Raw genomic sequence first — 70,122 nt, 5'->3', positions numbered from 1 at the left:
GCCTCCCTTTCCTCATCTGTGAAACAGAGTTAAGGGGTATGAATAACCTCACCGAGTGTCCAAACTTTGCGATGTTGGAGGCTGAGACCTGACAGGTCTGAGTTGTCCATCCTGGCTCTGCTGTGAGACCCCAGACCAGTCACCGGCCCTCTCTGGGCCTCACCTTCCCCTGCCCCCAGCACCTCAGCTCCACCAGGCCTGCATGGAATGAGTGTGGGCAGGGTGGGGGGGCTGCCCTGGTCACCAGCCTAACATTCTTCCTGGTCAGCCCCCACGCCCTGACCTCATTGGGAACCCCGGCACCCCCAGGACCCCGGACAGAGCCTTCACTTTTCTTTTTAATGCCTTTACTGTTCTTTCCCGATTGGATACACAAGGGGTGCTCATTTAGAAATTTCAGAAGAAACAAAAAAAATATCAACACAATAAAAGTCCCTCATAAACCTACCTCCAGAGTCCATCTCGGGTCACAGTTCAGCTGCGCGTCCTTCTAGACATCGTGCTCTTGTAGCTGTTCATTCACTCACTTGCTCATTCGATGTTTATGGAGCCACTATTGTGTGTCTGGATTCTGAGAACACAGCAATGAATAAGGCAGACAACTCCCACTCTCAAGGAGCTCCGTACACAGAATGATTACGCCAACAAAAATATAATCAAATCAGGGCACCTGGGGGACTCAGGTCATGATTTCATGATTCATGAACTCAAGCCCCATATGGGCTGTCAGCACAGAGCCTGCTTCAGATCCTCTGTCCTCTCTCTGCCCCTCCCCAACTTGTGCTCTCCTCCCCCCCTAAAAAAATCTTAAAAATGTAATCAAATCATATTCACTATTTCATACTGGCTCTTTTTTGTGCTTTCGACAATATACCGTGAGCATTTTCCTTTGTTAATATATGGAAACTACACATCATTCTTTAAGAACTTTTAAAATTTATTTTTGAGAGAGCAAGATAAAAAGCATGATTGGGGGAGGGAGGGTAGAGGCAGAGAGAGAGAATCCCTGGCAGGCTGTCTATGCTGTGTATATTGTCAGGCCAACATGGGGTTTGAACTCGCGAACCATGAGACCATGACCTGAACTAACTAAGCTACCCTGGCACCCCTCTTTAAGAACATGTGTAAAGTTAATTTTTGACTAGGTAATAAGTTCACATGTTTCATAAACTAAGGCAGAATAAACACGGGCAACTAAGAACAATCTACCATATGACTATGTCGTCCATGTTCTCAGTTCCCCACCACACACAAGGAAGCAGTTTTTTCTTGTTTCCTATGAGTTTTTTCAGACATTTGCACACAGAAACCTAAATAAATACAAGGATATATTCTCTACCCCCCCCTTTTTTTTTCAGTAGACTCCATGTCCAGTGTGGAGTCCAATGTGGGGCTCGAATTCATGACCCTGAGATCAAGACCTCAGGTGAGATCGGGAGTCAGATGCGTACCCAACTGAGCCACCCAGGTGCCTCTTTTTCTTCCCATTTTGATGCCCAAATCAGCATATAGCTACGAAGTGCGGTGTGTCTCTTCCTAGTATGTCCCAGAGCCCCTGCTGTAGCAGCACATCCTGGGTGTCCTCACTCTACAGCTGTGTCACTTTCCATTGCTGAGTGTCATGATGTCATTAACAGATGACAAGACCCTAACCATTCTCTTAGACACAGTCCTTTATTGATGGCTATTTGGGTCATTTCTAAATATAGCATCTTTGTCTCAGCTGCTGATTCTGCCGTCTTATGGATACGGTAATTAACCAGTCCCTGTTGTGGGGCATTTAGGTCAGTTTTTAGGTCAGTTTAGGTTCCAAGTTTTTGCTGCCTGAAGATGAAAGTTTGTACAGATGTTGTCGCCTGCCTTTGCAATTGTCTTCTCATAAAAACGTCTGCTACAACAGTGACTCTCTAATGCTGCTTCTATGCCAGATGCTGTGCTGAGTGCTGTGCTGAGTGTGTGTGATCCTAGCAAATCCTCACACTCACCCTGGGAAGCAGGGATCCTACAAATGAGGGGACAGGACTTTGGAGAGGCTGAGAATTGTCCGGAGCGTCCCCGGTGGTAGCTAGTGCATTTGGATTTGAACCCAGGTGAGGCTGAGTCCAGAGTCTGATATCCCAAGCAGGGGGCAAGCCACAGGTGGGCCTGACAGACAAGACCGTCCCAATGGCAAGGATGGCTCCCTCCTGAGAAGACCCAGTCTCTCAGAGATCACCTAGAGGAGATCGAGCCAAAAGTACAGCCAGAAGTACAGGCCCCTGGAGGGCCTACGCAGGTTGTATGATTGAGGGAGACAGGCTGGGTGCGAGACAGAAGGGAGCAGCGTGGGCGGCAGCTGCTGCTCACTCCAGCTCTGTCCCATGTGGGAAACCTGCCCTGAGTTTTCTTTCTTTCTTTCTTTCTTTCTTTCTTTCTTTCTTTCTTTCTTTCTTTCTTTCTTTCTTTCTTTCTTTCTTTTTTTTACCATTTATTTTTTTGAGAGACAGAGCATGAGCAGGGGAGGGGCAGAGAGAGAGGGAGACACAAAATCGGAAGCAGGTTCCGAGCTCCGAGCTGTCAGCACAGAGCCAGACTTGGGGCTTGAACCTAAGAACCGCGAGACCATCGCCTGAGCCAAAGTCGGACGCTTGACCAACTGAGCCACCCAGGCGCCCCCTGTTCCGATTTTCAACAGGAGCTGGAAATCAAATACTAAAGCGAGGTGTTCTTATGTTTACATGATGGCAACTGATTATAAAGCACCATTATGTGTGTCTGCTGCTACCGCTCACATGGCTGGTGGGGAGTCAGAGAAGATCTACAGCGGAACAATCGATGTATCCAGTTAATGACCATGTCCACATCCAATGTGCCATTCTGGCCAGTTCCCCCCCTGGAGATGTAAACTTTTTCAAAATAAAAAATGAGGGGGGAGAGGACATAAAAGCAAATAGAATAAGTGAATTTGGGCCAGATCCTGATTCAAACCAAAAAATCCAGCCATAAAAGATATTTTGGAGACAGTGGGTAACTGGAAGACAGATCGTGTATTAGATGGAATTGTAGCCTTTCCCTTAGCTGGGATCATTGTCGTGTGGTTACACGGGAGGCTGCTCTTGTCAGGGTGCACATGCTGAAGGGGTACAAGCAAAAGGTTATGAGGGCAGTAACTTACCCTCAAATAACACAGAAGACGATATAGACCTACGTGTGGGAGACAGAGGTGGCGAGAGAGGAGAAGCATTAGCAATGGACATCTCAGCCTTCAACTTCTTGTGTGCTTGAATTTTTTCATAAAAAAGTTGGAGGTAGAGATGGGGAAGGCAACCATAGGGGTAAAACAGAATGTGTCTGGGTGCTGGAAATGGCCCCCTGTTTGCCTCCTGTCATTTACCTCAATTAACCCTCATGCCAGATGGGAAAACTGAGGCCTAGGGAGAAGGAAGGAGCCTCCTTTTTTTTTTTTTTTTTTTTTTTGCCACTGATTTACCTTCCCAATTTATTTTCCTTATCCAGTGTGTGAGTGGGTGGTGTTTGGGTTGGTGGAGATAAGTCACTTCCTGTCCCTTGGTCTTTTCTCTCTTCCTGACCAGAGCTCTATGAGAGTGGTTCTGTTACAGTCCCATCTTACAGAGGTGGAAACTGAGGCCAAGAGAGGGGAAGTGACTTGACTGATTTGCACAGCAGGTTGGGCAGGGGAAGGGTCCTCAGGAATTCCTGTCTTCCCTTCTGTCCCTAGAGCAAGAGCACTCACTTTGGAGTCAACAGGCCAGGCTCTGCCACCAGCTTTGCTGTGTGACCTGAGGGCTCACCTTACTTCTCTGAGCTATAGTTTGGGGTGAGAAGGCTCCTGACCTGCTGCCCTGTGAACTGTTAGAGCTGTCCTAGGTCTCCCTGTTCCTGCGGTCCCTGAAATCTCAGCATCCCCAGCTGTTATGCCCACCCAGCCTCCCCCAAAGGGCCATTGCTCCCCCTCCAACCTTTCTCTTCCCCAACTCCAGACCCACCCAGCTCTCGGCTGGCCCCTCCAGCCTCACCCTAGCTCTCTGTGTGTCTACTCCTGTCGGGGCTTGGACCAATGACATCACCCTTCCGAGCACTGCACCTCCCCTCCCTGACCTCCCACCCCACCCGTGCTGCTCAGGGCCTTTCTTTCTTTCTTTCTTTCTTTCTTTCTTTCTTTCTTTCTTTCTTTCTTTCTTTCTTTCTTTCTTTCTTCTTTCTTTCTTTCTTTCTTCTTTTTTTTTTTTTCATTTATTAGACTGGCTTCCCTCCTCCTTCCCAAGCTTTTAAGGTATAGTTTACCCACCATAAAATTCATACATGTAAGTGTAATTTTGATGATGTTTGACAGAAGCAGACAGCTCTGTAACCACCATCACAAGCATCCTATAGAATATTTTCTTCATTCCAAAATTTTCCTCATGTCCTTTTGCAATTAATCCTCCCACCCGAGGGCCCTGGCAACCACTGATATCTGTTTTTGTGTCACTTTAGTTTGACCTTTCCAGACAGCACACAAATGAAATTGTATCCAATGTATCCAATTGTATCCAATGTATACAACTGTGTCCAATTGTATCCACCTTTTTTAGCGTGGCTTCTTTGACTCAGCATAATGCACTTGAGAATCACCCATGTTGCTGTCCCTTCCTTTTCAGTTGCTACATAGTATCCCACGGACAGATATACCATAATTCGTTCTTCCATTCACAAGTTCATGGACATTTGGGTTTTAATTATAATGAAAAACATCTGCTATTAATATTTACATACAAGGTGTATGTGTGTCTCTCTGTGTGTGTAAACATAGGTTTTCATTTCTCTTGGGAGTGGAATGACTCGTAGATTGGTGTGTATTTAATTTTGTAAGAGACTGACAAGCTGTTTTCCAGGGTGGCCGTGCCATTGTGCATTCCCACCAGCAAGGTTTCTGCAGATCCTGGCCAACACTTGGAATTGTCATTGTTTTAGGTTTTAGGCATTCGAATGGTGTGTAGTAGAACCTCACTGTGATTTTAATTTGCCTTCTCCTAGTGACTAATGGTGCTGACCACCTTTTCACGTGCTTATTTGCCATTCGTGTATCTTCTTTGGTGAAGTGCTTGTTTGGATCTTTGGCATGTTTTTTATTGGGCTCTTTGTTTTCTTATTTTTGAATTGTAAGAATTTGGTGCATATTCTGGGTACAAGTCCTCTATCAGAGATGTGTTTTGCAAATATTTGGGCAGGGGTTTGTTTTGAGAATTAAATAACATTGTAAATGCTCAGTAAGTGGGTGTTTTATCATTGTTACTCTTATGACTACTGCTACTTTGTTACTCTATTTTGCCTTTGTGGATAGAACCAAACCTCATGCCTCTGGGGTTGGAACTTCCAGTGGCACCAGCCAATGGAGGTTTCCCAGGGCCCCCCGAAGCCACACTCAGGTCCCCTGAGGCTGGAACTCCCCAAGGGACACACAGCCTCTCCTCGAGCCCAGGCATCTCCCTGGTGTTTGTTGCTTATAATATTCACTTATCAAAACCAACCAGCTGGCCTAGGCTGCTCAGCTGAGCTGCTTCTAGGAGGGGAGGGAGGCCCAGAAGAGACCTTGGAGATACCCTCGCCACCCCCTCCCAGCCCTTCCCTGCCCTGCCCACCGGGTAGAGCCACATCCCTCCCCACCTCCCGCCCACCTCCAAGACTCCGGTGTGCGGGGCATGCGTAGACACGCTACCTCCTTCGAATTTCACCACGGCACCCGGGATCTGATTTCCATTTGCCGTCTGAGACCCCTGAGGTTCGCAGAGCCGATGTGGCTGCCCAAAGACACCCCCCTGCCCCCCCTCCCCCCCCCCCGCCCAGGAAGGGTGGCAGTGAGACACCACCGCAGGCTCTCTGCGTGGACATCGGCACGTGCGCAAGTGCACTTTCAGCATTCACTCAGCTGGTGCGCACTGCCGGGCTGAGAACACCTGGAGGCAAACGGTGACTGTTTACAGAGCACCTCCGAGCCCTGGGCCCAGTGGGAGGTATCGCACTCGGGGGAGTGGCTATTGTTGTTCCATTTTACAGATGAGGAAACTGAGGCTTAGAGAGACCAAGTGACTCACTCAACAGAGTGGCAGAGCAGGCTTTGCAGGCAAGCACACTGTCTCCTTGGCCAGAGTGCCAGACTGCTGGGCCGCACTGGGCCCACAGCTCTGTCCCTTCAGCGGGGCCCGGCCCAACCGGTGTGGCCAGCTGTTCTGCGCTGCCAGGCACAGGATGTGCGCATCCTCACTGACTGTCACAATAGCACTTGGAAGTCTGTCATGCCCTCCCCACTTCACCTTGACATGCCCTTCAAGGTTGTTGACTGATGCTACATCTCCAGACCCTTCTCCAGGCTCTGCTGCTTCTCCGACTGGCCTCCCCACCTGAGCATCACCCTTATTCATTAAACTCTTCCTGGTGGGAACAGGCTGACTCAGACACCCTGCTGGCCCCAGCCCCAGGCGGGGGGGGGGGGGGGGGGGGGGGGGAAGGCCACGTGGCAGGCAGGATCTGGCTGTGTTAAGATGCGTGTGCCCTTCGCCCTGGCCATCCCCCTTCTGGGACTACCATCCTCAGGTACCCTGGCACGGTGGGAAAAGTTGTTTGCATGAGGTTGTTCGTTGTAAATGTGAAGTAGTAGAAGGCACTCAGATGCCAGTCAGCAGGGGACCTGCTAAATGCATTATGGGCAAGTCATTCGGTGGATTCTCGGCAGCTGCAAAACGGATGAGGATGCTCTCCCTGTGCTGAGATGAAGGGGCGCGCAGGATCCAAGGGGGATGTTAAGTCACAAAGAGATGCACAAGATCATAAGAAAAGCCCAGACGCCTTTTCCCTGCAAAGGATATGTGAGGCACTGAGTCCCCGGAGGGCGCCGAGGTGGCTGCGGGACAGAGGTGGAGACACTTCACTCTCATACTTTTTCCCTTTTGTAGTTTGAACTGAAATTTCCCCCTCCTCTGGGAAGGCACCTCTGATCCCACAACCTGAGGTGATTTGAGTAACTTAGGGGTCAGAATAGCACCCCCTTCTCTAAATCTGCCTGCCTCACCGGTTCTTGGGAGGTCCCTCCTGTCCGCTCTTTGCTTGTCTGTTTTTGGGTCAGACCAGACACCCCCGAGGGAAGGTGCATCCTTTAGGGGAACCCGCATGTCCAGCTCAAGAGCCAGGAGGCCACTGAGTTAGCCCAGATCCTGAGGTCTCCTCCTGCCCTGGGCTTTGAGAGTGGGCTGGTTCCACAGCAAAGCCTCTGTTGAGGTCTGATTATGTGCTAAGCACATTCTAGTCCTCCCCCTGACTATTTAAAGTGAGTAGCAGTAAAACCTCCTCTTTACAGAGGAGGAAACTGAGGCTCACCGAGCAGTTGCGAAATCCCAGAACTCGCCTGGGGTCACGCACTGGTAAACAGAGGGGCTCTTTGCAGCCCCCTGAGGGAGACGGGCCATCTGTGGTTTTTCTACCCTGGGGGTGCCTTTCTCTTGCCCTTGAATGGGGCTGGGGACCCAAGATGCATTAGGCCTAGGCTTGTGGGCTCCAATCCCGCGCGGGGTGTTTGGGAACCCTGAGCTGCAGGGAAAGCTTCCGGGAGGTGGAGCTGGCGCTCGGCCAAGAAGGATGAGATGGCTGTCAAACCCTTCACCTCTGCATGTCCGCCACCAAGCTCACTATCTTCTCTTCCCACACCTGCTGCCCAGCCCAGTGTTATCTCGGTGATTGGCACCCTCCTCCTGAACCCATGGGAGGCTCGAAGCCTCACCACTCTGGCCTCCTCCCTCGGCCTCCACCCCCTTCCTGCCAGCCACTGAGGCCTCTGGATGTTTCTCAGATCCTGCCACCAAGTCCCTCATTCCTGTCCTATCTGGACTTGTCTCAGCTGCTCACGGGAGGAGGAAGTCCCCACCAGGGGCCCTGCCCTAAGAGCGGCTGACACACTGGGAAGTGTGGTAGGTGGCCCTGCGGATGGTCACCAGCCACAGTAAACTATGGAAGAGCTGGGGACATTTTATAAAAGTGGCTGCCATTTCTCCGACCTTCTTCCCACTGTCAGCCAGGGTCTCTGTCTCCCGTCCTTAAAACTGATAGGGCTGCTGTGACCAATAGAGTAAGGCAGAAGTGACCCTGGGTGACTTCTCACACTGCAACTTCCACCTAGATCTCCATCTGCCAGGCTGGGAGGAAGCCGCAGCCACAGGCAGCCGCTATGTACAAGTGCTCTTGGAGCCCTCCTGTGGCCTAGGTGCCCAACACAGACGTGACTGGGGCCTTGTGGTGAATCCTTCTGAGGCCCCGGATTGCAGTGGGTGACAGACAGGCCACCCCTGCTGTGCCCTGAGCAAGACAAAATAGTTATTTTACACCACTGAGTTCAGGGGGGCTTGGAACTGAGATTAGGGGGGATTATTTTAGCAGGAAATAATCAGAGAGGGTGGGTTTTGTGGCTTTCCCTGTCTCTGACCATCATTCCTTTCTCAACACACATCTGCTGGGACTTAGGAAGGATGGGGCTGTGGAGGCCATGCTGGCTTGGAACTCGGCTCAGGGTCAAACCCTAGAGGTACTGTTTTTTTCTCCTCTGTGAAGCAATGGGGCTGGATTACAACCAAGGAACTTTCGCTGTGCCCCTCTGCCTCCCCCAAACTGCCACACACACCCAGCCCCTGCTACCACTGGGTTCTGGAGTTTTCGGTCACTAGATGGTGTCAAGTCCTGTGAGGCTCTCAGTTTGTGTATTCCAGGAAGGCTGCATGTAAGAGGTGGGATTTGAGTTGTAAAGAACAGGCAGAGTTACAAATAATGATTACATTTTGTTTGTTTACAGTAAAATATCAAATAAACATTGGCTTTAGTGACATATTAAACCATAGCATATTTAATATATATTAAAAATAACACCTGGCTCTTACAGAAATGTTTGATAGAAAAGCACGAATAAGACAACACATTCCTTATAACTTCTTTGACCAGAAATCACCATGGCTGACGTGTTGGGAATATTTCCTCTTTTTTTTAAGTTTATTTATTTTTTTATTTATTTTGAGAGAGACAGAGAGAGAGGGGGAGAGAATCCCAAGCAGGCTCCACACTGTCAGCGCAGACCCCAGTATGGGGTCTCGAACTCACAAACCGTGAGTCATAACCTGAGCCAAGATCAGGAGTCAGAGGCTTAACCAACTGTGCCACCAGGCGCCTAGGAGTATTTCCTACATTCCTACTGAGCAACTCGAACCCAGCAGCAACTTCTGGCAAACTCTCCCAGTGGCTCAAGCAAGGCAGAGAACAGCTGGCAGAAGGGAGAGTTCCTACCACGACACAAGAGGCCGTATTTGGGGCATGTGGCTCCGTGCCCTCGCTCCCTACCCCTGCAAAGCGTCTAAGGACAAGGTCATCACAGCAGCTACGTCCCCTGCAGTGGACCCGGATCTGAGTCATTCACAGACGGTGGGTGGCGGAGCCCCTCGAGTGGCTGAGGCCGAACGCCCTTCTCGCTGCTTCTTGGTTCTCTCATCCCCAAGCGCGAGCACTAGCCCCCAGCACCAAGGCAGAGTGGAAATCTATCCTGAGAAGGAGGAGGGCTAAGGAAGCCACTTGTCTAAGCACACCAGGGGCATAGTGGCCACCTGCCCACCAGATGTCTGAATCAATCTCGGTCTTTCACTGGGGCCTCCCCACAGGACAGATTCTCTCCACCGAAGAACGTCTGCAACCCTCCAAAGGACAGTCGTCCTGGAATGGACAACCCGAACACCCTTCCCCCTTTATACGGGGAAGCTGTGTGGTTGCGGGAAAGACAACATTTGGAAGGATGCATGGCTGAGTCCGGAGCACGTGCAGGAACAGGCTGGGGGCGGCGGCCAAGGGCATTTTTTGCAGGGGAGCTTCCCAGCATAGGACTGCAGGCAGTGCCCTGCCTCTAGGCCTGGAAAGGCACAGCTGGTCCCCAGGAGATTCCTCCTGTGGCCTCTCAGCCTCTCGGTGTGGGGAAGTGCTCAGTGCCTGCAGGGGACCTTCAGGGACAGACCTCGGGCTTGGCTTGGCCGGGATGGCTGTGCTGCCCAGTGATCTCCACAGCAGGCCCTTCAGTGGCCCTTGGCTCTGAGGTCCCGCCCCTGCCAAGGCCTGGGCCACCACACAGCAGCCTCCCCTGCCCAGGGTCCCCTCCGGTGGGCACATGTGTCCCTTTTTTGCCTGCCCCGAAACAGACCCTGGCCCAGGGTCTCCACCGCGTCCCCTCCCTCCCAGGCGGAGCCGCCCTCACGGGACACGCCGGACACTACCAGACCCTGGTGCCCCAGCCTGCCAGGGGCCCCGTACCTGGGCACAGCACATAGATGGCTGCCCCGACTCTGCACAGAAAGCAGGCAGCAGGTAGAACGGGGATCACCGGGCTCCTCAGCAGGGGCGTGGCTGCAGCACTGGCCCAGCTGCAGAGGAGGGTGTGGGGTTCTCATCCCCAGGGCTCTGGGGAGGCACCCGCGGCTTTCCTGGGGAGCCTGTGGCTGGCAGGCCTGAGCATCCCCAAATGACTGATGATCCTCTAAAATGATTCCATTTTGGCCTTCAACGGCCTGGGCCTGCTGACCCCTGACCTCATGCCCTTCCACTGTTCCTGCCCCCCCCCCCCCCCCCCCCCCNCCCCCCCCCCCCCCCCCCCCCCGCTCGTACTATGCTCTAGACCCACGGGCCCTTTTATTTTTCCTGAAAGTTTATGTTGAGTTTTCATTAAAGCAATGCATGTACATAGGGTTAAAAGTCAAACAGCATTACCAGGCTTGTAGGAAGGACAACAAGAATCCATAAGCTGCCTGCTCCTGCCCCTGGACAAACAGGCAGTGAGCGCAGACCATGTGCCAGGCTCTGGTCTGGGCACTGAGGAGGCAGCTGTTTGGTGTCCCAAACAGACCAAGTCCCTTCTGTCCGCAGTTGATATTCTACTATGACCGCCTCCAACCCGTTTAGCTTTTCCTTCCTCATCTCTCAATCACATGCTTATATTGCTATTTCTTTCTTTCTTTTCGATTGTAGGCAGTATCTGATAGCGTCCCACCCTGGAAGATAAGGATTTAGTTCTTTTACACAAGGACCCATGCACTTCTCCTCCCCCAAGCACCCAATCTTATGTCCTCAAAATTTTTGGATACATCAGTATTTGGTGTTTACAGTTGTGATTAAGTCAATATGTTTTCCAGCTGAGCTGTGTAGCACGTTATGACTACAGTTTCTATGTCGTGTCATTTGTGTTGCCAGGAGTTATCAATTGACTTTTTTTTCCCATTCTATGTCAAGGTGGGTACTAGGGGTCCCTTTGAGCTAGAGGCTCATGACCTTTGTCTCTGGGAAGTTGGGAGGCACAACTGCTCCTTTTATAAACTTTTTTTAAAATCTTAAATGCTTATTTATTTTTGAGACAGAGAGGGGCAGAGGGCGAGTGGGGGAGGGGCAGAGAGAGAGGGAGACACAGAATCCAAAGCAGGCTCTAGGCTCTGAGGTGTCAGCACAGAGCCCGATGCAGGACTCAAACTTACAAACCGTGAGATCATGACCTGAGCTGAAGTCTGATGCTTACCCCACAGAGCCACCCAGGCACCCCATTTTTTTAATGTTTACTTTGAGAGAGAGAGAGAGAGAGAACATGATGAGGAAGGGTCAGAGAGAGGGACAGGGAGAAAGAGAGAGAGAGAGAGAGAGAGAGAGAGAGAGAGAGAATCCCAAGCAGGCTCTGTTCCATCAGCACAGAGGCCAACATGGGGCTTGATCCCACAAACCATGAGATCATAACCTGAGCCGAAACCAAGAGCTGGACACTCAACCAACTGAGCCACCCGGAAACCCCTCCTTTTACACACTCTTAACTCATTTTGTTTCCATTCCCACCTTCCCCTCCACCTCCAGAAGGACCTGGTGCCTCTCAGGCTGAGGGTGTCTAAGGGTCTGTCATGTCAGTGGTCTGGTTGCAGATTGGCCCCTCTCTGATTTTACTTTCCTCCACTCTCTAAGGTGGTTACTATTTGTCTATTCATTTTCTAGCTTCAAAAATGTTGTGAATTCCTCTTGTCCCTCCCATTGACTTTCTTATTTTCTTTGTCCTTGTGAATTTGTGCCTTAAGGATTTATCTTATTTTATTTTATTTTACTTCATTTCATTTCATTTTATTGTATTGTCATTTTAGGGGGGTTTGGGGAGGAAAGGGAGAAAAATATCCCCATTCAGTTCATGATTAACTAGAAGTCCCCTTCACCTTTCTCTGAGCTCCTACTGTGTACCATGGACTATTTCAAATCAGCTCCTACCCTCAGTTTCACATGGCTCTTTTTTATCACCCAAGTCTGAGCTCAGAAGGTACTTCCTCCAGGAAGGCCTCCTTGACCACCCTGTCTAATGGTGCCTCTCTGCCACATCACCCTGCTTTACCTTTTGTTCATCGCCCCACTATTTGAAATTATTTTATGTATTTACTTTCATTAATGTGTTGTCTTCCTTCTCAACCTCCCCCAGAGGTTTGCTCCATGAAGGTAGGGACCTCATACATCTTGTTCTTTCCTGTCTCCTCAGTACTTAACATGGGGTCAGGCCAAAGTAGATGCTCAGGAAATATATGTCGAATGGATGGACGGATTTGCGTTTGGGATCTCTAAGAGGCCAAGTTCAGCATGACTTATGGAAGAAGATAGTAATGGTCAGAAGTTCCTAGGAATGGAAAACACTTCTAGTGAGGGCCTGAGACCCTTGTCATATGAAGGATGTAAGTCTAGGCTTGGGGATGGCCGAGGTACAGAAGCATTGAAGAGAACAGATGTGCTAATCTTCAATGCCTGACTTGAGACACATGGTTGGCTCAAGGTCACTTAGTTACTCCGGGGGGGGGGGGGCAGGATGCCCTTTGGATTCTGCTCTTTGCAGGCAGTTATTGGGGTGCACCCAGGTCACAGAGTCAGGCTGCTCTGGGTGCAACGTGCCCATCTTCTCCTTGGTCAGGCGGGCAACTCGCTTATCTCTGTGTTTGCACCCCTCCCCCATACCATGGTGATAAGGACAGCTCCAACATCCTGGATTCTAGATAACGAGCACGAGCCTTCTAGTAAAATGCCTGGTACACAGCAGGTTGTCCTGATGATCCAGGTTAAAAGTCTGGTTTAGTTCTTCCTGGCAGTGAGAATCAGGAAGCTGCTTGAAGCCTTGGGCCTCGGTTTCTTTGTCTGTGAGACGAAGGTCTAACTGTGATGACCTCATTGGGTCATGTTAGGTCTCAGCCTCGCAGTGTGACAGGTGTCACTCAACACCTGTCCCTGCCTCCTGGGCAGGAAGTGCCACTTGGGAGGACCTGGGAACACACAGGCTCTGGACTAAGGCTCCGGGATGTCCCTGGGCCCCTGGACATGTCCCTGGGGCAGCCTCGGGGTTTCTGTGCCTCCCTGTAGAATACTGGGCTGGACAGACCCAAGGGCTCTGTCAGGAGCAAAGAGCTTGGCATTTTTCCAGAAAGCAGTGGCGAGAGCTCAAGGACAACTTGTTTTGCTCAGGTGGAACATGTTGCAACCCATTTAATGGAAGCTTGGGCAGAAAAGGCAGGAAAAACTCTGTCTCCATCTGCCCACTTCAACAATAGGTCTGCCATTACTAGCTGCTTTAGGTATCTCCCTGAGCCTCAGTTTTCCTTTCTGTGAAATGGAGATGGTGATGATAGTATGCACCTTGCTGGCGTGTTGTGAGCCTTTCTCCATCCCGCAGTTGTTCACTGAGCACCTGTGTGCTGGGAACACTGCAGGGGCCAAAGCAAATTCACTGCTGTCCTGCATCTTACATCATAGGGAGATCACGACATGATGTGCTTTGAGGGATTAGCACACAGTAGGAGTTCTAAAAACAGTACCTGCTGTTTTGCTAGCAGAGTCATGGAGCTTGCATGAATTCACCCCCCCCCCCATGCTTGAGAGTGGTGACAGTGTAAACAAGGGAGGTGAGCCCCTGCCTTCGGCCTCACTATTCTCCTCTGTACATTGCAATGGCAGAGCCTGATCCTGAGGCAGAGGCTCCCGCCTGCGGCCCTGCTCTCCCAGGGTAGCTTCCTAACCGCCTCGAAGCCCCACCTCCAGCGGCCCTGTGAGTCCCAGCTCCTGCTTTGGAGGAGCACAGATTCCAGGGGGAGGCAGATGGGGGTCCAGCCACTGGCAGAGCCAGGGCCCTTGTTGAGAGGGCTGGGGTGGAGGTGCTGGGGGCTTGTGTCAGGGAAAGCCTCCCCTTTTGATTTAATAACTGGGCCTTGAAGGAGGGTAGGGATGAGTCAGGTGGAGAAGGCAGGGAAGGGCCTTCCCGGCCAAGGGTTAAGGTTAGAGAGGAAACTTGGGCTAGCAGTGGCTGGACTGGGGGGATGGCTGGGGAAGTTCCCCACTTAGGGAGCCTGGAAGGCTGTCTCTGGCTGCGGTGTGGAGGAACTGGGGGCAGGAAGCAATAAAAGGAGGAGGGGGGAGGGAGAAGAGGGGGAGGAGGAGAGAGGTGGTTGATGCTGCCCTGGCCTCCATGAAGTGACGGGCCGGCGTGCCCCCACCATGCCAGAAATGGTCACCAGAGGGCGCTGTGTATCAGCAAGCCACGGAGGCCTCCGCGTGGGTCACGGTGGTGTGTGGGCAACAGCTGTGCTTGTGGGCTGAGTCTGTTAACATGCCCGCACCTGTGTGGCCACTCCACGTGCATGGTCACACTTGTGACCCCTGCTGTGTTCATATGTGTATGTGTGTTTGGGGACTGTGTGTACTAACACAGGTGTGAAAGGGGGCTTGTGGGGATTTAATTGTGTAAGAGTGTGTGAGTGAGAATGTGCAAGAGATATCTATAGGTGAGAACAGGGGTCCCCCATCTCCCAGCCACTCTCTTATTCCCCTAGACGCCGTCCATCCCAGGGTCTTTGCACCTGCCATTCCCTCTGCCTGCATGCCTTTCTCCCCGACATCCTCGTGACTCCTTCCTCACCTCCTCAGCTCTGTGCTTACACATCACCTTCCAGTGAGGCTTTTCCTGGCTTCCATCTTTAGAAGTACGGTCCCCCGCCCCCAGACTCACTCCCTGTCTCCCTCCCTCCTTTGTCCCATAGCACGTAATATCCTCTGACGGACTGTAAAGTAACTTGGGCATTTTGTGTGTCTGGCTTGCCCACTAGACCATCACCTTCCCGAGGGCAGGGAGCTGTGTCTGCCTTGTTCAGTGTTGTGCCTTCAGTGCTAGGTACACAGTGCTCAGTAAATCGTTGTTGAATGAATGAATGAATGAATGAATGAATGAATGAGTGGGCTTCCCCAGTCCTGGGTTCAGACTCTTTCCAGTCTTCTGCCATTCCAGGTCCCTCCCATCTCTGCTCACACCCACCTCCTAACGGGCCCCACCCTCTTCCTCCCTACGTCTCAGTTTCCCTAAATCTATAGAGGGGGTGTTTTGTTCTCAGAGTCAGAGTAAGAGGCAACCTGTTGTGACTCCAATCCAACACCCCTTCTGGTTTCTGAGGGATCGTGGAGTTCTTCAGCCTCACTGTGCTCCTTAGAGGCAGACGGTGGCCCATGCATGTTGCTGCCACATCTCTCCGTGGTGCTTCTGCCCCTGGCAGCAACGCGGCTCTGCATCCCAGTCTGGCCCTCACACGCGGCCCCTTTCGCACGCCGAACTTTTCGGGGAGACTCTTCCTTGCTTCTCTGCCTGACAAGCTCCTATTGATTCTTAAAGGTCCACCTCAAAGTCACTTCCTCTGAGGAGTCTTCCCTGACCTCACCCAGGTGGTGTCTGGCACCTTCCTGAGACTCTTGCTCATGCATCTATTTATAGCATCCCACATGGGGTTTTGTGATTCTTGGGCTGTCTGTCAGGCTCCCTGACTAACCGTCAACTCCATCTGAAGGGCCTTGTCTGAGTCATATGGGTGCCTGGGAGGCTGGCACGGGACTGGAGTCACTTCATCGATGTCTGTGGCATGCTTTTCATCCTCCCTTTGTTCATTACTCAAGTACTTATTAGGCACCTACTGTGCGCCAGGCCCAGGGCTGTGTATCAGGACTGCGGCAGGGCATGAGTTGGCAAGATTCCTGCCCGGGAAGGGCCGATGGCCCGGAGGGAGAGCTGGCTTAAAAACAGAGCCAATAGGAAAGGCATCGGTGGCCCGAGTGCTGTGCAGAGAATAACCGCTGAGTTGGGGGCATGACCAGGAAGGCCTTTTAGAGGAGTTCATTTAAGCGGAGGCCTGCAGGCTGGAAGGGCACCCCCTCCAGAATTCTGGCAGGGAAAGGCGCTCCAGGCAGAGGAAACGGTGGGGGTGAAGGCCCTACGAGGCAAGATCGGTAGTGGCATGTTCAAGGGACAGCACTAAGACCCTCGAACATAGCCAGGAACAGAGAGGGCTGGTAGGGAGGGAGGAGCATAGGAACCACCAAAGTCCAAGTGGATGGCAGGAGCCTGAACCTAGAAAACCTGCCGGGCCGGGCCTGCACTCTTGGTAGGGAGGTAGCCGCTGCTGGATGCCCATTTTACAGATGGATAAGCAACAGGCCTCAAGATGAAATGACTAGCCCAAGGTCACACGGCCCATTTGGAACAGAGCACTCCAGACACCCAGGAGTGGTAAGACTGAGGTGGCTTCCTTGAGGAGGTGGCCCACAGTGTATTTACAAACATTTCCTGGGCACTTAGGAAGTGCCAGGCCCTAAGCTGGGGGTACTTCCAACCCTGAGCTCATAAACCAATTTCAGAGAGGTCTCACTGTCCCCATGGGACAGGTAAGTAAACTGAGGCATGGAGCTGCTCCATGACTTCGAGTAAGTGGCAGGGTTGACATTCAAAACTGCACCTGAGTCCACAGATCATGACTTTCCGCCCACTGCCTGGAAAGGGTGAGTGAGAGACACAGGAAGAGAATAATGATAATTATAACATATCCCCCCCTTCTTTATCTCATCAGGCCCTCCCCATCACTGTACAGGTGGGGCTCTGCAGGGATCACCCCGTTTTACAAATGGACAAACAGAGGTCAGCTCCCTGCTCCAAGCATTTCTAGCAGGTGGTGGAATCTGCTTCCCTCACGTGAGCTCCCTGGCGGGTCACACACTCATGCCTGCCCAGAGGCAAGGGGCTGACCCCTTGACCCTTGCCAGGCACTTCCTGCCCTCTCTAGCCCATGGCTTTCCATCTGAGTCACCTGATTCCAGGGTCAGATTGGTCAGTGGCTCCTAAAATGCCCCTAGACTCCATGTGGAAGCACATGGGAGGACTCCTCTGTCTGGCCATTATACATCACATAGTCTATATATACAGACTGAGGCCTCAAGAGCAGAGAAGAGAAACAAAAGCCCACCTTACTCCCTGCCAGGTAGAGAAGGAGGGGCAGTACTGACATGACCATGAACGCCACATTTACTGACTTCTCGCTAGGTACCACAAGGTTCCCCACTTTATCCCCACCCATTCCACCGTGTCTGACGTCACGCAGGTGCTTGGTGGATGTTTGCAGAAGCAGGGAATAGATGCATGCGGGACATCGTGGTTTCAGCGTTTTGCAACATTCAGTCACCAATGATTGTCTGCCAAAGCCCGGGTCTCGTTCTCACGACCAGCGCGAGGAGGCAGGGCTGTTATGGTGGCTTTTTCACAGAGGCCAAAACTGGGGCTCGGGGGTTACCTGACTTGCCCAAAGTCATAGCCAAGTAGGGATCTGAACCCAGGACTCGCCCTGAGGGGTGCCCTTTTAACCACCGCACAGTACTCTGCCTTCCCGCTCCCACGGCCCCAGTCCCGCCACCCCTGGATAGCTGGGGTTTTTTCCAGGTTACGCACCCCAGGCGGGCCCACGAAGCTCCCTGGCAGAGCACTGCCGGGCTGGGAGAGCGTGGGGGCGGGGCCTAGTGCCTGACAGGCGCCAGGCGCGCTCTGTGAGTCCCAGGGAGTAGGCGGGGCTTGCGTCTTGACAGGCAGCGGGAGGGACCCTGCTCCAGCCTAAGAGGGGAAGGAGCCTGAGCGGGCCAGGGTTTCCCGGGTGGGGGGCGGGGCTTGACAGACAGTGGGAGGAGCCCGATTTAGGGCCCGCAGGGGCAAGGCCTGTGCGTGACAGACAGAGCAAGGCCGGCGTTTGATAGGCAGGGGACGGGCCCTGGAGACTGACGGGCCAATCGACGAGCGGGGGCGGGGCCTATGTCGGCGCCGTCCGGCCGGGGCCCCCGCGGCGCTGCCCAGTCTGACTCCGGCACCGCCCGTCGCGGACGCGTATTTGCCGCCGCCGCCGCCGCAGCCGCCGCCTCTGCTCCGCCACCGCGCCCGGGCCCCCTGCCCGCAGCCATGAACGCTCTCCGTCCGCGTAGAGCCCGCCGCCCTCTCGATTAGTTCCTGCTGCCGCCCCTGGACCCTCCTGCACCATGGAGTCGCCCGCCTCCAGTCAACCCTCCAGCATGCCCCCGACCAAAGGTAGGAGCCCCTGCTAGGGAGCGTGGCTGGACCCTCCGCCGCCCCCCCCCCCCCGGCCCCGTGTCCAATCTGGGCCTGGGCTGCGAACCCTGAGCTCTGTCTGTGTGATCCCCATTCCATCCCGTACCGGACTCAGGCAGCACCTTGGCCCAGAACCTGTCCCTGCTTGGGTCTCGGTCTCAGCTTAGACCTCACCTGGACCCCCAGTTTAGGCCTTGGGACTGCCCTCAGGCCGAACTCAGGCCAGGATCTCCGTCTGATTATTCTCATTACCCCGCTCCAGGTCAGGAACCTCACTCTGACCTCCTCATTTAGGCCTTACCTGCACCCAGAACAGGAATTCTCCCAACAGGGGTCCCTCAGCTGGATCCAGGTGGGATTCGCTGTGATCCTGCATCCAGGCCCCCCCCCCACCGCCCCCAACTCCCTGGTCCCAGGGCTGTAGCCAGGCTGGGATTTAACTGACACCCCAGCAGTGCTCCCCCGCTGGGGAATCACTATACCCCCCCCAACCATGTGAGTGCCTTGGCTACACTCCAGCTACGAACTCTCTCCTCTCCCCTCTCTCCATCCTTGTAGACCCCTCATTGCCCCGTCCCTGGTGGGCTCGCCACCCTGCAGCCTTTTGCCCCAGGGACGTCTCTCGTCCTCCCAGCCCACGCTAACGCACAGCCCCCTCTCCGTCAGCTCTTCCTTGTCTTGACCTGCAAGCGTCTCTCTGCACTTGGGGACCTCACCGCTTTTTGCTCCCCTGTGTCTCCAGGGTTGATCGATACCAGGCTTGTCCCCCCTGCCTCTGGGTCGTGGGCCAGCTGCTAGGCCAGTATGCTGGCTGTGCAGTGGGCTTGCTCTTGTCTTCTCCAAGTAGCTGGCCTTCCTGGAAATTTTTGTGAGGTGGCGGCTGCGGGCGGCAGCAGGATTTGTCATGCGGGGCGGGAGAGGGGGGGAACTTGGAGGGTGAAAGGGGGATTTTTTTTTTGCAGGAAGAGGAAAGGATGTTTTTGGCATGTGGGAGCCTCAGCAGGCTGGGCTGTGTAAGATTTCCAAACCGGACATAGCTGTAATGAATGGGCTGCCTCCCGGCTCTCTAAACCTGCTGCTGCCTCACCCCAGCAAGCAGGAGTGTCTCTGGGCCTCAGTTTCCTTATCTGCAAAATGGGAGTAATCACACCTACCTTGTGTGGATTTCTGGATATGATACGAGGTAGCGAATACTGACGAGTTTTAAGCAAGCATGGTTGATGAGATGGGGAGTTCAGCATGGTGCCTGGCACATAGTAGGTGCTGAGGGAGGGACAGCTGCCGCATCTCCAGTGGTACCATTTTTCTTGCTGGAAGGCCTCACAAGGCCTTGTCTCTGCAGCTGCAGAGTGAGGTGGAGAAAAGGTAACAATGCCACTTAATGGGCCTCTGATCAGAGATAATTCCTACCTCTCTTTCTTTGGAGGGTCCCCGGCACCCCAGGGCATGTGGGGGTCCTGAGGCGGGTGTGGGTCCTTCTTTGCCCCTGCTGCCAGCGGCTGTGGCGGCTGTGGGCCAGAGCCCTGCTGGCCCGGTGGGCAGGGTAATTACGTCTTACGTAAGTGGGAGGCCGGATCCCTGACCATTGCCCAACCACCGTGAGTAACTCAGGAGGCACTCAAGGGGGGAGGTGGCTGGGGAGGGACTTGGACTGTACAGACCTCGTGGAGCTTGGGAACTGGGAAATCATAAGCTTCTCCATTCTGGAGACCCAGGAAATCAGACATTTCTCCAGCTTCGGGTGTGTGCCTGGCTTGGTCAGTGCTGGGGGACTTCGGGCAGGTCCCTCACCTCTCTGGGCTGCGGCGTTTTCATGGGCAGAAGGAAGAGTGTGGAAGCCATGTTTGTCTCAGAATGCCCTTTCAGCTCTTCCAGGCAGGGGATGCCGCATCCAAGGGATGCCGCATCCAAATAAAAGTTAACGGTGTAGAATTGTGAAGGCAGGGGGGTCCCAGGTGTGAAGGGAGAAGGGACTTTGGAGAGGCCCTGCTTGGTCCCCATATGCTGTGTGACTTGAGTCCTGGTGTTGCTCTCTCTGAGCCTCTCTGCAGAGAGAATCAGGATGAATTTCCATTTTGTGGGTCCAGGTAATAGCTGATGGTGGGGGTTGGTTAGATGGAGGGGCAGGAGCCTCTGAAAGGCTTAGGGACCCCGTCAGCCTCTTTGGGGTCTGTGGAAGGGGGGGAGCCATGATGCCACCTCAGCAAAACTCTTGATACCACTTGTTAGGCTTTTCTCCCTGTTCCATGTACTCGCTCATTTCTTCCTCACAGCCCCATTTATAAATGAGGAAATTGAGGCTCAGAGGTGTTAAGTGCCTTGTCTGGGTCACACAGCTGTGACAGCTAGGGTCCTCTCTAGGACTGTGTATCTCCAAAGGTCTCCCTAGTGCTCCTTTATGTCCCATTCTTGTGCTGGATGCTTGAGCTGAGCTGGTGGGTTTCCCCCCACCAACCACCACCCCACCATCCCAGCTGGTGGTTCGCTCTATTACGCCTTTGTCTCGTGGGCGTCTCCCCCAGGCCATGCCTGACCTGGAGGAAGGACTGAGCCAGAGGTGATGCCTTTCATGTACACAGCCCTTTACAGTTGGTACGTTTTATATTCACTGCAGTCCGTCCCATTTGACAGATGACAAAACTGGGGTCACACGCGGGAGGGGCCGGACCAAGTCCAGAGAGCTGGGGTCCGCACCTGGCTGCCCTCCCCATCCTGGGCACAGGGCCCTCCAGCACTGTGCTTGTCTCCACCTTCTCAGAGGAATTTGAACAAAACAGGGCGTGGTTGGCACTTGACCTTAAGGGAGCTTTACTTTTGAGCTTCCTGCCTTGCAGCTGGTGCCCTGCGCCATCCTCTGTGCCACAGGCCTGGGGAGTTTTCCGTGAGCCCATGCGACCCCCGGTGCCTCAGCCCTGCTGGTTCCCCCCGCCTCCTCACACATGCCATCTGGGGTCAGAAGCTGAGGGCAGCAGGCGCTGGGGCCAGTGGTCAGGCACGTTTAGTTGGCATGGTTTGGGTCTGCTGCTTCAAGCCACGTTTGTCCTTGGGGGTACCACATGTATCCTGTTACTGTCCCTGCTGCCAGTGCCACCGTGCGGGCACTTCATGGTTGATCTTCACGTGACTCCTAGCTGCCCAGTGGGGGCACTGAGGCTTCGGGAGCACCGTGTCCTGGTCCTGCCTGCCATGGCCACTGTCCCCCTTCAACCCCCATCCTGTCCCATCCCTGCCGTCGGAAAGACTGGAGGGTGACACCTTGGGGACTTCCCCCACCCCTGGCGTGACGCACAGGAAACTCTCTATCAGCCAGCCCGTGGCTCGGGGCCCTAAAGGAGCAAAGTTCTCAGTTGCCTGTGTGGGGAGAGGGCTGGGGCAGCGGGAGGCTTCCGGTGGGTGAGTCAGCGGGCACTGGGTGCTGACTCACCCGCCGGGCATGCCAGCCCAACTGGCTGGTGCTTAAAGGGGCTCTGCCTGCTGGCTGGTGGATGGGCAGGGGGCCGTGAGCCCCGGTCTCGCAGGTCAGCATCTAGCCCCGAGATGGGCGTCAGAGGTGGCCCCCTTCCTGGACCTCACACTGGGCCTGGACCCTGGGGCAGGCCCTCCTGGCCCCGCTCCCGCCCCGCCCAGGAACTTCCTCTGTTAGGCAAGGGCCCTGTTTCCTCTTGCTCACGGAACAGAAGCAGGTGGCGGTGGCTGTTCACCACCCTTGGCCCAGAGGATCCTCAGGTTCAGAAGTGCTGCTGGGGCTCCGGGATGCTGGGGAGGAGAGGTGGTGTGGGGTGTCTCCCGGGAGACAGGTGTGGAGGTGCCTGCGGTCAAATCTCAGCTGTCTCTTTTGCTGTGTGACGTTGGGAAAATCATATTCACTGTACTCTGTAAATGATTTCAGCCCCTGGGCATGGCCCACCTGTCAGATGAGAGGCCTCAGTTTCCTCACCTGCAGAACACGAATAGGGACCTCTCCTGCCTGTCTCGCGGGCAGCCACGAGGATGGATGCTGACAGCCTCATTCCACTCTTGCTAAGTGTCAGGTAGTGGGCCAGTGAGACTGTCCTCAGTCGCCAAAGAACCCAGGCGAGACAGGAAGGAGGTGCAGAGCCTGGGCTCAGGGGAGAGACAGGCCGAGTTCACATTCTGATTCACTTCACTGCTTCCTGACTTCCTCATGTGCCCTCTCTGACCCTCAGTCTCCTTTTCTGTGAAGTGGGAGTAAACACCCCTACCTGCAGGGTGGCGGTAAAGATTGGAGATAGTATTTGTCTAATGAATGCCATCTGCTGTTATTGTCTTATTGTTATGGTCATGGTAGGCATTCATTGGTGGATGAGTAAGTAGGACCCTGACCTCTGGTGACAGACTCATAAGCCCTGTGACATGGGACTCTGTGGCTGCAGGGCCCTGTGATGCCAGCAGAATGTACCAAGCTCTTTCTCCACTGGTAGCCAAGCCGGAGCTGGGGACTCCCATTGCCTCTTGGGCCTTCCTGAGGGTGTATGGGGAACAGAAAGGGCTGGGTGCTGGGCTCATTTTCCAGCTCTGCCTCCGTTGAGCATAGGGAGATATGGGCTGGGGACTCAGGAGGGACTCAGGCTGCCGAGGCCAGGGCTCAGCTGGTGGGGCTTCATCAGTGCAGGGCGTGGTGCTGGCTGTGGGGGCACAGGGGCGAGTGAGGAACACCCTGACTCTCAAAGAGTTCTGCCTGGGGGCAGGAAGAGGCCTTGGGAGTCGTGGTTCTGAGAGTCCAGATCCAAGGTTAAGCATGTCAGTGGATGGGAGGCCGAGATGAGGGGAGCAGTTGGATGCAGGGCCTGGCTGGGTGGCCATGTGGAGTATTATTGGGGTCTCAGGGTGGGTGCTGTGTGTCATGTTTGGGTCCCAGTGGAAGAACACGGGGCGGCACAGAGGATGCCATACAGAGAGCCCTACCCCGGTCAGATGGAGTGCTGAGCCCACCCCGGCCTCCGCTCAGCTGCCAGTGTTGGGGTTGCAGCTGCTGGGGACCGTCCGTGCCTCCCCTCGGCCTGCCTTCTCGGCCTTACCCACACACGCCGGGCTTGCTTGCCCAGCTAGCTGCTTCTGCAGACGCCCTCCCCAGCACTGACCACGGAAACCCCGAAAAGCTTCCTACGGAGGCTGTGAAGAGCAGACAGGGCTGGGCAGTGACGACCTGGAAGGAAGGCCCCTCTGCGGCACACAGACACCAAGCCTGGGGGCTGTACCCAGCTCGCAAGGTCACGGGCTCACTCTGAGGGGGCTTTTCTCCCCCTGACCTCCAGTTTCGGGCACAGGTCCCTGTCACCCTGTCCCTTTCTGGAGTGTCATGGCTAAGGTGGCATCCAGGGACCGCCCCGGCTTCTCTGGGAGGTGGTGCCCTGCTGCCAGGGGGCTCTGTGCTCACCTCCTGGCTGACCCCCAGCCCAGCAGGCGGGCCTTCCATTCCTTTCAAACTTTCAGATTGTAACTATATTACAGACACCAAAAAGATATAGAGAATGTATCTCTGTATTTTAAGGAATGAGTCCTGTGTACCCAATACTCAGTTAAATACATTGGACATTACTGTACCCCAAAGTGCCCCCCCCCACCGTATTGCATTTCCCTTACAACCATCCTGACTTTGTAATAATCACTTCTTTATTATTTTTTTAAATTGAGGGTTAACGTATGAGGGGTACGTTTAAGCTCATCGTCCTTCAGAATCCCCGGGCTGCCCCCACCACGGCTCATGGGGCCTGCACAGCCACATAATGGTGGGGAGAGGCTGCAGCCAGCTGGCTGGGTTCATACCCGTCTCCCCCACTCCTGAGCTGTGTGGCCTCAGTCTGTCTCATGGGGATGATACTAGAATCTGAATTGCAGGGTTGTTGTGACGACTCACTGCATTAGTGTATGGAAGGGCTGAGCATGGGGGCTGGCTCAGAGTTAGTGTAGATGAGTGTTTGCAGCTGTTATTGTTGCAGTAATTGAATCTTAAACTCCCAGGCCCAAATAGTGCAGTGCTCAGCCTAGGTAGCTGTACCCTGACGGTCCTGACTTTCCTTATCCGCATCACTGTGCTGGTGAGGCCACCAGCCTCAAAGGTGCCTCCTGAGGATTGCATGAGCCAGTGGGTGTGAGGTGACAAGGGAGGGGCCTTGGGCGTCGGTGGAGATGTTTGCATATTATCAGGAAGTAAACAGAGAGCTGAGAAGCACTTCTGTGCCCAGAGAGTGGGTGCGTTGTCACTGTTGGTGGTCAGTGCCTGCTGTGGCATGGGTGGGAGGCCTGCCCGAGACTGCCCTGGGTGTGGGGCCTGGGGATGCTTCCTGCCCTCCCTGGCCTTCCGCAGGTCTGTGTCTTGGCCTTCTGGTTTACCCCATACCTTCCTACTACGGGCACAGCTTGCCCCACCCCAGCTGCCTGGGGCAGACCCCAAGATAGTGCTGGTAGACCCTTGCTGGGTGAGTCTGGGGGGACTTCCAGGTTCTAGGCCCAACTCCGCCCCAACTCCCTTTTGTGACCTCCTGGGCTCTAGTGTTCTCATCTGAACCAGTGGAATGGAAATGCCCACATCTCAGGCTGCTGTTGAGGGTGAGAAGGGATGAGACCTGGCAGATTCAGGGACACTGTAGGTGCCCATTCAGTGCTGAATTTGAACTTGAGCTATATATTAGCATTTTTGCCTATTTAGGTATCCTCCCCATTAACCCCATATTTTGTAAGATTTTGTTCCGATACAAATGATAATGAAGCAAGAATGGCCTTTGCCAAGGAAAGGTGCGTCTACCATTTTGCAGGAGCAGGAGTGTGGGGCCCAGCACTGTTTCCAGGTGGCCTGGGGGAGCTGGCCGCGGCCCCAAGTGCAAACCTGTAGGAGCTCGGCCCACGCGCCCAAGCAAAAGGGGCGTCCCGTCTCCCTGAGGCTCTGGTGGGAATGTCCCTCTCTACTCCTAACCTCTTGAAGCCTGGGCTCTGTGGTCTAGGGGCCGGCCTTGCTGTCTGAGGGCCCACTCAGTCCTCTGCGGGCTCACTTTGCAGTCTGGGGCCTGCCTTGGTGACTGAAGGCCTTTGGGCCAGGGCGGCCGCTGATCCGATCCGTTTTGTGCCAGGCGTTTTATGTGCGCTATCTTACTTAGCTGTCATGGTTACCCAGCAACATGGGTGTATTGTCATCCGTGAGTTTTACAAGTATACCAGCCTAGAGTGGGGAGTGACTTGCCCAAGGTCACACAGGTCTGCCCCCAGGACTTTTCTTAACAACCCCTGACTAGTCCTCTCCCAGAGGTCAAGGTCATCGCACTCCTCAGAACTTGAAGGGAGGAAACAGACTCAGGGAGGGGTGTGTGGCTTGCCCATGGTCACCCAGCAGCTCAGGTCTCCCAGGGCCAAAGCCTGTCTTTTCGCACTCGCTATCTGTTGGCCTCCACCACAGTGGCTGTGGTTGAGGTGTGGGAAGTCAGAATCTTGGGGGGTGTGACCCCGGGGAGAAGAGGTGGTCCAGGAAGCTGGGGTCAGTGTTGGGGTCCCGGCCATGCTGCTGCCCTGGCATGTGACCCCATGCAAGCCTCCAGGCCTCTGCCCCAGTATCCGCACTGGCCAGCTTCTGAGGCACCATCCAGTAGAGCAGGTCCTGCTGTTGGGAGCCCCCACGAGGGACGCCAGTGAGCCCAGCTCCCCATTTCAGGTGGAGGAGGAGCCTGAGGCCCAGCCCCACAGAAGCCCAGGAAGCAAGGTTGACACAGGGCTTCTTTCTTTCTGATTATTTTATATAAATTACTTGCATTTAAGTAGCTCATACAGCATGTGGTTCGGATCCAAGTGCCCTGCTCCTTGGAGTCCTCTGTGGAGAGACCATCGTTTTCTCTCTCACAAAATCCACGTTCCTCCTCCTGCATAGAGAGCGCTCGCCCCCCGTCCTGCCCAGGGGCCTGCTGGGGCCTTCCAGTTCCCTGGGCCAGTCTCTTGATTTTACAAACCCCGGGCCTCAATGTCACCATCTGTAAAATGCGTCCTGTTCATCCCTGTCTCCGGGGGTTGCTGACCGGATCCAGTGAGATGTGATTAAATGCTAGCACAGGCCAGGCACACAGTAGGTGTTCACGACATGCTGGTGGCTCTCCATTCCTTTTGTCTCGTGGGAGTCGTGTGTTAGGGATGCATTCCTTGAAGTGGGTTTTCTGGGTCAGTGGGCATTTGGACAGTGCCGAGGTGCCCTCACGGTGGTGGCCCTGTGAACTCATGCAAATGCCAGCAGCAAGGGGGTGGACTCCCGCTGCCCTCTGTGCCCTGCACCCTGAGAGCAGCCCGAGAGGCCATGTGGGACCAGGTCTCCCAGCCACACCCGCTGGTCCTGGCCTCTCCCCATTCCCTCTCGCTTCTAGGCCCATGTCCTGGTGCACTTGCCTCCTGGGCCTGGACTGTCGTAGGTCCAGAGCTTTCCTCCTCCTTGCCGCATCAGCCTCAGCTCGGATCCCTGGCCCCAGCTTCCTTTACTCTTAAGAGCACTTAGTGTGCTCAGGATTCTGTGTAAACGTTACACAGACTGGTGTCTGTTGGCTTGCCGTTTGCCTGTTGGCCCCAGGTTTAGCCCTGCACGGCTGCTGTTTTGGGCCGGATCCTTGTCAGCAGTGGGGCTGGGTGTGCACCATGGATTGTGGGGCATCTCTGGCTTCTACCTGCTGGATGCCAGTAGCGCCCCCCAATGGGATATCTTCAGACGTTGCCCCGTGTCCGTGGTTGGAGCGTGGTTAACCTGGGGGGGCAGGGCGCTGTCGTTCATTGCAGGAGGGATGGATGCCTGAGGTGGGCAGCCACAGACTCGCCCCCCAACCTGCTCTGCACAGGAGGGAGGCCCTGAGAGGTGGAGGCAAGGGGGTGCCCAGGTGGCCAGCACACAGCAGAGGAGACAGCAGGACCATGGGGCTGAGTGACCCCCTATGGTACAGCCTGCTGCTCACCTGTGGGATGAGGTGCACGGTGCCCTTGGCAGGTGCCACACATATGGGTGATCTGTGAATGAGAGAGCCCTTCATCTGTTTCAGGGCCTTGGGGAGCCGGCGCCACAGTGCTGGGGACCCACTGGCCCCCTGCCTGGGGGAGCCAGGTGGGTCCTTGCTCCCTGCTGACAGTGGGTGGTGGTGGCACCTGATAGCTCGTCAGGGGCCTCTGAGGGAAGGATACCATGGGGTGCAGACCCAGCCTAGACATAGGTGGGACGGGCCTGGCCCTGCTCTTCCTGCTGAACATCGCCTTGGTGGGCCTGCCCGTGAACTGGGTGCCGCACGCGCCTGAAGGGCAGTGAGCGCGGGCGAGTGTGCCAGCCGCGGTGGGCAGCAATGATGCGTATCGATTGGGTGCTGTACATGGACTCCGGCTCGTCAGAGCTGGCGAACTCTCCGTGAGCTGCCCGCACTGTGGGAGTCCATCTCTCTCTGAGGGATCCTCTCCCCCCATAGGAGAGAGGGGACAGGTGGAGTGGGGTAGGGGCTGGGAGGGGGCCTGGCTGGCCTTGGGACATCTGGCCTCTGGCGGCATCTCCATGGCAGGCACAGACACTCAGTGGCTAGGACTTTTCCAGTGGAATCGGAAATCACAAGAAGCACCCAAAACACCCCAAAGCAAGGGTAGGAATGATAATAATTTGGGAACAGCAGGTGTTGCTTTTGTCGCCGGAACCCAGGGGCTGTGACTGAACATGATGATGTGGGGGGGGGCTCCCTTTGTGAGTGGAGCTTCCGGCAGGGCCCCCCCGGCCCCCACCATGGACAGAACCTGAGAGAGAGAGAGAGAGGCACAGTCCAGTCTATTTAGAATCTCCCCAAGGTCCCAGGGCAGGGGTGATGCAGGGACTGGGGAGAGCCCTCTCTCAGGCTTTCTGTTGACGTTTGCTCATTGGAGCTAAACAGACCTGTCTTTGTGTCTGCTCCCTACTCGCCTCTCTCTGCGTGACTTTGGTCAAGCCACCTCTCCTCTCTGACCCCCCTGCTACAACAGGTCCAGGAAAACACTTTATCCTGTGGGACTGCTGAGAGTATTAACAGAGTGACTGTCTGGGGCTCAGGGCCTGGTGTTATTTTGGGTCTTGCAGGTTTCCAAACGGTTCAGTCTAATCTTTGCACGTCAGGCGCCGCTGCAGCATGGCACTGATAACCTTGTAGGACACGCCTGATAACCCTGCGATAACTGTGGGCCGGTTATCCCCATTGCACAGTTGAGTCTATGCCCAGAGACATTAAGGCACTTCCTCTAGGGCACACAGCTAGGAAGTGGTAGAGTTGTAGTTTGAACCCAGGCTGCCCAGCTCCAGAGTCTATGCTCCTAAACATTTTGGTAGCTGCCCCCGCACTAGTTAGAACTGTGACCTGTGGGACGTGACAGGGGAGAAGCTGGCGGGACACAGGGTGAGATGGGGTCAAGGGGGCTTAGCTGGAGTGCTCAGGAGAGCCTCTCTGACTAGGCAGAAGGCGATCATATACCAGCTAGGACAGAGTTGCAGGGAAGAACATTCTAGGCAGAGAGAACAGAATGTGCAGAGGCACTGAGGTAGGCAAGAAGGTGACTTATTCAAGGACTGGTGAGCAGGAGGAGATGAGAGCAGGGCCGGGTGGGGGTAGGAGCTGCCTGAGCTTGGGGCGCCTGTCTTTACTGTCTTGTGCCGTAGGTCAGTGGCTGAATTGACCGTGCGGCTGGGAAGCTAGAGAGGGCCGAGGACATGCAAGTGCCTGGCACCGTACCTGCCTGTGCCAGAGGCCCTGCGAGCTGAGGCTGGCAGGCCTGTTGTGGTTTGCTGGTGGCAGCCCGTGAACGTCTGTTTGTTGTGGTGACGGTCGTCACAGTGAGTCCACACCTGGGTAGCCCCGGGCTGCCTGGCCATCTGGGCCTGGCGCTGACGTGTGTGGCGGGCAGTGGCAGAGGCCAGTGGCCCGGGGTCTGTTTTGGTGCCGTCTCCATGGTGGCCTCACCCGCTCGCTCTGTCAGCTGGTGCAGCCCATGTCCCTCCAGACACAGGCCGGTGACCCTGATGGGCAGGTAGGCGAGGAGCCCGGGATCGTGCTCCTCCCACCCCCCCACCCATGTGCTTGGAGCAGCCTCTGTCCCTTGGGCCCACCTGGGAGAGGGGCAGATGGGGGCTCTCGTTTGCTCCTCACCCACCCAGCCTGGTCACAGGCATAGAAGCTCCCTTGACAGCCAAGTAAACTGAGGCCTGGTGAGGGGGAGCCCATCTCAAGGCGTCGCAGATCCCAGGGTGGGGGATGGGTGTGTAGGCTAGACCCAGAGAAAGGGGAGGTAGAGCCAAGAGCCGAGTAATACAGGGAGGGGTGCGGCTGTGAGCCCCATGAGACCCCCGAGTGGATTGTTCATTTCTAACACAAAATGTTACTCTCTGGTTACAAAAAGTTTCAAGTGAAGAATTAAAGCCACCCGTAATCCGTAATCCTCCTTGCGTAGGAACAGGCTCATAATAACTATAGTGACCATTTATGGGCCACTACATAGGCCCGCCTACTGTGTGCCAAGCCTGTGCCACTTACCTTGTGGCCGAGCCTGCCTCGGAGGGGGCGCGTGTTCTGGGCGCTCCCATTGCGACAATGCGGCCCTCGAGGGGCAGAAAGGGGTGCACGGTGCTGCATGTCCACAGGGCTGTGGCACCGGACCTGGGCAGGCCGCCGCGTGCCAAATGCAGTGTCAGCAGCACCGGCTTGGCCAGTGACCTCCTCCTCAGGCCCCGGGCCCCTGCTCCCGTGCCGGAGGCCAGCGGCGAGGTAGTCTGACCAGGGGGCCCCACACGCCATGGCCTTTCTGTTCCCCTCTTGCCACGTGGAATGTCCTGGGCCCAGGGAAACCCAGGGAAGCCTGTAGGTTCCTGCTCAGGGCAGTTCCTCCCCGGCAGGACAGGGTGCCATGAGCGGCTGGCCCGGCCTGTTGTGGTCTCCAAGGGGACTTGCTCCGAGGAGCGAGTCCCTGCTGGACCAGCATCTTCACTTCTAAGCCTCAGTTTCCTCAAGTGAAGTAAGGCTGAGACTCCTCTCTCTAGGGTTGTTGGAACATCTGGAGTAGATGGGAAGGACCACTCGTGTGACCTCGACTGCTTCTGCTGCTGGACAAGAGAGAGACCCACCTGGCCCCTGCCAACTGGCCATGTTGCCTCATCTATAAAATGGGATGAAAACACCACCCACGTTAGCTCACAATTAGGGTGGCATTCAGTGAATACTGTCTGTAGAAACTTGTTTCCTGAGGCTTCTGGGTTGGTTCTGGACAGGCCCAGGCTGGGGGTCAGGCAGCTCTGATGATAGCGGGGTGCTGTTCTAAGTGCTTTATGTGACAAGCAGCGAGTAGGTGCTGTCCTTATCCCCATTGTCTGGATGAGGGTACTGAGGTGCAGAGAAGCATGGGGACTTGCCCAAGGGCACCCAGCCTCTCAGGGGCAGAGGCGGGATTTGGATTTCGGGCAGAGAAAGCTCATGCTTTTGGCTACAGAGTGGCCAGGAGCTGAGGCCAGCGTGGAGTGAGCAGGCTTGCTCCCAGCTCTGGGGTTGAGGACTGTGCCGTTGGGGTGCTGACTTAGTAGTGGGCATGGGGGCCCCTGGGTCAGGGGCTGTGGCTGGGACTGTGGCTCTGTTGCTGGCTGCCGGGGCAGAGGCAGACCTGCCTCGCAGCCTGGCATCTGGGGAGCCTTGGGGGGGGCTTCTGCGGGGAGGCTGCGGGTGTCTGCCTACGTTGCCCCCAGTGCTCTGCCCAGCCACCCCGGCACAGACACTGGGACCCCCGTCCCGCCTCCCTCCCATTCTACTTCTTGGTGGTTCACCTAAGGACAGCTCAGGCTGGGCCTGCTCTTCCCTGTGCCGTCACTCGACAGTGGTGTCAGGCCCTGCCTGGCTGCTGGGTCGAGACACACACGCCAGGCTCCCAAATGAGGCGCTGAGGCCACACAGCATGGTGTGGTGGAGGCTGGATCTGAACCCAGTTCAGAGGTGGCCTCGGGGACTCAGGTCTCCCAGGTCTCTCAGTGCTCTGTGCAGGGGCTCTGTGCACACTCACGGTGGGAGTGCAGGGCCTCAGGCAGTTCCCAGTTCCTTGAGTGGCCAGTGGTGTGTCCGTGGCATCCACATGAGGCAGGCAGTGAGGGCAGAGCCCACGGCAGGGTATTGCCTGGGAAGTGAGGATACTCCTGGAGGAGCTGGCAAGTGCCCTGGGAGGTTTTGGGGGGTCATGGTCAAGTCCCAGCTCTGCCACCCACATTCCCAGTGACCTGGGCAAGTTACTTCCCTGCTCTGGAAAATGGAGCTCCTTGTCCCGCTGCCAGGGAGCAGGGGCTGTGGGCTCAAGCCTGCCTCGTTCCTCCGCACAGGGCGCCCTGAGGTCCCTCAACTTGCTTTCCTACCTGTGAGGTGACCCTGCACCTTTTTGGAGGGTGGCCTAGGGAAGCTTCCTCCGCTGTGGCCCAGCCCCGGCCATGTCCCGCGTTCCAAAATGCGGATTCTGCCTTAGCACTGGCCATGCTGGGCACGCGTCCATGCTCTCTCGGCTAGCCCGGGAGGCGTGGGCGCTGGGCCTTGGAGAAGTAAAGCCCCTCTCCTGTCCTTGGGGGTGGGGGTGAGGGTGAGGGGGGTGCCGCCTCAGGACTCAGACCTGCCTGGCGCCCTGGGGAGGGAAGCAGGCTTCCTAGGGTGCTCTTGGAGGGGGCGGCAACAGCAAGAACTTCGTGGGGGTGGGACAGAAATAGGCACCAGGCTTCAGCCAGCGGCCCCCCAGCCTGCATCTGCTCCAGGCTTCCCAGCCTCCCTTGAGGTGGACGTCTGCATTCCAAGGTGACAGATGGGGAAATCAAGGCTCAGAAAAGGGGTGGGCAGCAGAGCTGGGGTCCGAAAGGAGTTCTCTCTGCCTCCAATGCCGCCCCCACCCAAGGTTAGCACCACAAGAGGGAGAAGGAGGCTGGATGCACTTGTTAGCACCACAGGCTGGGGGCTTCACAGAAGCTTCCTGTCAGACAGTTTGGGAGGCCAGAAGTCTCATCAAGGTGTTGGCCGCTGGTTCCTTCTGAGGCTGTGGGCAAGGGGCCATTCCGGGCCTCTCTCCTAGCTTCTGGTACCTTAGGGGCTCCTCAGTTTGCAGGTGGCCATCTTCTCCCTGTGTCTCCTCACCTTGTACTCCGTCTCCAGGTCCGATTTGCCCCTTTTCATAAGGACCCCAGTCACACTGGATTAGAACCCACCCTCATGACCTCATTTTAACTTGATCGTCTCTGTAAAGACCCATCTCTGCATAGGGTCACACTCTTAGGACTTCAACACATGAATTTTTAGGGCCCTTACCAGAAACAGGAACAGGCCCCGGCCCTACTCTCTGAGGTGGGTGCTCCGTGACAGCGTGATGTGTGGCCGGTGGGGCAGGTCTGCAACGGAGTGACCTTCCCGGGAGGTGACATCTTGTCTCGGGGGCGGTGGGGGGTGATTGCCTGAGGTCAGCTTCCAGGAGGGCCAGCAGGGCTTGAGTCAGGAACGTCCTGTCAGTGCCGGAAGGTTCCAGGCCTCATCAGGGCACTGCCCACACTGACCCTCAGCATCTGTGTCTGCCTCTGGGGCCCCTGAGGGCCGGAGGCCTGAGCCATTTCTGTGTTCGGGTTTGTCCAGCCCGGGGAGTGCCCGGGGGGCACTGAGCTGACCAGATGCCTCACCTTCTCTCCATCCCAGGGAAATCCAAGAGGAAGAAGGATTTACGGATATCCTGCATGTCCAAGCCGCCTGCACCCAACCCTACGTGAGTCTCTCTCGGTGTTTTCCCTGGCTCAGCCTGGAGAGGCTTCCTGGAGGGGCCCAGGGGAGGGGAGCACTCAGGGGGCAGCGTGGGGACAGCACTTCCCATGAGCTGGGACCCTGGCAGGGTGGCCACAGGGCTCGCAGGCGTCACACATCTGCCATGTCCCGTTGCTCATCTCAGAGATGGGAAGCGTGGCTCTGGCCATGTCTGCGTGGCCACACCTTGTGTCTGGCATGGCAGATGCTCAGGAACCGAGACTAGGTGCCTTGAGGAACCCACCTCCCTCAAGCCACCTCCCGGGGACAGGGTGCATCTCTGACTTCTGGGCCAGACTGGCTTGCTCCTCCTCTCAGGGAAGGATGTGGTTCTCTCTGAGGCTCATGGGGTCTGCTTCCTCCTCACAGACCCCCCCGGAACCTGGACTCTCGGACCTTCATTACCATCGGAGACAGGGTAGGTACTGGCTGCCTGCTTGGGGTGGGGCCTTCTTGTCTCTGAGCCTCAGTGTCTTCACGTGACAGATGGGCCCAAGCTGAGCCTGGAGGGCCCCTGGGAGGTGGCTGTGGGTGTTGGAAGGAGCTGGGCTTTGGAGAGGAGCCTCACTCCCAAGATGGTGGCCATGTGGCCCTGGGCTGCCCACTCCCAGACCCTCTCATTTGCACCGGGGAGAGTCGGCCTGCATCACGGGCCCTGGAGAGCCAGAGCAGCATGAAGTTTCTGACCTCAGAGTGTGGGTCATGGGGCCCCCTGCGCCCGTCTCACCTGTGGGAATGGTGTGTGGAACATGCAGACTCCTGGCTCTGTCCTCAGACCCAGCACCTGGGAGCCTGCATTCCACATGCACCTGCTGATGCTTGGGCACCAGTGACTGAGATCCTGGCGCAGGGCCTGCGCCTCACCCGCAGAAGATGCCAACAGTCTCCAGGCAGAGGCCCCACTGTGGAGACCTCCCTTTGGTTGACAGCCCCTCCCAGGCTAATTTTCCCTCTCTGACACTTGTCACTGGGTGATGTCCCGTTCATCTAGCTGTTTATTCCTTTCTTGTCTGCCCTACGGTACTGGACTTAGGGGCACACTGCTCCCTGTGAGGGCAAGGCTTTTGTTCTGCTCTCTCTAGTGCCTTAAACAGGCGCTTGCACATAGTAGGTGCTCAGTAAGTACTGGCTGAATGAATGATTTAGTCCTACCACCTGAATAGGCTGGGGGACAAGAGGGAAAGGGCATCTCCTGAGCTCCCTGTGCCAGCTGAGGGCATTTCATAGGGGGTCTTATTTATACCTTGTAATAGGCTTTGGACACTAGGGCTATGCCTTACCTCAGACTCACGTCTGAGAGGTTCAGTGACTTGCCCCAGGTCACATAGCAGAAGGTGGTTGTTGTAGGATTTGAGCCCAGATCTAAAGGACTGTTTTTAATTTCTGCTGCCCCAGCTCTCTCTGCTGGGCAAGGTGCGAGGGTAGCCTCCTAACTTGTGTTTTCTCTCTTTTTTGTCCCCCAAGAACTTTGAGGTGGAGGCCGATGACCTGGTGACCATCTCGGAGCTGGGCCGTGGAGCCTATGGGGTGGTGGAGAAGGTGCGGCACGCCCAGAGTGGCACCATCATGGCCGTTAAAGTAAGCGGGGCCACACCCAGCCAGGGAGGGGACACTTGGGAGGCTTCCTGGAAGAGACATGGGGGCTGAGCCTGCCCGTGGTCCTCCCAGTCCCCCTATAAGGCTTGGTGAGGCAGCCGCCCTCTGCTGCATGGCCCCTGAACCGTAACCCTCTCTTCCGGCAGCGGATCCGGGCCACTGTGAACTCACAGGAGCAGAAGCGTCTGCTCATGGACTTGGACATCAACATGCGGACAGTCGACTGCTTCTACACTGTCACCTTCTACGGGGCCCTCTTCAGAGAGGTGCGGCCCTGAGGGGAGGGTGGGAGGTGGGTGCTGGGGTACGGGCCAGGGCCCAGGCCACCCCACCCCCACCTTTCTTCTGCACACCTGTGCCCCTCCGTCTAGCCCGCGGTCTGCTATGGCTCTTGCTGGGCCCCCAGCAGACACTTGCGGAGCCCCCCTGTGTGCCAGGTGCCAGACACAGGAGTGACATAGTACGTGCTGGGTCTTGAGAGCTTAGGCCCGGAGGCCAAACTGCCTGGCTCCCTGCTTCCTGCCTCAGTTTCCTTGCCTGTGAAATGAGGCCAGAAATTGTGTCCACATTGCAAGGTTGCGTGGAGATGAAGTGATGTGGCCCGGGGCCTGGCGCTTACCCTGCCTGTGTGACCACCCGTGTGCCTCCCCAGAGTCCAGGCTGGCAGGGCGGGCCTCCGGCAGGGGCAGCCATGGGGGTGTGCGGGGGTCCAATTCCCAGTCTGTGGCAAGGTCTGGGTGTGGAGGAACCGGAGGTGATGTCAGGGAGCGTGGCTTGCCACGATGGAAGGATGGGCTCCTGTGAGATGTCCATGCCTGTCTACCGGGTCCCTGGTCTTCCTGGGTGTGGTGGACCCAGCTGTGAGTCAGCGCCTCATTATCCACCTGTCTGATCGGCTAAGCGCCTGCTGAGTGCCAGGTGCAGGCTGTTCGTCCCCTTGCTGCTGGGGGGATGGACGCGCCTGGGCCTCACTGCACACTGGGTCAGAGGTGGCCCAGAGGCACAGGGGCCTGCAGGTACCCCGAGGAGATGCCACACCTAGTCTTCCTAGAAGGCTGTCCTGAAAGATAGGTGGGAGTTAGTGGGGGAACAGGGCATGGGGGAGGCAGGACTTTGCTGGAGAAGAAGGGAACCATCCATTTGAGGCCAGAGCTAGGATGCCCCATGTGTGTCAGGGGCCCTAGTGACTGAGGTCAGGAGGGGTCTGCAGGGCAGGATAACGGAGCTGGGCTGCAGCCAGAGCCCTTATTGAGAGGAATGTAATTAGGTCTGCATTTTAGTCACTTCTTTCTAGAAACTGCGATGGAATTAGGGATCAGATGAGGAGACCGGAGGCAAAAGCGGTGGGCAGGGCTGACAAGTGTACTACCCAGTAGTGTAGACAAGCACAGAAGGTGGAGAAGCAGAAGCTGAAAGACTGTGGGGGTTGAAAGGGCAGAGCTGGGGGCTTAGTAAATCTCTGTGGGCTGAGGAGGGCTGAGGTTGAGCTGAGGCGGGCTGAGGTTGGACTAAGGCGGGCTGAGGTGGGCTGAGGCAGGCTGAGGCGGGCTGAGGTTGGACTAAGGCGGGCTGAGGTGGGCTGAGGCAGGCTGAGGCGGGCTGAGGTTGGACTAAGGCGGGCTGAGGTGGGCTGAGGCAGGCTGAGGTTGGACTGAGGGGGACTGAGGCGGGCTGAGGTTGGACTGAGGTGGGCTGAGGGGGGCTGAGGTTGGACTAAGATTGGACTGAGGTTGGACTAAGGTTGGACTGAGGTGGACTGAGGCGGACTGAGGTTGGACTGAGGGGGTGCTGAGGTGGGCTGAGGCGGGCTGAGGTTGGACTGAGGCAGGCTGAGACTGGGCTGAGGCTGGGCTGAGGTTGGACTGAGGTGGGCTGAGATTGGACTGAGGCGGGCTGAGGTTGGACTGAGGTTGGACTGAGGTGGGCTGAGGGGGGCTGAGGTTGGACTAAGGTTGGACTGAGGTTCGACTGAGGCGGGCTGAGGGGGGCTGAGGTTGGACTGAGGTTGGACTGAGGTTGGACTGAGGGGGGCTGAGGGGGGCTGAGGTTGGACTGAGGCGGGCTGAGGTTGGACTGAGGTGGGCTGAGGGGGGCTGAGGTTGGACTGAGGCAGGCTGAGGGGGGCTGAGGTTGGACTGAGGCGGGCTGAGGCGGGCTGAGGGGGGCTGAGGTTGGACTGAGGCGGGCTGAGGCGGGCTGAGGCGGGCTGAGGCAGACTGAGGTTGGACTGAGGTTGGACTGAGGTGGGCTGAGGCAGGCGAGCAGACATGACTGTAGGAAGGCCTGACCGGCACTGGGGAGGCAGGCGTGTGCTGACGCTGGCACCAGGGCAGCCTATCCAGGCCCTGGTAACCCAGGCTGACCTTCAGGTGTCCTTCCACAGGGCGATGTGTGGATCTGCATGGAGCTCATGGACACGTCCCTGGACAAGTTCTACCGGAAAGTGCTTGATAAAAACATGACCATTCCCGAGGACATCCTGGGGGAGATTGCTGTGTCTGTAAGTGGCCTTGGGCGGGGCTGCGGATTCCAGGTGCATAGCCAGCGGCCCCGGCCCTGCCCCAGGAGGCACAGAGCTCAGCCCAGTGGTGACAACCTGGGCACAGCTGGGTCCCCAGTGTGACCCTGAACCTGGAAAACTTCCCTCCAGGGACTCAAGTCTCCCACTCTGGATTGGAGCCTTTTTGCTGAGGAGACCCCAGAGCCTGGGGGTCCCAGAGCCACACAGAGTTCGAAGGTCTCAGGTCTCTAGGCCCTTGTGTACAAGGCCTGAGCTTTCTAGACCAGTTTATTATTACTATTATTATTTTTTAATGTTTATTTATTTATGTATTTTATTTATCTATCTATTTATTTACTTACTTATTTTACCATTTATTTACTATTGGGAAACAGAGAGAGACAGAACATGAGCATAGGAGGGGCAAAGAGAGGGGGAGACACAGAATCTGAAGCAGGCTCCAGGCTCTGAGCTGTGAGCACAGAGCCCTGATGTAGGACTCGAATCCATGAGCAGTAAGATCATGACCTGAGCCGAAATCGGACGCTCAACTGACTGAGCCACCCAGCCACCCCTAATGTTTATTTGTTTTTGAGAGAGAAGCAGAGTGTGAGCAGGGGAAGGGCAGAGAGGGAGGGAGACACAGAATCTGAAGCAGGCTCCAGGCTCTGAGCTCAGCACAGAGCCTGATGCAGGGCTTGAACTCATGAAACGTGAGATCATGACCTAAGCTGAAGTTGGATGCTTAACCAACTGAGCCACCCAGACACTCCGACACCATTTTTAAGGAAAGAACTTAGTACTTACAACTTCCTTATGCCAAGAATGCCCTGGGAGAGCTCACAGGGGTACAAGCAAAGCTGGGAAGAAGGTTAGCATCCAGAATGTTCACCTTTTGGGGTCAAACGTTTCTAGAGGAAGGTAGCAACCCTGGGCTTGAGCATCCTGGCAGCCAAGGGGAAAAAGGATGCTTCTCGATCTTGACAGCATCCAGGAACATTTAAAACATCCCCATGCCAGGGTAGCGAGTCACAGTCTTTGGGGTAACTGTCCAGGCTTCCCCTGTGTCATCCTGAGGAGAATGGCGTCAGCATTTCAGCCACTGGCTCTCCTGAAGGAGAGGGGCCAGGGATGCCGCGGAAGGGTTGGGTTTTCCCCCATAGCCTGGTGGGAGGTGGTGACAGCCCCTTGGAGGAGTGACGAGTCTGGGACGCTGCAGGGCCTCGGGTACATCATTTCCCTGGTAAAGGCTTGGGCCTGAGACCTTGGCCCACTGAGGTTGGTGAGAGAAAAGCAAGAGGCTGGCTGTGTCTGCACCAAGAATGCCATGACAGGGGGTGAATGGGGGCCGCGCTCAAGAGCCTGGGGTAGTGAGGGGCTGGGGCATGTGCCACGGCAGAGGGAGACAGGTGGACGAGGACAGGGGTCTTACTGCTCTGTCATTGTTGATGCAACCAGAAATAACAGCAGCCTGTCTTTCCTTCTCCCGCCTGATTCCCGCTTGAATGCCAGATCGTCCGGGCGCTGGAGCATCTGCACAGCAAGCTGTCCGTGATCCACAGAGGTCAGTGCCTGCCGCTGCCCGGCCATTCTGCAAGGAGGGTGGACCTCTCCCCTTTGCCAGTGTGAGCCGCCTGAGATGATAGGTCGTGATGTGTCCATTGGGGTCAGGGACTGAGCCTGCTTCCCAGTCCAGGCCACTGTCTCCAAGCCATTTTCCTTGCCTTCTGCCCCCCCACCCCCACCCCAGCCCCACGCCCCCAGGTTTGCCCTTAGGTTTGCTGGTACTCGGAGCAAGAATTGGATACTGGTCCTGGGAATGCTGCTGAATTTGTTTTGACATATCATTTACATATCATGAAACGCACAGATTCGTAGTTACCACTTGATGAATCTGTTCAGAGTTTACATCCACAGAAGACCCTGATCCTTTTGAGGATGGAGGATGTTTCCACCCTCTGCCCCACCCCCAGAAACTTCTCTGTGCCTTTCTTGGTCAGTGCCTGCTCCTACATCCCCCCTGGACCTCTCACCTGATGTTTTGTACAGTAAATTGGTTTTACTTGTCCTTGAACTTCATGGGAATGGATTCACATGGCCTCTCTCCGCCCTTTCTTACATGGCCTAATGTTTCTGAGGATCACCAGGGCTGTGCATGTCACAGCTCCTTCCTTTCCATTTCGAGTAGTTCACTTACCCACATGTACTGTTGTTCACACAGTGAATTAGACCAGGCCTGCTTGGATTCCTCAGTGGCCATCCCAGCCCCTGCCCAGGTCAGCCCTGTGGTGGGTCTGTGTGGAACCTGCCGGTCCTCTCCCTGTGCATTTCTGTCCTTACACACGTAGGAGGCGCGCAGGTCCCATGTGTCTCGTGTGTGCTCTTGCTGGACAATTCCCTGCTGCGTGCCCCTTATCCTGCTCTGTATGGACCTCGAGTCGTGGCGTGGGCTCCGTGTTTTAGCACAGACCCCTCTCCTGTGTTTTTGCTGCTGCCCTGTGCTTCCTGGCAGAACCTTCTGACCCCTCAGCATGGACACTCGGGTGGTTTCCGGGTTCTGTCAGCTCTCCCACTCCAAATCCCCAGCCTGGGAGGACCCCAGAGCTACAGGCTGTACCAGGAAATAGGCCAGGTTCCGGCTGTGAGGCTGCACCGTGGGCGTGAGGTTGCCCCCCCAAACCTTGTGTCTGCGTGGACTCAAGGTGGACACAATGACGAGGTCCCAGTGCAGACTCACTTCCTTCCCGATTCGTGGCCGGTGGCCTGGGCACGTTCTGGCTGTGCTGTTCCCATCTTTGTGACCTTGGACTGGAGCAGCACCTCTCAGAACTTCGTCCCCCAGCTGCTCCCTGGTATCAGGTGGCCCCTTGGGTGGCTGGGGCGTCAGAGGAGCCTGTTGGCCTCCAGTAGAGGCTCACAACCCAACATGATTAAAAAGGTGTGTTCTGTCCCTGGCAGATGTGAAGCCGTCCAATGTCCTCATCAATAAGGAGGGTCACGTGAAGATGTGCGACTTCGGGATTAGTGGCTATTTGGTGGATTCTGTGGCCAAGACGCTGGATGCTGGCTGCAAGCCCTACATGGCTGTGAGTGGTCCCCACACCACACTGAGTCCCGAGCCACAGCTGAGGTTCCGGAGGGACGCGCCCAGGAGAGCATTGTCAGGCCATGTCCTGTGTCCACTGGGGAGGCCCTGCGTTTCCTGCCACAACAGGGATGACCTGCCACCCAGCCTGGCCAAGCAGCCCCTCTTAATCCCCGGTATTAGCTGTGCTCCAGAGTGCCCGTTTGGATGATACGTTTCATACGCACCCACATGGGGTGGCTTGTGGCATCTGTGCAGGTCCCAAGTCTGTCCCAGTGTCCTGGGCAAGGCATGGTTTGGGCCTTCACCACGAGACCCTGGCCCTCCCTGGCGTCAGTGTTCTCACCCACCCCATGGTTGCAGGGGGTGGGGGGAATAGGATGGGCACTGACCCCTCTGTTTGGGGAGAGGGAGGCAAGACCTAGCCGAGGGAACCTTGGGCGGCCCCTCCTCTGGCCCCTCACCGGTGTGGGTGTTCATGTCTCACTGGTCCCTCTTACAGCCTGAGAGAATCAACCCGGAGCTGAACCAGAAGGGCTACAACGTCAAGTCTGACGTCTGGAGCCTCGGCATCACCATGGTACTGCTCAGGGCTGGGTCCAGCCCTGCTGGTTGGGCACGGGGGCGGGTATGGCCAGTCCATGAGCTTTTGGAGGGCGTGTCAGGTAGTTTAGGCCTGGAAAAAAGTGTTGACCTCACAATCTGAGGAGAAAATGTACCATCAAAAATCATGGTGTATTTAAGAGAATATCTACAGAAGGATTGGGCCCTTCCCTACTGGGGAGGTATCTCCTTTGTGAAAGTTCTTGACAGCTTGGGATAATTTGTCCATTAGTCTTTCTCCAGAGCTCACTGTGCTTGTTGGGAAATCACAAGCAATTTCAAATTTAGTGAGCTCCCAGTACGCAAATAATTTAAAAAGCAAAATGGCAAAAATCCTAAAAGAAATTTTTTTTCATAGCGAGAAGTTTGTTGCTCGTGAGGTCCTTGTGCATTTCCTCGAGTGTGGTAGGATGGGGCGGTGGGCTCTCGGTCCTGGGGTGTGGGGGCTTGGGTGGGGTGAGGGCAGGGGCCTGGCGGAGCTGGGGTGGCTGATCTGAGGTCCAGGAGGAGGCCTGGGCTCCTGTGCTGCTTGCTCTTCCTAGAACTGCCCAGCCAACGCTTGCTCCTGCCTGAGTCCAGGCTTGGCTCAGGTAGGTCAAGGTTTATTTATATATTTATTTAGAAAGCCGCTTCTAGTACCCATGTGGAGAATGGGCTGAAGGGACAGGAAAAAGATCAGATGTGCAAGGGTACCTGGGAAAAGGCTACTGTCATGGCGGCCCCAGTATTCACACACGGGACTGACTCAGTTGGCTGAGGGGTCATCGGCCTCTATCGCCGTCCCGCCCATTGGGACGAATGGGGTGTGTCTGGGGTGCAGATTAGCTCTTGATGTTTCCATGCTGACAGCACCCTCCCTGCTCCAGCCCTTTTGGCCATCTGGTGTTGGGGACGGTATAATTGGTAATCAAAAACCAAACCAGTAAAATACCTAGTGGGAAGGCGTGGAGAGGAGAGATTCAAGTAGGAGCGAAACAGCGTAAGCTTCTGAGGAGGTGGGGGGCGGGGGGACCCACAGGGTTCTCTGGGTAAAGTAAAGGCCCTGAGGTGGGGCATGCCTAGTATCTGCCTAGGGCCAGATTCGAGGGGGAGGTGGGAGTTCAGGATCAGCATGGATGCTTTGGATCTTACTGAGGATGCAGTCTTATCGTCCTGCTGCCCCTCGTCATTGTGTGACTGGATCTGTGGTAAGCTGTCTGTGCCTCTATGCAATGACCAGGAAAGGCTCAAAATCAAAACCATTTTGTCAGAGATGCAGAACTGAGTGATACCTTCAACTTTTCTTAATACTGCCTACACAATCATTTTTCACTGAAATGTTTTGCTTCTTAGAGCAGAGGGGAATAGTCAGAGTCTAAAGGTGCACACTGTACCCGCAGATAAGAGTTTCCCACCTCCTAAGTTAAAAAAATAAGAGCAAATTCTTTTTTTTTTTTTAATGTGTTTTTTTCAATTTATTTCTAGGAGAGAGAGAGAGACAGCATGAGCAGGGGAGGGGCAGAGAGAGAGGGAGACACAGACTCTGAAATAGGCTCCAGGCTCTGAGCTGGCAGTCAGCACAGAGCCCGACGCGGGGCTCGAACCCACGAACCGCGAGATCATGACCTAAGCGAAAGTCAGACGCTTAACCGACTAAGCCACCCAGGCGCCCCAATAAGAGCAAATTCTTACAGAATTTACAGACTGCGTAGAACTCGTTGGATGTTAGAGACCCCACTCATGACCGCTTGACACATACACCCCGTGCTCCCCTCTGTCCATCCTTCCTCTCATCCATCTGTCCATCTGTCATTATTGGGGACCCACCACATTCCAGTGACGTTCTGATGTCTCTGGTGGAACTTGGGCAAGCATATGCTAAGTAGATATTTCAGTTAACAAATGCTGCGTAACAAACTGGACCAGAACCCAGTGACATAAGCCAATAATAGTTTATTTTTTTTCCTCTTTCTGTATTTTGGACTGGGTTAGCCGGGCAGTTCTTCCACTCCACTTGGCTCTGGCTGGGGTCAGGGCTGGGCCCGAAGGTCCAAGAAGGCTCTGCAAACATGGGACCCTCACACAGCTTCCTCCTAGCTGGCTGCTCACCGTGTTCCTGATAACTTGATGGGGAGGGTAGCTGAAGTCTTTTGCGGTGGCTTCCGTGAGGGAAGTGCTCTTACGTGCTTGTCACAGGACTGGCATAATGTCTCTTCGGCCTCATTAAGTTGGTCACAGTGTCGCAGGCCAGCCCAGGTTCAAGGAGAAATAAACTCCAGATCTAGATGGGGGCTGGCCATGCATACACAGGAGAAGCTGTGATAGCAGCTTAGGGAACTGGTGGCCCTGGTACAGGTTAGGTCCCTCCCCCCCATAAATTATAAAAGTAATAGAACATCATCTAAAAATACAGACAAAAAATAAAAGGTGGAGGAAGCATCACTGTGGTTGTTCTTCTCAATGACACGCAGCCCCTGCTTCCTACTGTCAGCTGCCAACATTGTGCGTTTCCGCCTAGATATTTTGCCTTTTTCTATAAAACCTCTGTGGTTTTTATTTTGCTTTTTTCATTTAGTATCTCATGGTTCATGTTTCTCTGGGTTGTTATAAATCCCTGTAGGCATCTCTTCAAGAGGCTCCACAGCCACCTGCCACCATCTACTCAGTCTCTAACGTGGGGACTGTTTCACTTGTTTCTGGTTTTTTCTTTCCATTTGAAATCCCCAGCCGCCCTGGGGGAGTGACTAATGCAGCATTGTGCGCTGGGCCTGCCGCTCTGGGTGGTCTTCTCCAGGGCTCTGAGGCCACCCCGGGTGGCCTTGTGCGGGCACTGCACCACAGCCAGAACCTGGACACATGGCATGCTATTTGGGAAGGCTCTGGGCCATAACGAGTGTTGATCGAGTGCTGATCCTGGGAACACCTGAATGATGGTCACGGCCGAGACTCCACCGCCCTGCAGCAGGCGAGGGCCAGGCGCTGGGGGTTTAGACTGCTTCTTAATGGTCACGATTACAGATCACTCTACACCATGCATTTTTGTGCCCAGAGGCTGTTTTGCTTTGGTTTTCATATTTTGAGCTCTTTAGAGAAAGTTTCCGGGAAAAAGATTGCTAGGTCAGGTCTGGACCGTTTTCTGTTTTCCTAATTATCAACTCCGGGAGGCCACTGCGTCCTTCCCTGGAAACCCGGAGAGGATCCTCACTTCTGCTGCTTGGAATCGGTACATGTTCTAGGAAAAAGCACTTGCATCTGTCCTGTGAAAACACACACAGGATCACACCCCTTGCCGATGCCTTGTGCACACCCTCCATCTGAGGGTGTTTATTTATGTCTTGGCTGGAAAGGGGCCTTTAGCCTAATGGGAAGGCCCTTTCTTAGCACAATAATTAGTGATCTGTTCAGGCGCTAGTTGCCAACACGAAGCATTTGTTTGAGCCGAGGTCTCTCGTGTTCATTATGGTGATTATGGCCTGTCAGTGAGCAGTCTCTGTTCTATTTATTCCAGGCGGGGGCCTGGGCTGACCTGATTCTTTTTTTTTTTTTTTTTTAATCTTGGCAGTCAAAATCAGAACCGAGAGTTTATCGTAAGCTTGCTGGTCTTTTCCACAAATGACTTCCCGCCAATGGCAGGTGAAGCGTGTGACTAGGTGCCTGCACGGGCGCTGAGGCCGGGTGGCCTCGATATCACCCTCAGGCAGGTCCACGTTCAGCAGGACTGACAAGGCCACCGTGGCCATGTGTCCAGGGGGCCAGCAGGGATTGCGAAGTCTTCCTGGAGGAGGAGGCATTGGAAGTGGGTCCTGGAGGACACCACTGGGTGGGTGCTGGGGGAGGAGAAGGAGCATCTGCAAAGTTCAGTTCCCGATGGGCCTGGGGCTGTTGCAGACATGAAGCAGCTGAACACGTGCAGGCCTCACCGTCTACAGCTTTGAGGGGAGACCGGCTTCTGAGAATAATTTCATTTCGCATGTGCCTGCTCTGTCATAACCACAACTGCCCAAATTCATGGCAGCAGGTACTTAGACCTTGTGGAGATGTGAGGGAGGGGAGTGGCCTGTGACGCCAGGGAAGCCATCGCCTGTCCTGAGTTCCTTTGCCGACTGCTGCCTTATGGCCAGGTGTCCCAGGGTTGCTGATTTTTCCAGATTAGCTGGAACTTGGGTTTTTATGTAAAACCTTCTGAATTCAGATCGTGTAAAAGCCTGATAACATTCAAGCCAGTTACAACCCAGGCCTAGATTTGCTTCACGAGCCATAGTCTGTGCCGGCTGGGTCACAGGAACCGGCTACTGGTGTCACCCCAGCTGTCATCTCAGTCCTCATGCCATGTGTCAGCCCCTCAACCTGTGTCACGGCCCAGCTTGAGCACTGAGCCGAGACAGGCAGGTTCCCCAAATGCCCTGCCTCTGGCTGCAGAGTTTGGGCGCATCTGATCCAGTGCCACTGTCCCTCCCGCAGATCGAGATGGCCATTCTCCGGTTTCCTTATGAGTCCTGGGGGACCCCGTTCCAGCAGCTGAAACAGGTGGTGGAGGAGCCATCCCCTCAGCTCCCGGCCGACTCGTTCTCCCCTGAGTTTGTGGACTTCACTGCACAGTGGTGAGTGAGCAGCCCTACGGCGGCCCTGGGCCCGCACCCCACCCTGCCCTGGCCAGAATCCCGCTCCTCCCTGGGCCTGGCCCCCTTCTCCTTGAGCAGAGAAACCCCCAAACAATAGAACCTCCAAATACGCAAGGCGGAAATGGAGCACAAGGAAAATCTGGCAAACTGTGGTTCTTGGGGAGATTTTAATACATCCTAGAGACAGACAGACCAGGTAGATGGAAAGAGAGACTAAAAACAGATGGAGGATTTGAATAGCATTAACAGAGTTGCTTTGATTGCTGTTTAGAACTTTGTACCAGATTAAAAAATGCCCATGTGAGCTTTATGTAAAACAAAATATGTATCGTGTTGGAGATTACAAAGGAAATGGGGAAAAGGGAAAAGACAGATCCATATAGGTCACGTTCCCCGCCCATAATGAAATCAAACAAAAAGTGCATAACTGAAGAGGAAAAAGGTATATGGAAATTCAAATTAAATTCTTCTAACCAGCTCTTGGGTTTTGAAAGAGGTTTGAAAAATAGGATTCCAAAGTACTCAGAAGTGAAAGAACACATCAACATATCTATGTTTTGTGGGCAAAGAGAAGCTCAGAGGAATATTTGTGTTCTTTATTTCTTTTATTAGAAAATAAGAAAGACTAAAAACAAATGAGCCTGACAAACAGCGCGGTGGGCCACCTGGACCCCTCCCCAGTGAGGCCTCCCCTCTCCCAAGATCCGTGATCAGGAATTTCCCTCCTTCCTGATTAAGGATCCTGAGGATACGATTGTGAACTATCGCCTTTCAGTGTCATTTGGTATTGGGATCATCTAGAACTCCCTAGATCACTCGACAGACAAAAAACCCGAATACCGCAAGAGGCAAAGAATCTTGGTCCAAGTGTCTGTAGTTTGTGCGCACAGATGTGTCCTTAGGTTAGGGTGTGCCCGCCCTGGCTTGGCCTAGAGCGCTCGTTATGCTGGCCTGGCCTCAGCCTGCCCTGTTCTCTCCTAGCCTGAGGAAGAACCCCGCAGAGCGCATGAGCTACCTGGAGCTGATGGTAAGTGCGGTGCGGGCAGTGCATTGGTGGGGCTCTGGGAAGAGGACTGCCTCCCTGTGCTCAGAGATGGGCAGTGCCTTTGGCTTGCCTCTGTCTTAGTTCCTTGAGCTATGCCGGCAATTGCTCGGACATACCCTGGCCCCCTCCCGTGCCTGCACACCAGGCCCGGTGGAGGGCACACAGGGTGCTCTGACAGATGTGCAGAGGGGCGGGGTAGGGGGTGCGGGGCATGGTGGCGGAGGGGAACCACTTAATTCCAAGGCACCAGGGAAGGCTTCACAGAGGAGGTGATATTTGAACTGGGTTTGGAAGGGTGAATAAGGATTTACCTGCTGCTGGAGAGGGCATTCCACCTGGCTGGAGGCCTGGTATGTGTGGGGAACAGGGAGTTCGGTGTGGCCAGGCCACGGCTGCAGGAGGGCCGAGGAGGAAGCCGTCAACATGTCTCTAGCAAGGAGGGCGTCCAAAGGACGGAGGTCCTAGATGGATGAGTAGGAGTTTGCCGGGCATGAGGAAGGTGTCCTGGGCCGGAGGGGCACACAGGGCTTGGGGCTGGCGTGGGGAGGGAGGGGCATGTCCACCTCACCCCCTCACCCTTACCAAAGGTGACTGCTCTCTCTCGTCCCACCAGGAGCACCCTTTCTTCACCTTGCACAAAACCAAGAAGACGGACATTGCTGCCTTTGTGAAGGAGATCCTGGGGGAGGACTCGTAGGTGGCGGGGCCACGGACTCCACTCTGGCCCTCGGTGCCCCATAGTCCTCCCTGCCAGGGCACTGCTTGCCCACACCCATAAGCTACTGCCACCTGGCCTTGGGTGTTTGGGGAAGAATCAAGGGGGCTGCTCCTGTCTGGCTTGGCAACAGGCCATCGGTCCCAAGTGCCAAAGAACCAGACGCCGGGGCCCCCAACCAGGCCCACGTGGGCCCACCAGTGCCTCTGCCCCTGCTGCTCCAAGGACCCCAAGTCTCCTGCCCCCAAGATCCTGGACTTGGAGACGCCTGGATGTCCTCCAGCAGACCCTGCTACCCTGGCAGAGAAGGCAACCAGTGCCTGCACACAGGACACTGCCTGGGCCCAGCCCTGGGTGCCCCCCAAGTTGTATATTTTTTTATCTCTTGACTGAGTGAAACTTGCACACTTTGGCCAAGGGTGGCCGCCCCTCTGTCCTAGCACCAGGGTGGGGGACACGGTCGGGGGATGAGCCATGTGAATCCTCCTGAGCCCCCATGAGTGAGAGGACAGAGCCGCCCGAGCCTTCACCCCAGCACTGGCAAACAGGGCCCCGAGGGGCACACGGGCTCCACAGAGCCCCTGCCCACTGCCTCGGGAGTGGGGGGGATTTCACTTGTTTTTTTAATTTATCCTCTTGAATTTTTTTTCTTTTGCTTTGTGGGTTCGGCTGGTTTTTCTTGCATGGTTTGGAGCCGATCACTTTTCTCCCACCCCCTAGGGACCAGCAGATGGAGAACCCCCCCCCCCCTGCTCGGTTTGGGGTCTGGGGAGAAGGGCCCAAGGTCTCTGCTCAGAGAGGTGCTAGGGGAGCTGTCTAGCTCTCTCTCCTTGGGGACTGGCTCAACAGGGGCTGTGGATTTGCTTTTGGTGTTGTTTAAAAAAAAAGGAAAAGAAAAAATATATATTTTTGAAGAAAGACTGCCCAGGGTCTTTTCCCTGAAGGGTTAGGGGAGTTACTTGATTGTTGTTTTAATTTAAAAAAAAAAAAAAAAAAAAAGTAGGACACAGGTTGTGTGAGACTGTGTGTAAAAGCGGCGAGCCCCACTCCTTGGTGAAGATCTGTGCCTCTGGAAGGGGGCTCCGGGGACAGGGCCAGGGAATGTGCTCCTGGGACAGGGGAGTGTGCTCCCGGGACAGGGGAGTGTGCTCCCAGGACAGGGGAGTATGCTTCTGGGACAAGGCCAGGGGAGTATGCTCCTGGGACAGGGCCAGTGGAGTGTGCTCCCGGGACAGAGGAGAGTGCTTCCAAGACAGAGAAATGTGCTCCCAGGACTGGGGGGCATGCTCCTGGGACAGGGCCAGGAGAGTGTGATCTGGGGAGTGGCGCCCGCTCAGCCACCAGGGCCCTGCACTGGACAGGCCCTCCCACATGTGAGGACACTGGAGCTCCCAGGCGTGGCTCCAGTCCCTGTGCTGGATGTTGGACAGAGCAGCAGGCACAGGCCTGACCCCCCAGAGGACCTGCCCATCCTGCCACTGAAGATCGCATTGCCACGTGCACAGAGGGATGAGCACATGGCAAGCACCCAGCCTTGACACATGCACCTCATCGAGGGTGTTATGTTACTGTCTCAGGTTACATTATCCCCAGTTCACACAGGAGGAAACAGGCCCAGAAAACTGAAGTCACTTGCTCAAAGCCACACACCTTGGAAGATGGAGAAACTGAGGCTTGGGGACAGGTATAGGCCCCCTGGAGAGGGCTCTGAGGAGAGAGGGGCAGCTCAAGGAAGGCCTCCTTGCCAGGGTCCAATGTGCCTTTGCGATCCTGTGATCTCTGAGGCCTGGGCTAGGGCTGACACCCTCCCCCAACAGACTTAGGCAGAAGAGCATGCATTTGCTCTATAAGGACTGTGTCTGGCTTCAGGCACAGTTAGATCTAGGAGCCTGGTTAATATCCTGAGGAATTTATGTCCAGCTTAGCTTTGTTTCTTCTGTCTCAGCATCACACCTCCGTCGTGAGGAAAAGTCAGGATCCAGTAGCTCCCTAGTCTGGGGGGCCTCTTCTAGCTAGGTAGGGGTCACATGCTCATCCTCCAACCAATCACGGGCCAGGAGGAGCCAACGTGGCAGAGTCCACCTACCCACATCTCAGGGTCTGAGAGCAAGGTCTCTCTTGTCCTCCATGGGAAACTGGGCATGTTCCCAGACGGAGGCACTGATCCCTTTGGGGTCCATCTCTCCTCTGCCTTTGTGCACACACCTCTCATCCTCGGCTCAGCTGAAAGTGAGGTCTGGCTTTTGTCCCCAAGTTGATTTCCAGTCTGGGACAGGCTTCTGCCTATTAACCCTGCCTTAGCAAGCACTTAATCATTTCAAGGTTTTTTTGTGTGCCTCCCTCCCTCTCTCCCCTCTGGCCTCTACACAGACTGAGCCCTCAGCCTGTAATGCCTCTCCCCCACCTTCCTGTGGCTGCCTGGCACCCCACTCCCCACCCCCCACTCCCCACCGTGCCTGGTCTGCCATGTCCCTTCCTCAGGGAGGCCTCCCCACACCAGGCCCAGCCAGTCCAGCTCATCTCCACCAGCCTTATCTGGGTAAACTGGACTCGAGTCCTCAATGCTGACATGTAGCAAGCAATCGGACAACCTTTGCTGAATGAAAAGGCAAATGAATGAATACACGAAGGAGAGGATGAGGGAGTGAATGAATTCCGAAGCCCTGTGTGTAGGTGCGCGCGTGGAGGTCTGCGCGTGCGCGGATCAGCCCGCGGGCAAATGCGCGCGCGCGCGCGCAAGTGTATCAAGTGTGCGTGCACGGGATCAGTCGGACCCTTAGGCCCAGGGGCGCGGCCCCAGTCGTTCCTCCTGCCGCCACCAGGAGGCGGCAGAGCCCTGACTTTGACCCTGTGTCCCCCTGAGCCCCGCCCGGTCTCGGAGCGCCCCGACCGCCCCTTCTACTCCCAACACCCCAACCCGCACTCGAGGTTCTGGAGCCGGTGGGGGTCTCGGGGTGGGCCAGGGGCCAGCCCTGGCGTCCGACCCACTCAGCACAGTTCTCTGTCTCTGCACCATCAGCCGCTGGCTGGCTTCTCTGTGCTCACCCACCCCTCTCCCTGCGTGCATGGGCCCTGTTACGAGCTCTGGGGCTGATATGGAGTGACAGGGAAGAGGTGTGACTCATCTACAGAATCTCATGGGTGCACCCCCCTCCACAGCTGGCACATCGCCCTACAGTTTACAGAGAGGAATACAGTGTACAAAGGACTTCGCACTTTGCAGAGCTCCGGGCTCTTTACAAAATAGTTTACCAAGTAATTTACATTTGCAGCACTACAGGATTATAAAGCACTTTTGGTGTTTACCAGGTAGTTGACCAAGTACTCTCCCCATTAGAAAGCATTTTAGAGTTTGCAGACTCCTCTGCATATGAGTTCAAACACCAGTTGTTTACAGGTTCCGTTACTGTTTATAGGATCCTTCAGCCTTCACAGCATTCAGGCAGCTGAGCGGGGGATGCCAGTATGCAGATAATTTTGACATTTATAAAGGACATGCTCAGTCCCCAGGCCCTTGACAGTGTATACAACCCATGACGTCAGTGAAGGCTTCCTGCCTGCTCTTCACTGAAAGTGGCAGAGCCCCCTCTTCCCTGTCCCCAGGCTGTGAGGTGGAGGTCAGAGGCCCTTTTACTAGGGCTGGATGTCTCCATGTCCCTCCAGGCACCAGGGTCTCAGAGGTGCCTATCCCTGGAGTTAATGAGTCTCTCTGGACTGATAGATACGTGGACTTTCTGTTTCGATTACAGTTGAGAGCCTCCTCATTAGGTAGCAGTAAAATGCAGCCTTTGGGCCTGGTTGGGAGTGGGAAGACAGTCCCAGAGGGAAGATTTGGTGCTTTCCCTTCTGGAAGCCAGGGGAGGCAGCCTCTCTTATTAAATAACAGCCCAGTCTCTCCTCTCTTCAGAACTGTGCTGTGGCTCCTGCCACCCTTCCCCCAGTCCAAGCCTCCTGATGGCCCACAATGCCCAGACCCGCTGGGCTGCCCTCTCAACACTCTCCCACTTATTCCCTGAGCTTCAGCCACATGGCGCTCAAACACACCAAACCTGGGCCCACCCCAGGGCCTTTGCACTAGCTATTCTCGCTGCCCAGAACACTCTCCGTAGATGTCCTCCTGGCTGGCTCAGATGTCTCTGTTCACATGTGGCCCCCTGACAGAGGCTCCCTGATCACCCTGTCACTCTGTCCACTCACCCTAGTTTATTTTCTTCATGTTTTATTTATTTACATTCTAGTCCACTGGCCACCTCCCCCACTAGACCACGAGCTCTTCTAGGGCCTGGATGGGCCTGTCTTGCTCAGAAGTTGGAATGGAGGGGGAGTGGGATTGGCAATGACAGAGGAAATGGCAGGTGCAGGGAAGGTGTCCTCTGGCCTCAAGGCTGAACCTCGAACGCAGGCAGCAGGCCCGTGAGCTCAGTCCCACCAGAACTGTGCCGAGGTTTGCGCTGGGGGTGGGGCTGCAGCTCTCTTTATTCTGGGGCATCAGTCCTGAGAGGTCTGTCTAGGAGCAAGGTAACCCCCTCATTGTACTCAGTGGGGGCTCTGCACCTCGGTGAAGGGAAGCAAAGAGCTCAAGGCCACATGGCAAGCAGCAGCCAGAGCTGGGCGCTGAGCGCTCAGTTGGTGTCTCCCAAATGTCAGAGGCATCGCCCGCGTCCAGGGCAGGGCGCTGCAGACGTGAGCACAACAGCCCCAAGAACCGTGGTTAAGGTTTAGTGCCCCGCTCCAGGGTTTAAGCCTATTTGGGGAACTCTGGCCCAGGGTAGGGGAAGGGGCCTAGCAAATGGCTTCCAAAGCCCAGCTCTATATTGGGCTGTATCCCTGGCTGCCCGTGGGCAGGGGCGGAGACTGAGCAAGCATTTCCTCTCCCAGCGGGGACTTAGCATCTGGCCCAGCCTTCTTCCAATGTACTGATCCTTCCCCAGCCAACCCCCCCACCTAGGGTCTGTGGCCTCTGCTTGCGCACCTCCCCCAATGGGGAGCTCTTTCCCCTTTAGACGTGCTTCCTGGTGGGATCAGAGAGTCTTCTTGTCCTGGTTCTCCTCCCCAAGGCCTGTGACGTGATGGCCTCATGTGTAAACCCCGGCACGCTGCAAATGTTCATTTCTTTGCCTCTTGTGAAAGCCATTTCGAAATCCTTTTGGAAACCAGGTGGGAGGGTCTATATATACATCAGCTGTGCTATGTTTATCGTAGCTCGTGTATCCTCACACCCAGGGGACTCGGGTTCTCCTAGAGGTTACAGAGCCTCGGCAAGGGTCTGGCCCTGCCCGTGGCCCCCCAGACAGTGAGGCAGAGTTGCGTGAACCTGGAAACCCAGGAGTCCTGCCCCCCTCCCCACGCCCGGCCCCAGCTTGGCCCTACCCGAGGGAGCCACCTGCCAAGGCCAGGTTTGGCTGTGTCCGCCCCTGCCAGCCTTGCCGAAGCCGTGGGCTGCTCTATTCTTGTCCTGGCCTGGCCTGCGGAGAGACTGGGGTGGAAGGAGGCTTGGGAGGCAGCAGCAGCTGTGACCTCTGTCTGGAATGCACCAATTCAGGGAGTTCTTCTCTTCCATGGCTCTCCATTGCTTGGAGGGTCCAGGCAAAGGGGACTCAGTGGGGACTCCCTGCAGCAGAGCCTTGCCTGGGTTGTTCGCTGCAGGGCTTGGCACAGGGAAGGTGTTGTCTGAGCACCCGTGTGTGCCAGGCAGTGTTCTAGAACCGGAGCTCCAGCAGCGCTGAGGCTGACCTGGGCCTGCCCTCAGTGAGCTATGCGAGGGCATCTGACAAAGCACAAGGCAAACTCACAGATGCCTAGAGCAGCATTTCCTACTTCTTTTCCATCATCACTCCCTAAGGAGAAACATCCAATTAAATTAATTAATCAAATCATTTACATTTGTTAAGCTTAATTATAATTAAGTAATTAAATTTGGTTAATTAAGTAAATTATTTAAATTTAATTTCTCCCGAACAAGACACACAGCATGAAGGAATAAGATTTCGCCATATGGGGCCACGAATAATTGTACCACCTCAGCTTTTTTTCACTCCCCCAAGAACCAGCTTTTGCCAGTTGTGTGGCTGAGAGGATTATGAACTGCAGTCGGCATCGTGAAGGAAAAGCGGAGACATGAGAGGAGGTCCCTTACTGGGTACTGGCCATGGGAGACAGCCCACAGCCTCAGAAGCCTCCATGTAAGGGGAGTAGCAGGCAGAGGAGGAATTAAGTAGCTGAGGAGCGGAGAAAGAATTCCAGGAGCAGCCTATGCAAAGGTCCTGAGGCAGAAGGGGACTTGGTGCCACTGAAGAGAATAGAGGGTTGGGAGCAGATCACATGGGGCCCTGCAGGCCATGCAAAGACTCTAGACTATATTTTAAGGGCACAAGGGGAGTCGTCGGAGGCTTTTAAGCAGAGGAGAGATGCAGTCAGACTTGCACTAAGAACAATAACACTTCTGAAATGTCCTTGTCTCTGCTACGTAAATGCCTTTTTGACATCAAAGCCCCGCTCCATGGCCCCGCCTCTGCGAAGGTTTATCTACCCTCCCCCCAGCCCCCCCCCCACTCTAGCTCTTGTGTCAGACAGCCCTGCTGTGACTCTGTCAAAGCTATGGGACCTTGAAGATGTCACAGTACCTCCTGAGACTGTTTCCTTCTCTGCAAATTGGCTGCTGACACTGATCTTGCAGGATTGTAGGTGGATGCCACCAAACCCTTGAGGGGCATCATGGGCCTGGTACACAGTAGGTGCTCAGTTAATGAACCTGTCCCTCTGGTTCCTGCTCTTAAAAAATTTTTTTTTAATCTTTATTTATTTTTGAGAGAGACAGAGAGACAGAGATAGAGTGGGGGAGGGGCAGAGAGAGAGGGAGATGCAGAATCTGAAGCAGGTTCCAGGCTCTGAGCTGTCAGCACAGAGCACAATGTGGGCCTCAAACTTCCGACCTGTGAGATCATGACCTTAGTCGGAGTCAGCTGCTTAACCCAGTGGGCCACCCAGGCTCCCCGTCTGTTCTTAACCACCCCTCTCGGGCTGCTCCAGTGGGTAATGAGCACCAGACACTGTGTTCCTCAGGCTCCAAATTCATTTTCCTTCTCACAATTGTCTTTAAACTAAAACCCCATTCCCTGTAGCACACCTCCCCCCCAGGATGTACGGCCATGACCAAGATAAGCTTGCCTTTTACACCTTGGTCCCAGCATCTGTCCCAGGACTGTGAGATTTCACAGGCTTCTGTGGCAGGTGCCCATCTTCGGGTCCCGGAGCCTCTGACTGGTGCAGGTGCAGAGCCTGGCCAGGTGTCTGAGCCCACCTCAGAGCCTACTTGGTCCTCCCCATCTGTGGGCAACTTGCCACAAACGACCACTTGTCAGGGCTCAGTTTTATTGGCTGTGCGGTGGAGTGGGGAGGCCCCTCCACCCCCCAACCTGCCTCCTTGTTTGATCTCAGTGAGTGTCCGTGGGGAAAACTTGGGGGAGGGGCGGGCTTTGGCATGGGGCCTTGGGTGGGGGGCAAGGGCCGGGATCCCTGGAGATGTCCTCCCTTCCACGTCTTTCTCATTCTGGTCTTTCTGCCAGGATTTCCCTTCAGAACTCTTGGTTGAAAGGAACAGAGAGGGACTGTCCGCCCGAGGTCAATGGGGAAAATCCTTGGCTCAGTCTCAGGGCTCACCCAGTGGGTGGGAGGACGTTCAGTGGTGGAGGAAGCTGCAGGGGCCTGGGCATCCAAGCCAGCCTGGCCAGGACACTACCATGGCCATTGTCCAATACCAAGCGTCAAAGTCCCAGGCAAGAGTGGCCTGTTGACCAAACCAAAGTCTGGTCCTTTTAGCTTCTGCAGGGGAAACAGGCTGCTGCCTCCCTGGGACTCTACACAGGACTCCTCTCAAGTAGGAAGAGGTCTGGACACAGGGCAGCCACCCGCCCCAACACACACATTCACTGCACCTTCCCTTTTCTGCCTGTGAACTCCTACTCACCCCTCAAAACCTTCCCAGCTCTGCCTTTGTGCGGTTTTCCTGTATTTGTCCCTCGCTTCCCTCTATCCAGCCCCGTTGGCACCGGGCAGCCATGTCTGTGTCCAAGTCCCCTTCTCACAGCTGACTCCGCTCCCTTGACCCTAAGGTCAACCTGGCATTTATTAAGCACCTACCCACTGCCGGCACTGCTCCCTGCACTTTGCGTGGGTTATTGCACCGAATTTTCACAACAGCCAGAACAGTGGGTTCTGTTGCTTTGTCGCTTTACACATGATGAAACCGAGGCACAGAGATGCTAGGCAATTTGTTCAAGATCACAGAGGTGGTGAGGGGCGGGCCTGGGATCCACTCAAGTAGCCTGGCTCTGAGGGCTGGTGAGTGAGGGAGAGTCCAGCCCCTATCGGGGAGGGGTCTGGCCACTTGGCTGCTCTTCCCCTCTCAGGTGTTTGAAGATTCCCCCCTCCCCGCCCCAGCGTGGGTTAAAATATAATGCCAAGTAAATAGAATGCCAACGTCTGAATGAAAACTCCGGACCATTCAAGTCTTGAAGCTGCTAAAATGAAGAAAGCACACAGGTCTCCAAACCTTGGCAAATGGCTGCTTATTTTCAGAAGTACAAGGGAGAAAGAGCTGGAAAGAGCGGGAGGTTCTGGAGCGCTGGGTCAAACGGACCCGGGCGGCCGGGGTTCCCAGTGTTGCCCACAGGCCGGGAGCGGCCCCTCACGTGTATGTGGGGGAATGAAATCAGTCACCCACAGGGGGCTTCTGTGTCTGCCCTTGCCTCAGGCTCCACAGCTCTGCCCAGGAGCTTTCTCTGGCCAGTGAGCTACTGGAGAGAGCAAGACACAGGCCGTCACTGTCCCAGGCTTCCCCTGCTGGATGGAGCTCCAGGAGCCTGTGTTGAGAACACACCTTATACAGGCTCCTTTCTGCCTGCCCTCACTTCCCTGGGAGTATTTCCCGGGATTTCCTTGCTCCCAAATCCTTCCCTCAGTGTCTGCTGCAGGGTGAGCCGAAGGAGATGGTGCCTCCGTGAATTACTGGGGAAAGCAGATGCTAACAGAGGCCAGCTGGTCAGTCCATGGAGGTGCTCAGTAAATGACACCACAAGTCCTTACAGGGATTCTCCCTACCCCATGTGGGGCCACCCTGTCCCCAGAAGCTTCCCTGGCTCCCCACGCATTTTCACAGCTATAGGCTTTCCTGTAACATTGCTCCTCCCTTCACCCACCCACCTCAGTCCCTCCTCTTTGGCTGTGTGGCCTCGGGCAAGCCGCTGCACCTCTCTGATTCTCCACATTCTGAGTCCCATGCGTTGGGACCTGTTGATTTCTCTGGGTAAATGCTGGCATGGTTTACTGGGCAGCTGAACTGTAAGTCTCATGGCACCTGCCAGCACTCCTGGCTAAGGGTCCCATGGCAGTATCCTTGGGGTCGTCCTTGTTCATCTTGTTTGGATGAGGAGGGCAGGCCCAGGCTGGGGAAAGAGGTCGACACGGTAGGAATCATAGAGGCTGCAGACCTCCTCATGGGGGCCTCATACTGGATCCCCTCAGCTCCGTGCTCTCTGGCTGACCCCTCACACATCTTGGGCATGTTTTAGAGAATGGTCCCTGGGCCTTCTTTACCCCATACAGTATAGTTGAGCGCCTGAGAGTTGATGCCCGCACCCTTGGGTCTCCTCAGCCAATCTACTGCAGCAGGAAAGCCCGGCCCCTTGCCTTAAGACAGTGCAAACTCAGAGGTATGATTCACACCCCAGAGCTCCCCAGGATCGGGCCCTGGGCAGGGCAGAAGCGCACCCTTGCTCAGCTCCTCTCATTTCTCCTGTTTCCCTCACTCCCTTACTGGTTTCTGCTGGGAGGACTTCCTTCGTGAAGTACTTGCTCCCGAATCCTGGTCTCAGGCTGTTCCTGACATAAGAGAGCTTGTGGGCATTGGGTGCTCTTGGCGCCTTTAATAGAGCAAGTTTATCAGTTACAATCCAGGCCTGGCTGCATATTAACTACAACAGCAAAATCAAACTGATGATGGTTTCATCCAGACAGATGATTATTTTTCATATAATCTCTCCTATAACAGCTGGAGGGACCGTGATCTGTAGCAACAGTGGCCACTTCATGGTGTCAGGGCCTAGGTTCCTTCCATCTTGTTGCTCTGCTATTCCTAGGGTGTTCGAAGCCTTCATCCTTATGACCCAGGATGGTCCCTCGGCTGCAGACCTCACGTTCTGGGTGGCAGGATGGGCCACACATCCCGTCCTGTCCAGGGCATAACCTGGAAGTAGTACATCATTGATTCACATCCCATTGGCCATGCTTCAGTCACATGTTCACCTGTAGCTGCAAGGGAGCCTGGGAAATGTAGTTTCTGTATAGGCAGCCAGGGCCCTACCTAGACACCTGGGGCTTTATGACTGTAGAAGGAGGGGAAGTAGAGATGGGGAAATCTAGCAAGTCCCACCACAAATAAGGGCACAGATGGTACTCTGAAACTGGAACAAAAGTCTTCTTTCACTGAGAATGGTCTTCAAGAAAACAAGGTGAGGACTCTGTGGGTGAGGGGACTCTTGTCAGGGAGGGCCAGCATGGCACAGGGGGACGCTGGGAAGCTTTTTAGAATGTGCGGTGCACCAGGACATCTTGGGGCCAGGAGTTGGGGAGAAAGGGACCAGAAGTGGCCAGAGGGGGCTGTCTATCATGAGAATAGTTTCACCGTGAAACTCAAGCTCCTCTACTTTTCAGTTAAAGTGTGACGCACACAGGAGCCTGGAAGGGAGTTGCAGATTGAGGAAGGGAGCCGGGTGTCTAGGGATTCTCACCGGGCAGGCAGTGGGTTGGTTGCGAAAGGCAAAGCCCAGCTGAGAAGGTGAGAGACACAGGGTGCTGGAGCAGGTGTGGGGTGAGGGAGCCATCTGCCCCCCGAGGATTTCCGGGGGAGGCTCTGAGGAAACCAGATCCCTCTTATGAGGAGTAGAGGCAAATATTAATGGGCAGTTCTATGGGATGGATAACTGGGTTCTATTCATTTTTCACATATGTTTGCAAAATTAGAATCATGTCAGCCATACACGCACGCACCTCGGTTCACACAGCATTAAGTCTGAGGCTGTCTGCCAAACAATCACCGTTTTGTTGGCTTCTTAGCATTCCACCATCTTGCTGTGCCATTCTTCACCAAGATGATCCCTGTTGCTGGATGTGGCCTCTGACTCCAAGTTTCTACTCCGGTAACTACCCCAGCGCGGACATCCTTGAGCAGGCAGCTTGGTTGGCGTTTCAGAGTGTATATGATTTCCCTGGGCACGAGTCCCAGAAGCAGGGCAAAGGGAAGCACATTTGCCTGGAAGGGCCACGGTGTGCACAGCCACATGGCTTCCTGGCCCGGCTGTGCCAAGTTAGCCGTCCACCTGCAGAGCCGGAGAGAAACCTTCCCCCTCTAGGAAGGGGGTGCTGGTTTGGTTTCATTTTTCTCTCCCAGATTATGCTCTGTGTTCATTGTAGCCATTTTAGAAGATATTGAACGATTTAAAAAGAAAACCCGCCTATGATCCCATCTGCCAAAACGACTTATGGTTCGCATTTTTAAAAATTTATTTTTATTGAGACATACTTGACATAGAACATCGTGTAAGTTTAAGTGATGTATATCATATTTCCAGCCTTTTTCTCTGAAAAAAAATTTTGTAAATGCTTCTTTATTTTTGAGAGGGAGAAGGAGACAGAGCGTGAGCAGGCGAGGGGCAGAGAAAGAGAGGGAGACACAGAATCCGAAGCAGGCTCCAGACTCGGAGCTGTCAGCACAGAGCCCGATCCAACACTCAAACTCATGAACCATGAGATCATGACCTGAGCCAAAGCTGGATGCTTAACTGACTGAGCCACCCAGGTGCCCTGCCAGACTTTTTTTCTATATAGAATTTTTTATTGTACAAAAACTCGCACGCATGAGCTTTTTATTATGGGAAGTCCAAACATATGTAAAATTAGAGCAAGTAATGAGCCACCAGATACCCAGCCCCCAGTTTCAAGAGTGCTCAGTGAATGCCGGTGTTGTCTCTACCCTCACCCACTTTACTTCTTTACCTTCCAAATTCTTAGGGCCTGCATCCCATTCATCCCACACATCGTATAATTGCATCCACAAATGTTATTCCAGAGTGTCCTTATGAAAGAGTAGGCCTTTAAAAACAGTAACGATATCATTATCTAATACTCCAGGTGCAGCAATCATTCCTTAATATCAGCAAACATCTAGTCTCTGTTCAAACTTTGAATGGTCTCCGAAATGTCAAACTGAAACAAAAAATGGTTTGAATCAGGACCTAAGGTCCCCACATCTCACTGGCTGACATGTCTCCCAAGTATCTTTCATCTCGAGGCTGCCCTGCCTCTTCCTTGTAATTTATTTGTTGAAGAAACCGGCTTGAGAGGCCTATAGAGTTTCCCATGGTTTGCGTACTTCCTGCAGACTGGGGGCTGGGCCTAGAGACCTGATCAGATTCAGGTTGGAGTTTTTCTTTGGCAAGAACACGTACTGGAGAGCTCTGTGGTCCTCCCGCGGGAGGCACGGGGTCCCGCTGTCTCTGCGGTGAGCAGCTGCTGACTGCTAATTTATTAGTGGTTGCAAACCGGTGACATCCTAATTCTATTGTCACTGCTTCACTTATTAGCTGAAATGTTTCTATGGTGAGAAACTCGTCTTCCTCTATGACTTGGCTACCTGGCGGTGCAGGTTGTAAAGGAAAGGTGGAGTGCGTGCTTGCGTAGTCCCTGTTACGGTTTCCAAAGTACATTCGTCGTCCCATGGTGATCAGGCAGGGATTAAAGAAATAATTTTGAACACCTGGATTCGAAGATACTTTATATATTTCAATGAATTGTGACAATTACCCTTACTGAGGGTTTCTCGCCTGCATGTAATCATTAAAAAATATATGGTTTAGGGGCACCTGGGTGGCTCAGTGGGTTAAGCTTCTGACTCTGGATTTCTGCTCAGGTCATGACCTCATGTGTTCGAGCCCTGACAGTGCAGAGCCTGTCTGGGATTCTCTCTCTCTCTCTGCCTCTCCCCTGCTCGTTCTCTCTCTCTCTCTCAAAAGAAATAAACATTTACAAAATGTATATGGTTTGTGGTGGTGATGCTTGTAAAACATGGCCACAACTTGTTGGACATTCATGCCACTGAGAGAGAGATGTGGTCTATGTCCCTCCCGTTGGCTCTGGGTGACTTGTGACTGCTTGAGCCACCAACCTCGTGTGGCAGAAGAGATTCTCAGGATCCTCTGGGCTGGGTGGCCCAAGGCCACAGAGCCTAGTGCTGACTCCCTCAAGACACTGATGCTTGCACCTGTCATTACTCCCAGACTCTTTGCTGGAGAGGCCACATGGATGGTGCCCTGGTCCACGGTCCCCGCCAAGCCCAGCCTTGCAGCTGCCCTAACAAACACCAGTCATGTGAGTGAAACCACCTGGATCTTCCAGACCGGCTCACCTCCGACCAGATGTCAGTAAGTGGCCTAGGGCACCAACACCAAGTGGAAAGCCCACCCAGCCTGCCCTCCCTGAATTCCTTACCCATGAAATCATGTAATAATAAGACAATTGTCTAAGCCTACTGCTGGGGTAGTTCATGGTACGTAGATAATCAGAACATTCTTCCTTTTGTATTTGTAACAAATGAGCTGTAACAAATATGAGCTGCTTCATATGTACCTGCACCCTCCTCCTTTATCAGGTAAACCATACCAGACTCAGTCCCCTCTCCCCACGGCTTTTTCACTAGATGATTCGTTCTGGCCATCGCTCCAGAGAGATTTAAAGCATAGTACTGGAGTTTCCTTTCTTAGCCAGCCTAAAAACGTTTTTTTTCTATTAATAGGCGAGTTAAGACCACATAATCAATATGTTTAGCCTCAGTTCTGTCATATTGTTTTATGTTACCTTTATACCTATGCAAGCTTTTAAAACAAATTGTCTTTCAGTATATTTTTTATTTCCTCCCTCTCTTTGACTTTATCTCTTTGGTACTTAGGAAAGGTTTATATTTTTGCTCCAATTCTTACTTTATTTTTTAATGCTTATTTATTTATTTTGAGAGAGAGGGAGAGAGCAGGGGAGGGGCAGAGAGAGAGGGAGAGAGAGAATCCCAAGCAGGCTCCTTTCTCATTGTGGAGCCTGACACAGGGCATGATCTCATGGACCGTGAGATCATGCCCTGAGCTGAAATCGAGAGTCGGACGCCTCACTGACTCGAACCACCCAGGCGCCCGGCTCCAATTCTTGTTCCCTTTACACTAATCTCCGTATGAAATAGTTTCAGTTCCCTCTCTTTTTGTCTATTGGTTCTCTACGAGGAGCAATGTTGAAACTTGCTATGATCCTCTTCGCACAGCCTCTGATTAGAATTAACACCCTTTTACCCCCAGACATTGAGCGCAAGGTAGTCAGTAAGCTAATTGCAGGTTCCATATGCCCCTGACGCTCCCTCCCACATCTGCCGGTTGTGTCGCAGCACCGTGCTGTGTCTGCTACAGCCGCTATCTGGTCTCCACTGTGCGGGTAACGATGTGCCCCCCATGCTTACCGCTCACCATCAGCCCTTTTGCTTGTGTGACTCCGGGGATTTTCGTTTTCTGAGCGGGTTTTCTGATCGGGTCCTCCGGAGGTGCCCACGGGAACAATATTCCTGGAGCTCTTGCTTGTTGGTAACTGTTTGTAAGCTTTACGCTCGAAAATCAGTTTGGGTACATACCCCACCCTTGGCTCGTGCTGTGCTCCCTTAATACTGTAAATACGCCTTCTGTTGCTTCTGGCAGGAAGTGTTGATGTGGGTATGTCTGATGAGAACCTAATTTTCCTGAGAAGTGACTACGTCTTTTTTGCCTGAATTCTCAAAGGCATCCGTAGACTATGTGGTAGATTATGTCTCTCTGTTAAATATTCTGGGTCAGTTTTTTCAGGTATGTAATGTTTCAAGTTAGTTATTCGGGGAAGGTTTTTTGTTTTTTAATTATAGTGTTTAGCCCTTGTTTGATTCTTTAGCTTTCGTCACCTTCTTCTATTATACATATGTTAGGTCTTTCTGCCCGCTGTCTGCATAGGCACTGTTTCTCAAATCCAGTTTCTCTCTTCCATTTTTTCTAAAAAGTTTATTTCTTTGAGAGAGAGAAAGTGAGCTGAGGAGGGGGAGAGAGAGAGAGAGAGAGAGAGAGAGAGAGGGAGAGAATCGGCACTGACAGTGCAGAGCCAGATGTGGGGCTTGATCCCACAAACCCTGAGATCATGACCTGAGCGAAAATCAAAAGCTGGACACTTAACTGACTGAGCCACCCAGGTGGCCCTTCCATTTTTTTTCTTCATGCCCCACCCTTATGTTCTGATTTTCTTTGGCATGTTTTTTGTCTTTATTGCTCTGATGCTCTGCTCAGTTTTGGCTTTCTTCTTCTTTTTTTCAATGTTTACTTATTTTTGTGCACACAAGAGACAGAATGTGAGTGGGAGAAGGGGAGAAAGAGAGGGAGACACAGAATCCAAAGCAGGCTCCAGGCTCTGAGCTGTCAGCACAGACCCTGTCGTAGGACTCGAATCCATGAACCTCGAGGTCATGACCTGAGCTGAGGTCTGACGCTTAGGACACTTAACCGGCTGAGCTAACCAGGTGCCCCTAGGTTTTATTCTTTAAAGAAGGTTTCCTTTTATTTCTAATTTCAATGTCAGTTCTAGCATAGCTTTTCTGAGGTCTTTTCTTTTTGACTACTTATTATTTTGTATCTTTTATTACTTTAAAATTTTCTGTTGACTCATTTTTAAGTATCAGGATATGGTTTGTATGTTCTCAGGCATGTGTTGAATGGGCGCACATTTCTGGGATGCCCTCATTATCCGTAGGGACATTGCTTGTTATTCTCATTCTTATTAAGATAACTTTGTATGAGATTTACAGAAATCATTTTCTGATGCTCATTTTTATGTGAAAGGAATTTTCTGAATTTTCCAGGGGAGGGATGGGTCAGATTCAGTTTTTAAGCTTTGTAGCTCCAGAGTTCCCTCTTCTGTTGTGTCTATGAAATGTTAAAAAAAAGTCTCATATCCCCCTTCTCCCTTCTACCAAGACCTCTCTTTCTCTTCCTTCCTTCCTTCCTTTCTTCTCTCCTTCCTTCCTTCCTTCATTTTCTCCTTTCTGTCTTTCTTTCTCTTCCTCTCGTGTCTAGGTTTGGGTTCCTATTGTCTCTGGTGTGTCCAGTTTGGCTCCTACTTTCAGCAGATCCTTCTCAGTGGGCCTCCCTCCCCTGCAAGGGAGTTTTAGTTCATTGATATCAAGAATTCACAGGGCCCGCACTGACGTAGCTCCTTCGGATTTCTATGGGCCACTTGCACTCACCCACACTTGGGACTGTGTGCTGAGTCCTCCCAGTTTCTGCAAGGCATATCCCTTCTGGGCTGAAACGGCGACGCCCGGGTGTGCCCCTCTGCCTCCTCCTTTCACTGCTATGGCCGTCATGGAAGATGGAGCTTCATCTAACCTGGAAGGGCCTGGACCCCTCTGAGTCCTGGATCTCCCATCTGTCCCTATGTTGGCTCAGACTGGATGTGAGCAAAGAGTCGTGGTAAGCCATTGAAGTTTCGGGGCTTATTAACACAGCCCGTCCTATTACGACTCCCACAAAAATTGATTTGTAAGAGAAATGCTGGCGTTGCAGTTTCTGAAATAGGTGGCATTGGCGTAGCACTGTAGGGGCAGGTGCTAAGGACACTGGCCTCAGAGACCAGAAGGACAGAGATCCCCGGTACGCGTTTCGCAAGCCTGTCTCCTGTGACCATTTGGAAGGCACGAGGACCTCCTGGATTTATAGTTCTAGGGAAGGAGGTCGGAAAAGAAGACACACGTGGCTGCATCTAGTGAGGATTACAAGGAAGACATCAGGTCAAAAGGAATGGGAAGGAGCTGGGATAAATCAGGTTAGGACCGAGTAGGGCCGACACCCAGGGCTTCTAGATTCCCCATTGTCCGAGGTGGTGTTTCAAAGCTTTGGGTTTGACCTCCTTGACCTCCACCGCAGCAACTTCTTACTTGACACATCCCCAAAAGCAAGGGAATCAAGAGCAAAAATAAACTTTTGGGACCTCATCAAGATTAAAAGCTTCTGCACAGCCAAGGAAACAACCCAGAAAATTAATAGGCAACCAACGGAATGGGAAAAGATAGTTGCAAATGACCTATCAGATAAAGGGTTAATATCCAGAATCTATAAGGAACTCACCAAACTACGCGCCCGAGAAACAAACAACCCAGTGAAGAAATGGGCAGAAGACATGAACAGACACTTCTCCAAAGAGGACATCCAGATGGCCAACAGACACATGAAACGATGCTCAGCATCCCTCCTCATCAGGGAAATACAAATCAAAACCACACTGAGATACCACCTCACGCCAGTCAGAGTGGCTAAAATGAGCAAATCAGAGAACTCTAGATGCTGGCGAGGATGTGGAGAAACGGGCACCCTCCTACACTGTTGGTGGGAATGTAAACTGGTACAGCCCCTCTGGAAAACAGTGTGGAGGTTCCTCAGGAAACTAACAATAGAACTCCCTTATGACCCAGCAATAGCACTGCTAGGAATTTACCCAAGGGATACAGAAATGCTGAGGCATAGGAGCACATGTACCCCAATGTTCATAGCAGCACTCTCCACAATAGCTAAAACATGGAAAGAGCCTAAGTGTCCATCAACAGATGAATGGATCAAGAAGATGTGGTTTATCTATACCATGGAATACTACATGGCAATGAGAAACAATGAAATCTGGCCATGTGTAGCAACATGGATGGACCTTGAGGGTGTTATGCTGAGCGAAATAAGTCAGGCAGAGAAGGACAAATACCATATGTTTGCACGTATAGGAGGATTAGGAGGAACTTGACGGAGGAACAAGGGGGAGAAGAAGGGCGGAAATGGTGGGGGAAAGGGAGAGAGGCAAACCATGAGAGACTCTTGAATGCTGACAAAAACTGAGGACTGATGGATGCGGGGGGGAGGGAGGGATGGGCATGGAGGAGGACACTTGTGGGGATGAGCACTGAGTGTTATGTGGAAACTAATTTGACAATAAACTATTTGTAAAAAAACAAAAACAAAAAAAAAAAGCTTTGGGTTTGAAACCTGGTGAAATCTCTTATTTGATCAAGGTGATTGAGGGTAAATATGAAGGGAGGGCTGGCCTTCTCACCCATCATTTCAGGTGGATTCACCACTAAATTGTGAGAAATGGGCCCGGGGTGCTCAAGCAAACACACGTGGGTGAGGACTGTGTCTTGTCAGGAAGTTCAGGTGTAGCAACCAGCACACAGAACACACCTGGGCCAGATCGAGCAGACATCTACCAGGTTTTTAGAGGGAATATAATTCCCATGAGATCCCATGCCTGGCCTGCAAAAGCCTTTGACGATTGGAGACTTCAAATGGAATGAAATGTTGTTGGAGACCTCACCCCTTCTAGGAGACAGGAAGCAGACTGAGAACATGAGGAAACTCACTCCAGAAATGGCCAAGAAGGAAAATGAAGCAGAGGGGGGAAAAGAAGAGCCCCAAAAGGCACCATGGAGGACACTGGACTTGGAGATTCTCTCAGAGAGAGGACTCAGGGCTTAGATTGGGAAACTTCTCACCCTCAAGGTAGGGGTGCACAGTGTCCCTGGTGAGTTCCCAAGATTTCTGTGATTTCTGACATTCTAGAAGTTTTTTTGAAATTAGAAATTATAGATGGGGGCACCTGCGTGGCTCAGTAGGTTGAGCATCCAACTTTGATTCAGGTCATGATCTCACGGTTCATGAATTTGAGCCTGGCGTCTGGCTCTGTGCTGTCACCTCAGAGCCTGGATCCTGCTTTGGATTCTGTGTTTCCATCTCTCTCTGTCCTTCCTCTGCTCGTGCTCTGTCTCTGTCTCTCAAAAATAAACGTTAAAAAAAATAAACTATTTGCCTATAAATCAAACGGTTTATAGACAATAAAATCCACCAATATTAAGTGACATTTTGATGAGTTTAATAAATGTACCCAGCTGCATAACCACCACCACAGGATAGAGAACACTCCTTTCACCACCACCCCCAAATTCCCTCTTGCTGATTTGCACTTGAAGTTCATTCTCACCCCAGCTCCTGACCAACACTGATTTATTTTCTGTCGCTGTATTTTGTCTGTTGCAGACTGCTACGTAGACGGAATCACACTGTAACAGCCTTTGGGGTCTAGACGCATGCATTTTGCAGAACATCTCTGAGATTTATCCAAAAGTTTCTTCCTCTTTGTTGTCATCCCGTCCCCCCACAGCAGGGCTACATCACCTGATGGACATTGGCTTATTTCCAGTCTTTGAGGACTGTACATAAAACTTATTAACATTTGTGCCCAAGCTTTTGTGGGTGCATTTTCATTTCTCTTGGGTTCATTTATTTTTTTCTTTTTTGATGTTTTGTTTATTTCTGAGAGAGAGAGAGAGAGAGAGAGACAGTGTAAGCAGGGGAGGGTCAGAGAGAGATGGAGACACAGAATCTGAAGCAGGCTCCAGGCTCTGAGCTGTCAGTACAGAGCCCAATGTGGGGCTCGAACCCATGAACCATGAGATCATGACCTGAGCCAAACCGACAGAGCCACCTAGGCACTCCTCTTGGGTCCATTTCTAAGAGTGTAATCTCTGGGTTGTATGGTTAATGTCTGTGTGACTTTAGAAGAAACTGCCCAACTGTCTTCCGACATGGCTCGACCGTTTTGCATTTCAGTCATCCATCTGTCAGAGTGTGACCTGCTTTTGAACTTAACTAGTATTGTCCTGCTGAAGGGAGACATTTTTCCGAATGCGACTTCAATGGTTTTGATAGTTCAAACCATTCCCTGTTGTTTAACATTTAGGTCACTTGCCTCTTTCCCCGATTGTAGGTATGATTGTGAAGGACACCTCGTACGTGAATGGTAGGCCATATCTCTGCTCATTATCTGAGGTGAAACTCCTACAGTTATTCCAGGTTAAAAGGTCCAAAGGTTTCTTCAGATTTCAGACATATATTGACATATATTGCATTCCTAATCCGTTGTACCGACTCATAGAGCCCCAGCAGCGTGGTAGCATGCTCATGTAATCTGAAATTTCTTACATAACTTAACAGACCCCCTCGTGTAAAGGGGATATCAGTCTTTTCTGTGTCTTGTGCGTTGTTAATAGTTTTCCCAGTTTTTGTTTTTGTGGGGTTTTTTGTTTGTTTTTTGTGTTGTTTTTTTTTTGCCTTTTTAACTCTGCATGGGGTGTTTTCATCCACATTTTATTTTTATTTATTTTTTAAATGTTTCTTTATTTTTGAGAGAGAGAGAAAGAACGAGCATGAGCAGGGACAGGGCAGAGAGAAGAGGCAGAGGATCTGAGCGGGCTCCACGCTGACAGCAGCAAGCATGATGCTAGGCTAGAACTCATGAATTGTGAGATCATGACCTGAGCCGGAGGTGAGCGCTCAGCTGACTGAGTCACCCAAGCACCCCTCATCCACAGGCATTTTAAACTATTTTGTCATCCACCACGTCAATAGATTCTTCTGTGATTTCTGTCTTTGGTGTTATGCTTGGAAAGGCCTTCCTCATCTGAGGATTATAAAAATAGTCACCTAGATTTCTTTATTTTTAAAAGAGCTTCAATCTTTACGTGTAGCACTTTGTGTATTTATTTTGTAACCGTGAAATTTGTGAGGCATGCCAAAGAGTTTACAACACATATGTAAGTTTCACAAGTCATAACATAAAAGTGCCCACCCCAAAAATAATCCGGAGGGAAAAGAAGTCACAGGTGAAGTACAGCATTTGCTTTCTTTGTTTCATTTATGCAGAGGTTAAGACTGAGCAAAACTGAACTATGTATTACTTAAACGAAACTTTAGAGGAAGGCAAGGGAATAAACGGCATTCCAAAGGGCCATTTCTTCTCGGGGGGTGGGGGCGGTGTGCATTGAAACCAGCCAGGGACACTCAGGCCTTCAAAGGTAATTGATGCTCTGCCTTCAGATAGAGGTGGGCCCTCTGGGGTTCATCTTAGCATTCTGCTCCAAAGTGGATGCGTCATTTTAGATGCCCTTTGGCATGTATATTCCATGTAACATTTAAACATTTTTTAAATTGTGGTGAAATACATGGAACATAAAATTTATCATAAAATTTAAATATACAGAGCACTAGTGTTAACTATCTTCATATTGTTGTGCCACCAATCTCCGGAACCTCTTCCATCCTACCGAACTACAATTCTGTCCCCATTAACCAACAACTCCCCACTGCCTCTCCCGCACCCCTCTGGCCCCCGCAATAGCCATTCTACTTTCCGTCTCTATGAATTTGACTACTCTAGGTGCTTTATATAAGTGGAATCATACAAGATTTGTATTTTCATGACTGGTTTATTTCATCTAGTATAAAGTCCTCAGGGTTCACCCATATTGGAGCGTGCATCAGAATTTGTTTCTTTCGTGAGGCTAAATAATATTCTATTGTATCAATTCACCACGTTTTATTTATCCATTTATCCATCCATGGACTCCACATAGAATTAAAAATAAATAAATGAAAGTGTCAACGCTTTACTTCAGCCTTTGACTCTAAAATTTACTAGGAAGGCATTTGGGTGCACGGTGTGAGGTAGGGGTGGGTACCCTACTCTGAATTTCTCCACTTCTGAGAACTGTGAGAAATTCACTCCTTCATTTTACAAGCTTAGTAAAAACATACACCATGTAGAGATGCTAAAATAAAGCATTTTCATCTTTTATTCTCCAAGTATCAATTGAGCACCTGCTACCTGCCAGGAACTATTGTAGGGCCGGAAAGCGCAGCTCCAGGAAGATGGATATAGACCCTGTCCTCACTCCACCAGTGACTGGTGTCAAGGGCTGGAGGATAGGGACCAGTGTGGGATTCGAGGAGGGAGTGGTCCCTCCAGTTTGTGAGGGACATGAAGAGAAGGCTTCAAAGAGAAGGTGGCCCTGATCCAGGCCCTATCACGTGAATGGAATTTATAAAGAGCTAAGAAGAGAGGCATTTAGGGAACAACAAAGTCAGAGGCCTGAGAGTCTAATCTAATGCAGGTATCATTTCCCCTTTGGTCAGTGAGAAAGCATTTAGCTGCAGGTGACAGAGATTCGCAGCCACAGTGGCTTGAATAATCATATAAAGTTCAGAGGCAGCTGGTTCCATAGCTTGATGCAGCCCCGCCTCCTCCCATCTTTCGGTTTTGTCCCTGTCAATGTGTTGGCTTCACCCTTAGAGTTATTGCCGCACAGCCAGAAGATGGCGGCCTCCGCTTCACCCATCACATCCTTTCCCCGCGTCCTCCAAAGGCTGGAAGCAAGGGGGTAGCCAGTGTGTCAGAGTCTGCTCCTCCCAGCCTTCCCTTAGATCTTGCTAGTGGGAAGAAGTCCCACGACAACGACAGACCAGCCACTGGCAATGCGTGTTGAGATTCGTGACTGGCTTAGACCCAGCGGATTTCATCCTCCAGAGCTGTGCGGTCCAATATGGTCGTCACCAGCCACATGTGGTTCTTGAGCACGTGAACCGTATGTAGCTAGGGAGACTGAGGAGTTGAATTTTTATTGAATTTTAAGTAATTAATTATTTGTTTAAATGTTTATTGATTTTGAGAGAAGGAGAGAGTTGGGGAGGGGCAGAGAGAGAGGGAGGGAGAGAGTCCCAAGAAGGCTCTGCACTCTCTGTGGAGCCCGATTCGGGGCTTGATCTCGTGACTGTGAGA

General features: G+C 53.6%; 1 protein-coding gene across 1 annotated transcript; it reads left to right on the top strand.

Moving 5' to 3' along the window:
* The first annotated feature begins 18,210 nt into the window (after positions 1 to 18,210).
* MAP2K3 (mitogen-activated protein kinase kinase 3) lies at positions 18,211 to 48,244 on the top strand. The gene is made up of 12 exons (XM_039227351.1): positions 18,211 to 18,427; positions 33,121 to 33,187; positions 33,592 to 33,640; positions 34,687 to 34,800; positions 34,965 to 35,084; positions 37,202 to 37,318; positions 38,831 to 38,882; positions 40,277 to 40,404; positions 40,906 to 40,983; positions 45,447 to 45,586; positions 46,589 to 46,634; positions 47,266 to 48,244. The coding sequence occupies exons 1-12, from the start codon at positions 18,379 to 18,381 to the stop codon at positions 47,347 to 47,349; spliced, it is 1,044 nt and encodes a 347-aa protein (XP_039083282.1). The 5' UTR covers positions 18,211 to 18,378; the 3' UTR covers positions 47,350 to 48,244.
* Positions 48,245 to 70,122: the final 21,878 nt, after the last annotated feature.

Source organism: Hyaena hyaena, unplaced genomic scaffold (genome assembly GCF_003009895.1).
Source record: "Hyaena hyaena isolate Hyena2069 unplaced genomic scaffold, ASM300989v1 scaffold_27, whole genome shotgun sequence".
NCBI classification, from domain to species: Eukaryota; Metazoa; Chordata; class Mammalia; order Carnivora; family Hyaenidae; genus Hyaena; species Hyaena hyaena.
Note: the sequence above shows the minus strand (reverse complement) of the source record. Positions and strands in the feature narration are given on the sequence as shown.

Coding starts and splice junctions, on each gene's coding strand:
- MAP2K3 (XM_039227351.1), top strand. CDS start 18,379: ATGGAGTCGCCCGCCTCCAGTCAACCCTCCAGCATGCCCCCGACCAAA. Junction 18,428..33,120: donor CAGCATGCCCCCGACCAAAG/GTAGGAGCCCCT, acceptor TCTCCATCCCAG/GGAAATCCAAGAGGAAGAAG. Junction 38,883..40,276: donor GCTGTCCGTGATCCACAGAG/GTCAGTGCCTGC, acceptor TGTCCCTGGCAG/ATGTGAAGCCGTCCAATGTC.